The sequence below is a fragment of the Excalfactoria chinensis genome, chromosome 19 (genome assembly GCF_039878825.1).
Source record: "Excalfactoria chinensis isolate bCotChi1 chromosome 19, bCotChi1.hap2, whole genome shotgun sequence".
In the NCBI taxonomy this organism is placed as follows: Eukaryota; Metazoa; Chordata; class Aves; order Galliformes; family Phasianidae; genus Excalfactoria; species Excalfactoria chinensis.
The window spans coordinates 7,567,922-7,636,748 of NC_092843.1; the positions used below are offsets into that span (position 1 = coordinate 7,567,922).

The window sequence follows — 68,827 nt, forward strand, 5'->3', positions numbered from 1 at the left end:
GGGGACCTGAACAAAAAGAGCTTCTCCTCCTGCTGCGAACGCACTGAGTCACAAAAGATCAGCAAATTGACCCAAACCAAAGCAGGAGAGATACAAGAGGCACCAGCACATCACTGAACACAACGTGGGGAAATACAATACCCGAACCCTTCACCCATCACCTCCCATCCCAGCGACCTGCACAGCCCGGTGCCCTGCAGCCGTGCCCTGGCAATGGGTGGCAGTGCTTTCTGAGATGGCCACTCCATGCCCAGCACTCTCAGCCCAGGCTCAGACTGTCACAGCATCCCTGGAGCCATCGCTGCCTGCCCACCTCGAGGGCTCCAGGAGTCCTAAAATGTCCCAACGGCCACCAGTGCCTGGCAGACCCTGAGCCCTTTAGGAGCCCATTTGGGGCAGGGCTCTCTGCCCTCACTGAGCCCACCGGGAAAATGTGGGGCAGTGTGTTGAGGGAGCAGGAAACCTCCCTGCATGCCTGGCAGGGATCCGGCAGACAGGTGTGTGATGGTTCAGGTTTTGCATGAGCACAGTGTACAGAAGAAAGGACAGAAAAGCCCCCAGGGCTCCAACCTAAGACCCAGCCCTGCTCCCAGCAGCCTGGCCAAGAGCTCTCCCTCTGCCCTGCTCTCAGACCCACGTATCTGCCTTCTGGGTCCCTGACAGCCGCACTCCCATCACTGGGACATGGGCTCAGACGCAGCTGACCCCGCACTGCTGCTGGTCGTGGCCACAGGGCCGTGCGTGGGACCGCAGCCTGGGAACAGCTCGGGCCAGGGCAGCTCCCCTGTCCCTTTCAAGTGGGCCAGTGAGCTTTGACTTGGTCTTTGCACGGCTTCATGGCATCGCATGATAATAATGTTCTGTCACAGTGGGTGACCTAGACTTTGTCCTATTTCCACACATTCGGAGCCACCTGGCTAATGAAGTGGATATTGTTTTCTGGTCCATCTCTCTCACCCTATTGCTCTTCCCCCTTCCTCCACACCCAGCTCCTCTGAGCGCTGTCAGGAGCCCCACTGCTGCCCGTTCCCACCGCTGTCGGGCACAGCTCATTAACTCCCTTCAGCAGAAGGCCGCGCTCACCACGGCTGGGGGGCAGCGGGAGCCCCGTGGGATGGGAGCACAAAGTTTCCCAGCAGGATGGTGCTGGCGTGGTCCAAGCATCGGTCTGAGCTCCCACATGGAGAGCACGCAGCTGGGAATGGGGAACCACGACCCTCCGTGTCCAACCCACCCCACACCAGCTCTGTGCTTCTGTGAGCTGAACACACTCTACTCGCTGCCGTGAGCCCCAGGCCCCGAGCACGGTGGGGTCGGGCACAGGCACAGTAGTGGCAGTGGGGACTTTGTTCCCAGCACCATGCGAGTGGGATGGGCAGAAGGACCACAGCCACACTCCCCCGTCTCCATTTGCATTTGCGGGTCTGAGCTCGGTGCCCGGGGCTGCCAGGAGGGGATTTCTCCCAAAGGCCACCCTGCCGTGACTCACACGGCGCGGGGGGAATTCTGCCACGGACGCCTTCACGCATTTTGTATCTGCCTCTCATTTTTTCTTACAGTTTCATTTAACGGCTGAGCGCATGCAGACACACCGCCCTGACCCCGCGGGCAGTGGGCAACAGCGTTCCCACCGGCACAGGGCCATTAAGTCCCCGCGCTGAGATGTTTTCTCCTCTGCCCCCACTCACGCCGAGATTTTTGCATTCCCTCCCTACCCCCGCCTCCCCCGCACCGAGGTGACGTAATGTTATGGAGCCTTCTCCCATCCCCACCTTTATTAAATATGACCCGTGTTTGATCCCCGCGCGGCAGCGAAGGGAAGCTGTGGTTTCGGGAGGCTCAGACATGAAAGGCAGAGCTGTGCCGCGCTGTGTGCCGGCCCGCACACCCGGCGGGGTGCAGAGCGGGTGGCAGCCACCAGGAAATGCCACATGTACCATCGTGCCACCCGCCCAGGGACACCAGGCTGGGGCACCACGTGCACCCGCTGCCCAGCCCCTGCCCCCCAGTGCTTGCTGAGGCCATGCACAAAGCAGGGGTGGGTGCTCGGCCCAGGGTTCCCTGTTCCCAGCTGCATGCTTAGGGTCCCCAGCACCAAGTGCTACTGTGGGGAGCGGCTGCAGCACGGTGCTGAGCCACACAGCCAGGGACCCGCTGCCACTGCACCTCCTGCAATGGAGGAGTGACAAGGAGAGGTGACAGGGCACAGGCTGGGGACACTGCGAGGCCGCAGCAAGGTGGGCAGGGAGACACCCGGCTGCAGCACCGGTCTGCACTCCAGTAATGAATGCTTCTCCATACACTTTGCAAATAACTCGCCACTCTCTTTGTCTGGTGATAAATGGCCCCTTTGAAGTTCTCCTTTCTCAAAAGCAAAGCAAAGAAACACTTTCATAATCCGCCTTTGCTCGCCTGTCCTTTGCTGAGCTGCAGGGCTCTGGGGGGGCAGCACACTGTGGGTCCCCCTATACTGCCCACAGGGACACACAGCCCCACATCCACCCACAGCCCCCAATCTCATGCCAGGACCCCCCTGTTCAGGGCGCAGGGGCTCCCTGTGGGCTCCCCACAGGCTGAGCCAGAAGGGGTGTTGTGTCCGAGCACCCCCAGGAGTGGGGTCTCTCAGAAGGATGGTGGGTGCGAACGTGACCGAGCAGCCATCCCAAACCCTGCTTGTGTCCCCTGCAGCTCCCAGCCCACACTCAGGTTATGGTTCACTGGTACAGGAAAACAAGTTCTGCTGGGCTATAAAAAGACATTGAAACCGGGGCAAGCTAGGAGAGCTCAGAGCAGTGCAAATGAAATCAGTGCCAGAGCGCTCATATTGTCACCAGGCTTACGTGTCACAGCAAACAATGCTATCTGCAGAGGAATCACAGCACAAAGAACACCACAACAGTGGCCCAAACCCCAAACATGGGGTCATGAGTCTGAGCCTGTGCAAATGGCTCCCCAACAGGAGCCCCGGCTCAGAGCTGCTCCCTATGCATGGCCATGCACAGCGGGGCCTGGCCTCATCCCATTGGCACTGCCATCCCATCCCATTCGTATGGCATTACCATCCCCATCCCTCTGTTATGGCACTACCACCCTCATCCCATCGGCACAGCCCTGCTGTCCTCACCCTGTTGGCACAGCCTCCCACCCCCAGTGCACCAGATTCCCAAGACCTGAGTGGGGCAGGGAGGCACCTTTGCTTTCCAAAGCACTGTCCCCCCTCGTGGGGCGCACATTGTGCACATGCCATTCTGCGTTGTTGAGCAGCCCCCTGTCCACAGACTTTTTATTAATTTTAAGACGAAGAGGAGGTGAAGTGAGCTGGAACCAGCTCGGGAGGCGGGATTGTTTTCTGGGAAAACAAAAGCAGCGGTGCCAGAGGGATGCTGGAGGGGCTGCGGGGTCTTCCGTGCAGTGCAAGGAGCCCCAGCCGGGTACCCGCAGCCCCCATCTGTGCCATCCCCTGGCTCGTGCCCCATCTGTGAGTCTCCAACCCCAGTACGTGGATGGCGGCACACACCGCTGGTCGTTCCATTGGGAAGGTGGGGATGAGCGCAGCTGCAATGGCAAAGGGACAGTGCAGCCCAGCAGCCCGCAGACAGCACAGATAGGTGCAGGGGGACTTTCCAGGGCCAGCAAACACCACCAGATGTGGCCTCACCCCACACTCAGACCCATCCGCGGCGTCCTCAGCCCGGGATGGGGCAGCCTCAGCCCACGGTGGGGTCCATCGGAGGGGAGGGCAAAAAGCGGAGGAAAATTGCAGCACTCAATGGTGTGGAACCGCGGCGGCTGCAGCGTGACTTTGATTCCCCTATCATAACCCCGAATTTAAAATTCAGGCAATTACTTGCATGGCTTCCCTCCGATGAGGCTGGGCCTCGCCTTCATTAATGCAGGCGCACAGAGAAAAGCCATTAGGGCCGGTGGAGGGGAATGTTTCTCTGAGAACAGTTCCGCTTCAGGAAGAAGCCCGACGGGAGCCGAGTTTCACACATTTCAGCAGCCGCCCGAGCACGGCCCCGCGGGTCCTCAAAGCCGCCTTTGTCCCAGGCTTTGGGCCGGGATGTTTCACGTGGCATCGGGGTGGTGGCATTGCCCGGTGGCCCCGAGTCACCGGCATCTGCCCATCGGTGGTGACACCGCACGCAGCTCCTGCACAGCACGGGGAGATGCTCAGGCGAGATGCGGCAAGTTGTGCACCAGCCAACTCGGTTTGATGGGCAAATGTCACATTTCACACAGCTTTCCCTCCCCTTTGTGCTGCAAACCCATCTCAGAAGGAGAAAGCGCAGGGCTCCTCACCACCTCTGTCCCGCTCTGGCCTCCCACAGCCTCTGCCTGTGCCAGCACAGCCGGTGCCATCGAGGGGCCCCGTGGGGCCGAGGCGTGCCGGTACATCCAGGCGGACGCATCGGGCTCGGAACACGGGGCCCCCAGGGCAGTGCGGGCCACGGCGTGTGGGTGGCACAGAGGGACGTGGCTCCGCGTTTCCCCGGCTCCCCCCGGCCCCTACGTGGGGTGCGGGGTCCATCCGTCAGCGGTGACCCCGGAGCTGCCCCGAGGAGGAGCGCCCGAGGTCGCACGGGGCAGGAGGGAGAGGAGGGAGGCGGACAGGTTAAAAATCACCGAATTAGCGGGGGTCGGGAGCGAGACAGCGCCGAGCCATTTTTTTACAGGGGAGACAGCAGCCGTGGGCTGAGGATTGGCTTCTCCCCTCCGACCCCGCCACTGGAAGCCACCCCTGCCCTGCTGCCCATCGCTCAGCCGCGGTGCTTGGCACTGCGCTGCCGCCGCGCCATCGCCAAGCAGCCAACGGCCGTGCCCGTCTCCTCGCGTGGGGAGGAGGGGAGCGGCGAGGCCGCAGGTTGCCGCAGACCGGGAGCTTCGTGGAGCACCGCGTCCCCGGGAGCATCGTCCCCACGGCGTCCCCGGGGCGCATCTCCGCGGCGTCTCCAAAGGGGTATCCGCACGGCGACCCCGCACTGGGCACCTTCCTACCGCCCCGCGGGACGCCCGGACCGCAGCGAGAGGTCTGTGCCCACGGGGGGCAAAAGGGCGACGGCACGAGGGAGAACAGCCGCGCTGTCGCTCCGGCCCCACCGGGATCGCACTGCCCGGGGCGGCTCCGCGAGCACCAGCGTCCCCAGTGGGACACCCACGGGCTCCTCCGGGGGCAGCCGTGCGTACCGAGAGGGGAACGAGCGCATCCCCTCCGTGCACCGCGCCGACGGGACCCGCACGCACAGCCGCGCTCTCCGCACCGGGAGCCGCGCTCGGTGGCCTCGCTGGGGCCGGGCCGTGGCCGTGGTGCCACCTCGCGGCCGCGGGGACTCCTCCGAGCGCAGGGCCGCGCCTTCCCCGAGCTCCAGGGCGCTGAATTCGATTAAAAGGTCCTTTCCGTTCGGGCCGATGAAATCCTTCGGATCCCCGAGGGGCCGCGGGAGGGAATTGGGAGAAGGGACGGGACGGGACGGGACGGGACAGGACGGGACGGGACGGGCGCTGCCCGCGGAGGCGCCGCTCCGTGCCAGGGCTCCCCGCGCACCCCGAGCTCTGCCCACGTGCAGCCGCGCAGCTGCTCGCACTCCGTCAGCGGGGCGGTAACGGGAGAAGCATCGCCGTGCAGAAGTAACGGGGACGTGGCGCTGGGGAGGAGAGGTGCTGCAGGGCGGTGTGAGGATGCCGCGGGGCGGGGAGCCGCGAGGTGACTTATCCGGGTAACGCAATTCGTAATAATAATAAAACCAAGAGGGTTCGCAGCCCGAGCTGACACCCGAGCTTTGAAGCCGCCGGGCGGGAGCCCACGGGGGGATCCGCCACGGGACGGCCCCGCTCTGCAGCCCCGCAGCGTTCGGCCACGCGCTGACCCCACGGAAACGCGGCCCTCGCCTTCCAGCAGATCCCGCATGGGGAGCGAACGGCCCCGGCCGCCTCGGCCATAAATCACGGCGCACGTGATAAGGTCATCGCCTTCTCCTTGAAACTGCTCGTAGGAAAACTCATAAAGCTGCGGGCCGGTGAGCGCGGCAATAAAGCGGCGGGGCCGTCAAAGCTGCGGTGGGTGTGGGAGGCGCCGCACGGAGCGCCGCGTGCATCGTGCGAGGACGGAGCCCGCGTGGTGAGCACAGCGAGAGCGCAGCGCCCCGCACCGCCCGCGGGTACTGAGCGAAACGCCGCGTCGGGAGCGGGCAGGAGACGCACAGCGCTCCCACGTGCCAAGCTGGGCCCTAAAACCAAACCCGTGCCCCCAGCCCTGCAAAGCTCCCAGCCCTGACTGCCCGCTGCAGCCCCTGGCCGCGCACGGAGCGGAGCAGCGCGCACCGCACGGCGCTCTTTGCAGCCCGGGGTGCTGCGTAGCGGCTGAGCCCGAGGGCGGCTCTGCTCGTCCTGCGGCGGATCTCCGCTCCTGCAGCCGCTCTCCTCGGCGCTTCCAGTGAGAGGCTCCGGGCCGCGGCTCGCACTGAGCTGAACGGGTTTCGGATTCTCAAATACTTGAGGCCCACTGAAACCTGTGGCAAGAGCAAGGCTGGGAAGAACAGAGGACAAATGCTGTATGCCACAGAGCTTTTATGACAGCAAAGGCTTGCTCTGAACTCTGTTCAAACATCCCACAGAGGTTAGGACAGCAGGGGCACGGAGCTCCCCAAGAGCCACTCGGGCTGCCTCATTCCTGAAGGCACGGATCAGCCCCTGGCAACGTCACAGAGTCCCGACCTGCAGCTTATCAGCACAAACCAAACAAGCGAGCCTGAAGGAAGGGGAAGGGGACAAACCCTGAGCACTGGGCACACGGCCACGAGGCGCAGAACATCCCAGCGTGTCCCACAAAAAGGCAATGGCACCGGTTTGAAGTCAGACCCGCAGCTGCCATCCACTCAGCACAGCAGGCGGCAGTTACTGGCTGAGCTGAGCTCTTGGGAGACAGGGAGCGAAGGCAGCGGGGAGGGGAGGCCGATCCAGGTGTGAGGTACCAGGAACAGACAGTTAGAGGCAAAGCATGTTTGCTCTGAGCTGGTATTCAAATATTGGCACGTTTGGGTTTAGTGCAGGAACAGCAGAGCAGCAAAACTGGCAGTGCTTAAAAAAACAAAATTCTGCCCCAACCCTCTTTTACAAAAGTGATTTTGAATATAGCAGCATTAGTAACAAAACACTCTTGGAGCTCACACAACAGGCTCCATTTATAAAACATACCAAGAAGGAAAAGGCATTTGTTTTTCAAGGGGGAACACCGTTACAATTACAAACAAAACCAAGTGAGAACAACTTCTAGAGTTCATGGAAAACAAGAACATAAAGAACTGTTTAATGAGGTGCAAGGAGTGATTGAAGTTGGAAATCAACTGCTTGACAGCATCAACAGGAAACCATTCTTTTGGATGCTCTGCATAAATGAAAGCAGCGCATTTCCTCTCTTCGCACCATCGAAGTGCAAGTCCTGCTCACTCCTCTTCAGGCTTCTGTTAACTCAGTGGCACCAACGTGGTTTGTCAAGATCTCTTCTAGATAAACGGACACCCTCCCTCGAGTTTTGCACTCTGGCTGTTTCTCTACCCCATGCAGATGTTCAATAGCTCCTCTCAATAGTCTCTCTCTCTCACACAAGTCTGTGTGCGTTCCTGCTTCGTTGTCTTCTACTCCAGATTTCATATATTGCACAACATAGGATTTGATGGCATCACCATTTGCTCTTATGGTTTCCCAGATGAGTGGCAGGTCTGTGTTAGTCGCCAGACTCAACAAATGGAGCAGAGCCTGGCAGATCTGGGTCCTGAGGCTGGCGCTGTACTTGAATTCCAGGAAGTCCTCGGTGTCCTCACTCTTCTGCAGGGCTTCCACCAAGGCACTCCAGACATGGCAGAACTGCTCTGTGTGTCCGTAGCATTCCCTCCTGCTGGGGATGGAGAGGGCCATGGCCGATTTGATGCGGACTTTGAAATTTTTGCATGACTTCACCACGGAGGAAAGCGCCCCATACGCCTGTGTGGTCCAAGCAGCCTCTCCTGTCATTAAATAAATACTAACGATAAAAGCAAAACCACAAACCCATTTCGGGCACTCAAAATAGCAAAGAAAACGGTGACTGTATCTCCTAAATATTTAATGGCTTACGTGTTCTGTATCGTCTAATTAGACCCGTGCAAATAAGGAGCTATGAAAGTAGTTTTAAAGCAGGTTAACCTGCTGACGTTTTCCTGAGAGAAAAAATGTTTTGCTTTCCCATTTTCAATCCACAACTATGATCCCATTCCTTTCTAACATGACGCATCCAAGTGAAGGTAGCACAGTTATGACCATATTAGCGTTTTCAGGATCTGAACCTACTTCACTGATAAGAGTTCCCAGAAAGATGCACTTTTGGATATGACGGCACAATTCAGCTCCGTTTGCTTTCTCCCCTCTTCTGCAACACATTTCTAACAGAGCTTATCAGCCCCACAACCTGCTGTACAAAGACTGAGCCAGGGGGACAAGGCTACTCACCAAGAGGCAAGGCACTGTTCTTAAATACATTGCCCAGTGCGTAACAAGCATTCCAGCGCACTTTCATAGTGGCCTCACTCTCAACAGTGGAAACAAGGGCCTGGAGAGACTCTTCAATGGCTTCCCTAAACCTGGGGTGTGCTACGTGACACGGCTGCAGGAAGTGAAGCAGATTGCCAAGGGCCCTGACTGCATTGCTCTTTACCTGGAGAGGAAAACAAAAACATCAACTGGGAGAGGAGGATGCTGACCTGCAGCTCCCTGTTTGTTGGGGCAGAACATCCCACAGGCATGCAGCTAGTGCCCTTTTCAATAAAGAAATGCAACCACGATCCTCCACCCTCTTTCTTTAAGTCATACCTTGTCTTTGTCCTTGGATGCTTCGGTCGCAGACCGTAACATCTTCAACAGTAGGAGATCAGAGAATTCCTCTTGGAAACTTTGCCCCATTGTTTCCCTAGTAGAAGAATCACACTGTGAAAGACTGGCTCAGAAAATCCACTCTCAAAGATGTGATACAATCCTTTATAAAGTCGTATGAACAACCTTCACTCTTTAGAAGGCTAATATGTAAGGCAGACCTTACTACATGTGACCACTATGTTTATTAATTTAAAACCAAGCTATCAATGCAAGAAAGCCTGTTAGCAATGCATTAAGTTTGTAATAAAAGACAGAGGGCAATGAATTGCTCAGAGGCAATTCATTAGCAGGAATATATGATAACTATTTCTCTGTTAAAAATGTAACAGTTGGTTGGACATCCTTCAGTCTTTGACTTGAGGAAGTGTTAAATATTCATCAGTCCTACCTTTGGGTTACGTTGAAAGTAAAGTTACCAAGGAACACACAGCTACACAAAGTGACACACAAAAACCAGAACAGTAAGCTTGGTGTACGCACTGGAACTAATGACAAGAAAGACCCAAAACCAAGCAGTTGAGTCCAACACCAAGGGCAGTGGGAAACTGCTGACACTGCCCTGCACACAACTAGAAACGCTGGCTAAAGAGAGGTTACAAAGAAGCACTCGGTTTTGACACAGCAACCACAGATTTTGTCTTTTAGATACTAACTGCCCTCCAGCAATACAGGCACCGAGACGGGCTGTGCTTCCACTTACATGTTGACAATCAGAGTGTCTGTGAGGTTGCCCAGGGACCAGGCAGCTTTGGCACGGACACTGGGAGACTTGTCATGGAGGGAGTTCAGGATAGCATTTGCTGTGTCTGCTACAAACATCACATCCTATAAAGGAAAAAAAATCTGCAATTAGAAAAAGTTGTTTGTTTGTTTGTTTTGTCATTGCTACTTTTTTTAAATGGGTGATTTCCTTAGTGACAGACACACGAGCTTTGATAGGGAAAACAGGATCTCCACAGAGACCGCCTCTATTAACATATGGTTTTTTTAGGCGACAACTTTTAACATGTTTACTGTGCTTCCTGCACAGCTTTGTTTGATCTTTAATTAACAGTCCAAGCCTCCATGGTGACCAAGTTCACCGCTCTCCTGGGTAGCAGTTGCTGAAAGGTTTCACTGTATAATTTCATTTCATTGGTGCTTCAGTTACTTTGGATTTTAACATAATTACCTGGACTGCCATTCTTACACTCATTAAATCCCACCATTAAGAAAGTAATTGCTTTGCCAAACTCCCTGCTGAGCTGCTTGTTTTATCATCTCTTCTATGGCACTATATATTTCATTTTCATTCCTTTGCCCAAGATAAAGAATTTTTCTTTCAATATATTTGGACTGAACTCTCAATATCAGCTACTGCATCATTTTCAGTTAAAATTTAAGGCCACGTTGCAAAAATGAGTCTGCTACTCTAAGTGAGCTAAGATCATGTTGTTGTGGAAGCAAACCAGTGTTTTTCTCTATGTAAGCTTCACTTCATGGCTGTAAGCAAAACTGAAGCCTTCCCATCAAAATCTTTAGTTAAACTCAACAGAGTGCAGCTGCTCCCTTCTTCCCAGCATTACTTTATTGCTGTTCCTTTCCTACTCTGGTCTCCAAGAGCTTGGTGAAGGTCCTCTCCTCTTCTTGGGCTCCCTGATGAGGCACTCTGGGTTCTGCTTCATCTCACACAGAACCGCACTGATTTGTGTTCCCATACCAGGCAAGGGACAGATTGGGGTAGTAAAGAAAAACGATACATGCCAAAGACCAAAAGAATGAAGGAAGGCTCATTGCGAAAGAACTCATGTCCCCATCTTACGGTTCATCAAACTCATTCTAAAATGGTTCAAAGTAAGAAAAAGTTTAACTAGTTCTGACCTGACGAAGGCAAGAGAAGAGGATGTAGACCCCAAGGGCACGTACAGCAGCAGCTTTTACCAGTGGGGTCTCGCTGTGGTTCAGGCCAAGCAGCAGAGTGATGCACAGTATCTGCTGGTCGTTCTGAAATGACAGACAGTTATGGCAACAAGAGAGGAAACAGAAAACAAAACCGTCCCACAAAGAAAAATAGCCAACAAATACTCTGAGAGGCCTTAATACATGGCATCTATAGAAAACTATTATTCAGAGTGTACTCTTTTCTTCAAAGTAAATTGATGGGCATTTGATGATGCCACGCAGGAAACTGGAACGCTTCCAGAGAAAATGTTACCTTGTTGCTGTTAGATAATACTGTGAAGGAAACTAAATATTAACTGTCATCCAAACGCAGAAGGTAAATGGCCCATCAGAAGTAAAACAAACTGGATAGGTTCCTTTTCCTGTCTTACTTCACTCTTCCCACTTTGTGAACAAGGACAACAAGGTAGATTAAGTTCATCCTGGACAGATTGTCAGTTTACCAGCCCGCAACAAAGATCTTTGTTTCATCAGAGCAAAGGGTCAGGGTGGGCACTGACTTGACCCCACATGGCCACGGGGACAAGAGAGTGTACAAGATCAAAGTACAGAGTGATGAAGCACATGCTGTACTTGGGAGAAACCAGGCTGAGAATTCCAGAGATATTGCTGCACTGGCAATTCTTGGGCAAATGAGATCTGGCAAAGTACTCCCCATCAAGAAGGGCACAGTGACACAAAAGGAGCTGCACAATGCAGTGGTGATACACTGCCAAGGCTTTCATGTTTAAGAGCATATTTCATGTTGCAAAAGGAGAGGAGGGCCAACATATTCATTTGCTTCCGACAGGGCAAACACTGCAGCTTAATGTTTTAAAAACTAGCCAAGAGAAAAAACATGCATGTGAATTGGTGAACAGTCCACGGCTGTTAAGCCAGCTGTCTCTTCAACTGCTTAACCAGCAAAATAGCAACCCTTCACCCTTCCCATGCAATGAAATTCCTGCCCTCCCATGCATCAATAGTCAAGGCTGAGCATTCACAGCAGGGCCAAAGAACTTCTGTGACCCACAGTTTAATTGTTTTGTGAGACTAATTACTCCCAATATTGCCTTTTCCAGTCTTCAATGGTCACAGTTTACTCTGAATGCAAAAAAACATTCTCTCATTCTCTCCCTTCTCCCTGTAAATGTTAAGGGTTTTATATTTCCGTAATGCAGTAGTCAAGAAAATATCTCCATAGGTAAGAATGCTGAGCTAATAGGAGTGCTTTATTACCTGCAGACTGCTGAAAGCTTCTGGCAGGATGGAGGACAGAGCATCACAGGCACTCGTCTGAAGAGTTGCATGTTGAGAATTCTGGAGAGCACCAGGTAAAGGGCCATTCAACATCATGGTCCAGAAGGTTACAACCTACAGACACAGCAGTTTACCTATTTAAACTCAGCAATTATGCTGAAGTTCCATAATAATTTGTCTTTTTCTACTGTCATCCAGAAGACATACTTACAGCAGGCAGCATAACCTCACAGAAAAGTGATTACAGCTGTTTGGAACCCTAAAATAATTAGCACCAAAAATACAATGTTTTCAAGACATTTTAGTAGTGCTACAAAGCACTTGTTCACCGAGTTGTTCCTTCTCAAGGGCACACACACACACTTGGATTAGATTGCATTAGGTAGAATAACAATTCCATTTTTGAAATCACACAGACGGGTATTTTCATTTGCCTGACAATTTACATTCATATCAAGTAACAGAAAGCCGGTGCTGCTGGACACATTTCCTGCCTGGAAGGGTCACTGGTGACAAGCTTAAAATTTAGCTTAATCTAAAGAACTTTATAACATTTCCCTGTGTTCACAGAAACAAACAGGTCTACATTACTACTACAATGCCAGTTCCCCAGCTTCAGCAAACCCATCTAAACAACAGCCTCAGGCAATGAATGTTTCTGAAGTCACATACAAGGTTGTGGCCACCCTCACTCCACATGTAAGCAGACTCCTGTAACAGTGCAAGCTCACCACAACTCTAAACATGTTTTTATGTGATAGTAATGACACACACAAAGCCTGAACTGGTCTTCCAGCTTGCTGACTTACGTCAGACAGGAAAAAGATGGATAAGGAAAGGCAGAAAGGCAGTGTTAATGCCATGTAAAAAGATTACTTGCCTACCAGCCAAAATGAATGCCAAATTAATGCAGAAAACTGCAGAAATTGTACATACCAGCACCTATAAAGCTGCAGGGTACTTACTTCCTTTCTGCTTTCCTGTGACTGATTTATCAGTTTCCACATCAGAAACTTTGAAGGGAATTCAAGAAAGGAAGCTCAAATAAGCAGAATCTGAGCGGGAGCCCACACACTCACCATGCTGATTGGCACTCTCTTCTCAGGAGCAACAGCTGAGTCGGGTTTGTGCTGCTGTACTACACCCGTGCCCAGCTCCTCCAGAAGCTGCAAGGAAGCAGAAAGCAACCAGGCCTTTATCAGGGTGACTCAAGTATCACCAAACTACAGAAATCTTTATCTAGGACTATAGCTGTATTTTTGTTCTCTGGGTAAAGAAGATCCAGTATTAATTTTTTCTCTATCCTGTCCACACTAGTGAAGGAGCCAGAGGAAAAGCCTTTCTTACACGGAGACTCCAGCTAAAGAAGTATAACAAACAGTTGAGTAAAGACAAAATCTCTGAGTTTTTCATTGGGTAACAGACCACAGTTCATGCACCAAGTGATGATAAATTAGGGAAGGGCCGGTGTTGTAGTACACGCGTTTCCCAAACTTCTCAGTGAACTCAGCAGGGTACCAAACCTCTACTCAAAGTTCAAGACTGGAAGGTCACAATGCATTTCTGCAAGTGCAGCACACCGCCACTTTGAAAAGCACCAGTTTATCACAGAGTGCTGCTACATGAAACTTGCAGACTCTCTGAATATTCACCATTACTCATCTGTATTCACAAAGCACACTGATTGACAAAATTGACCTGACAGAACAATACTGGCCTTTCCTCACACACTTACTTTGGCTCCATGAAGCTGAATGGATGGATCCATTTCTTCCATGCATTTGCAAGCCACTTCTCCAAGTTCTAGCAAATAGCTTTGAGCCATAGAGAAATACCCTTTCACAAGAAGAGCTAACACCTAAACACAAGCAAAAGATAAATTCAGTATTTTTTTTTCCTTCTATTAAACCAAAATACCCCTAATACAGAGAGCAAGTTAACAGGGTAATCAACACAGCAGACATACACTGAAGTATAATGTAACAGGTACACCTTACAGCACAACGTCTAGAATAGTAGAGCTAATTGAAACCCTTCCAATTCCATTATCCTGTTCAAAAAAAGAGCCACAAAAGCACTATCAGGTAGCAACTCAATGAATTATTTACTATAAGAGAAGTCTCCTGTAGTGAAAAAAGCTATTGCCTGTAAGAGCAATACATTCTGCATCTCCTACAACACTGCTGCTGTGCTCTGCAAATATGCACCATTCCAGAAGTATGAGTTTTTCTGTGATGCACATTACAAAATATTACCATTTTCTGTGGTTACATGAAGAAAAACATGGCCAAGTCTTAACATACACGAGTACTTCTTTAGTCACACCAGTACCATCCCACAGCTCTCTGTACTCTGTTTACCAATTGCAGAATTCTTCCCCCATTTTCTATCAAAACTTCAAGATAGATTCTGTATGGAGGAATTTGCACGAGGGAGACTCACAGCCTCCAGCAGATGCCAGCACACACAACTAAACATTTAAACATAACAAAGACACAAAAATGACAGGCAGGTGAACTCATTGCTGCAGCTTTACTACGGGATGGTTTTTCTGTGGCCACAAGCACAGAATCAAAATGTTAGCATTCTTTCAGTCACAACAGACCAGAAATGCTGCTCCAGCAAATGCTTTCGCCTACAGCTCTCTGCAAGAGCTAGGAGCAAAGGCAACCCACGAGACTCAGCAGGCCTGAGGCTATGTGATACTGTGCAAGATGATTGCTTTACAAGCTAACTGCTCATTCTCACCTGCAAGGATTCCAGTCGAACAGGAGATGGTTCATAAACACTCCCAGATGGAAAGTTAGCATCGCTGTCAGAACAGGAATCCTCTCTGGGCAGAACAATGACAGAAATACAAAGACGAATAAGCCAGCATGGTTCTGGAGGCAAACATCCTGATGGATTCTCTGGAGATTCCCCTTCCAAGGGGAGTGCTTTTCTCCACTGCTCAGAAAAACTAAAACGATGAGGGGTTGCACTACCACTGTTGCTTAGCCCTGAAGAACTGGGCTGCTGTAAAAGTAGCTGCACCTCTGGTAAAGGTGCTTGGGCAGATACGATAGCCCCTAATAGTGTGAGACTAGAAACTCGAACATTAACATCTGCAAGAAAGAACAGGGAGGGGAAAGAGAAAGCCAATTAGCATCTCATTGTTGCATCAGTCTCCTTCATCTGTTTTCAGATGAGACACATCATAACATACAATTTGGTAGTGCTCTCTCTAATTATGTATATATTGTATATTAACCAACGCTAAATTAAGGACTAACATGTAAAAAGAGGCTTCACACAGAACACAAACCTTTATGGCAAATGTATGGCTTTATCTGGTTCCAAACTCTTGTCAGCAACCCAGGATTTAAACGGCTGTACGGTGCATTTGAAACCAAATTTGCAAGGCACTGAAACAAATAAAAGAACATATGTGGCATGGTGGTTACAGTGTCTGGCCTCCAGCAGATTGCATTTTATGACAGTAGTTTAGGTCATTTCTGACAGCTAATTATCTGAGGACACCTTAAAACAAATGGCCCAATTATCTGCTATTGAAAATTGGTTGCAAGCTTGGCTCCTACTGTGACCTGGCATAAAGATCAAGTCATTTCAACAGCGCATGAACAACTTTTGCTTTTCAAGAAGGCTGTTCAGATTCAGGTTTCAAAGCCAGGGTGAGCCTCTAGAATCATTTCATAGGTTCACTTATCTCAATAAATAAAGAAAGAAAGAAATGCAGAACAAGAAAAATGCACTGAAAAAAAAAAAGCCTAGGACTTCGCAGAAAGCCTCAGTCACTGTTGTCACTACATCACAAGGCTTCAGTCTATTTGCCCTTCTTCTTCACCCCTGCTCCTTAACAGCCACAAGAACTTTCAGGCAATCTTTCTTCAGAAGTCTAGAGACCAATTTCAGCTCTCGTGCAGCACTTGAAAGTTTTACCTTGATTATCTGAGTTAGTGTTTGAGAAGACGATTCTGCCACCAGGGCTAGCAGCAGGCAGCGGTGCAGCTCCCGGATGCTAGAAGCAATAGTTACAGAGAAGGGAGTAAAAGCTCTCTTGTGATCATTAGCATCTTCAGCAATAGAAAGAAACTGCTTAGAACCTTCCAGAATGGCTGAGAGAACTTGAAGAGAACAGGCACGTGTCTGAAACAATAAAACATTTTTGTTAGCTACAGCAGATCTTTTAAGAATCCACTATTTTCTCCTAGGCCCTCTTAAATACTCATCTCAAGCACATGATTTGTACCACATTCTTACTATGCAGTATAACTTCAGGAACCATTACACCAGAAATGAGTAATGACTGTAATTGGTTTCCTTACATCCCCTTTTATTTCTTGTGGTACAGAGAGCAAGCAACACAAATACAGCTGAAGTCTGACTAAAGGCCAGAGAAGACAACCCTTGCAATTAATACATGGAAAATACAATGCATCATCTATTCAGGACTGTCTCACCTTAGGAGAAGGGTCCTTTAAAGCAATAGTCATCAAGGACACTGACTGCGGGCTGCCAATGCCGGGTGCATCAGGAACAAATGCTGACCAGTAGCCATAAAGAATTCTTTTTTCTATTGACTTTATAGCAGAGAGGAAACACGCTAGCGCCCCTTGACGAACTTTGGCTTGATAAGATCTTAAAAAATAATAATAAACGAGAACATTTAAAAAATAACAAAAAGTGTAAAGTAATGGACTTAACCTAGTATTATATGCTACTATGCTTTACGTTTACATGAAGAACAATAACCTCATTTTGCTCTGTATTCCGCCTTCAGCATCAGAATATTCTGACTCACTGCTGCTGATTCTTTTCCAGCTAGTACCATGTGAAGGTAAGGGATCCTTCCCAGCAGGCACACATACAATATCTGATGCACAAGCCCGAGGATCCACACAACGACTGTTCTCCAAGTTTAGTTTCACCACATCTGCTCCGTGGTTCGATTCATTTCCTGTATCACACAAATCTTCTTTTCCTTCTTCTGCAAACTCTCCCTTCTTTTGTTTTCCTTTGGACTTCTTTCTTCGGTTCTGTTGTATGAAGAAAGCTAGATTTTATATATATGTATATATCCAGGAAGATGTTCCATCGCTTTATAGTGGTACATCCTTTACCAAGGGAAAAATAAAATCCCAACTGAAAACAAAACAACTTTTAATCCACAAGAAAAGCAGAGTTCAATATAGTAAATCATGCCCTCCGTATAGGACATTAACATGTAACAGCTTTAGTTTCCAAGAGTTGTTTCTAGATGAAATTTAATTTACCCAGAAGAGTTATCACTACTATTTAGTATCTTCTGTGCAACAATACATATGACTGCACTAAGAAGCAATATGTACAACACTGTGCATAAAAAACAACCTGTATAAGGATTAAGCAGAACAGACGAGGAAACAAGGAAAAAGAGGGAAAAAAACCACCAAAATAACAATAATTAAAAAATAATGTATGTTTTTAAATCAGTCACTAGATGAACCTGACTTCTCTCAGGAACAGTCAAATAATTTTCCAAGTGCTAGGAGACAAAATGCAATTTATAAAATAAGGAACTCTGCCTCGTCTGCAAGCACCAATTCCGTGCCTTCAGGCCAAGGATTCTTGGCTGCAGAAGAATAACTGACGCACGCAGCTTAAGTCAAGTAAATCCATCTCTGCAGTCATTTGTAAACTCGGGGCAAAACCAAAGCATTTCAATAGTTCAGAGACATACAACTGATACCATAAAAGCAAAAAAAAAAAAAAATACAAAATGTATCACACGCTCAGAACACAGAAAGCCTGTTAGCCACCAATGCCATACCAGGTAATATGCAACCACAACAAACACATGAGTTCAGTAAAGGAGTATTACTTCAGCTTACCCCTGTGGGCTTAAAGGCAGCCGGCTCTGGTTGCTCCTGTTTGACAGGTGATCTTTTGTCATACTGAGGTAATGGAGCTGGGTACAAGGCTGCAGGCATCTCTATGCTCAGCCCTGGCAGCCCATGAAACATACATTTCTGAAACAACAACAAAAGCGTTTGTGTATTTTTCCTTTTCAGCACGTGTCTTCAGTGTCAATTTAAGTAATTACCTTTAATACTGCAAGGAGAGATCCAAGTTGGTCAGTTTGCATTATCTTCATCTTCCCACCATTCAGAAGTGACTGGATACCTTTCAGTGCATTTTGTAGCAACTGAAAACAAAAACAGAATTACTTTCTTTTCCTGCCCAGAACACTGAAACTTCACATATTTCAAATGACTTTTTAAGCAGTTACAGCTTCACTCAACGAAGTAGCTGTGACAGTTATTTACATTGTCCGGTTAAAACAAACACAAAAAAATATTTAATCAAAATCTCAGCTGAAAGTAGCCCAAATATCTTACATTCCAAACTCCAGTATTCCAACAGCCAATCTCCTAATTAGAGTATTCCAGACTGACACTTACCATGCAAAAGACAATGTCATCTACATTAGAGGCTTTTGAAGACTGCAGAACACTTAGGAATGTTTGAAAACAGATACTTCTGTAGGGCTCATCCAAGCATGGCTGTCCAGGCACACTAAACAAAAGTGAGAAACAAATCATTGCTTCACAGCTTTATAAAGTTACACAGACTCAGATGCAAACCCTCCTCTAGGCTGTGGAGCAGAGCCTCAGACAGACTGATAGCTCTTTGAAAAGGATCAGCTCTACTACTATAAAGAACAAAGGGAAACCTGCACTAAGAGCTCCCACAATTCTAGCATGCCTTACAGCTCCCTGCTTCTGTGGCTACCTTTTCAATTACTATGAATCTCCAGGCATAGCTCAACAAGCTGTCACGCCTACAAATGATGAAAGGCAAGAATTTGCATTTAAGGGGACCTAGTATGACTTCCGTCAGTTCTTAGCTCCCACATCTCTCAATTTTAGTGTGCTGAACATTCTAATGTCTACTTGATTTAATGTACAAAGAGAGGGCAACTGTGTCACTTTAATCTCTGCTGTCTTAAGTACCATACAGTAAAAGCTGGACAAGGCTGCAGTAGCTTTTGTCATTAAATAAAATCTTTTTAATGGATTCCTAAGCATCTGTTTCCAGCACATTTAATTACTTCAAGCCATTACTGCATGTTTGGTAATACTCAAAGGACAATTCTAGTATTACAAGTGATTTTCCTGAAATAAGAATCACAGAATAGCTGAGGTTGGAAGGGACCGTCTAGTCCAACCTCCTTGCTTTAAGCACAGCCAGGCAGAGCAGGTTGCACAGCACCGTGTCCATTCAGATTCTGAATCTCCAAGCACAGACATTCCTCCCAGCAGTCGTTACAGGACCAGACAAAACTTTTTATTTCCTTCTCTAAATATTTCCACGATAGCACTGCTTCTGGAAGTCTGAGACTTTACAGTTTCTATCCATAAATGATACAATCAATAGCTCAGAGCACTAAAGACTTACGTTTCAAATTCACACATATGCAGCTTACAGGTCCTGCATTCACTGCTCCTAGCACAGAGCAGACCTGCCTGTGTTGTCAATGTACGTCATCTAAAGCACCCACTCCCCCACCTGTAAGAGTCTGTATGCACCTGAGACACAGGTTTGCCATGCTGTGTACTGCTGCCCTCCTGACTTCCACGTCGGGCTGAGCAGGATCGCTGAACTGTACCAGGAGTCCCATCTTGCCCAGCAAATCCTGCAGGTACTAAAACAAATCAGCCAAAGTCATTAAGGGTCAATGCTCTTCCCTCAGCCTGCTGGCTCTGTTTGGTAAATAAACATATCATATTTATGCTACAAGAAAAGATTCATCAGCTGCATCTTCAAATTCCACGGACAGATTGTGTTTACTGAAACGATGAGATTACTATCTCCAAAGTTCTCCTGTTTTGTATTTTAAAAAGTACTAAGTGTGAGCATAGTTCAGACTGAGTCACAATGTATGCCATCTTCCCAGACATAATTCTAAGTTAATGACAACTGCTGTACCAAGCTTCTGCAGTTTTCTAGGCTACAAACCCACGCAAGCTGGCAGCTCCAACACTGCTAACATCACTACCTTGTGCTTCAGCCAAACTGCAGAAACTGCAATGCAAACTGCCAAGAGCTGGGGAGAGCAAGAGAATTCATCAAATCAAACACTACCAGTTACACTGCAGCAAAAAGAAGCTTTGTGCAAACTTTGGCTATGACACCGGACAACTACTGCTTCAAAATAGCTTTGAGACCACTGCACAGCAAAGACCAGATCAGGCTGCAGGATAAATTTCGGGATCCTCAATAGAGATTGCACAGTGCCTTGCAATTTGAAGCTCCCCACATTCCTTCTGGTTGTCACATGGACAGATCAAAGCGTTTAGTCTGCAGACTGAGCCTGGCGCCCCTCTTCTGTTGTATGCCTCAAGCCAGATCCTGGATGGACCCTACCAGTGTTGCATGCAGGTACACCATCAGTGAGCATAGGAAAAATCTTGCTATTTACTGATTATTAAAATACACACCTAACACACCTGCAATTCAACTTTTGCACAAATACTATGCATGATTATATTGGGATCTAATCTTAACCAAAAAGGAATGGTGATTTGAGAACAAGACACATTTTTATCTGAAGAGGAAAAAAAAAAGATGAAACAGTAAAGGATGAAAACCTTTCTTGCTTACTTTCTCTTAGTTTGTAAACACACCTTCTGACATTTAGGTCCATTATTGTAAACAACAGCTGCTAAGGCTTGCAGAATTTCAACGTGTGTCCAAGAGCTGCATTGCTTAAGAGCAGAGATGCAGTAAGAGAGAAGAAAATTCAAGTTCTGTTCATCGACTACCACCTGTCATAACAGAGAAGGATTATGGTCAAGAAAGCAGCATTATCCTGCACTGATCAGTGTGCTGATACCCCCACTGCTACAGATTTGGGTAATCCAGCTGTTAAAATTACACATCATCACAAAATTAGAAATTTACACTTAAGAAACAGAGAGGTGCACATGAGCATCCTATAGCCACGAGTACTCCCCGAGAGCAGCCTTTACACGAGGAAGCCCCCAGTCACACTAGAGCCACAGGTCAGAACCTTGGCAAAGAGTAAAGGACACTGCACTGAAAATCCAAGGAACTCGGCACGAGGTCAGTTCCACAGCCCCACAGAAGTGGCAAAAGGTCCCTCTGGCTCAATGGGGGACCAGGGAGATAGCACAGCGAGGTTATAAGGCACAGCCAGTTTCTCCTACCTGGAACCTGTTAAGCAGGTGATGGATGAGCTGACAGACTTTGCTGACGAGATGCTCCTGGTCGAAGTGAACCAGCTGGCAGGCCTGGGCGAGCAGGACACAGACATCCTGGGGAAGAAAGCATCGGACGGTCATCGAGAGGCTGCACAGCTCGAGCGCTGCCAGGCCCTGCCCGGAGTCCCCGGCTCTCACGGAGTCGCTCCGGCTGCAGCAGCGCTCGAGACCCGACACGGGCCGGGCCCCAGCCGGCCGCGAGCCCCCGGCACGAGGCGGCGCCCGGTACCTGCGCGCTGGGCCCCGCAGCCGGCGCGGGCCCGCAGTTCTCGGAGATGAGCTGGTCGAACAGCAGGTGCAGCTCGGTGCGGCGACCGCCGGCGGAACGCTCCGCGCCGGGCTGTGCCCGCAACGCGCCCAACCGCACCAGGTAGCGGCGGAACGAGCCGCCCGGCCCCGCTTCCCGCGCCGGGACCGCCACCGCCGCCATCTTCCGCCCTTCCGGCACTGTCGCTATGACAACGCGGAACGCTTCCGGGGCGGCTACGGCGGCCGGGGGGGGCACGGGCCGGGCGGCCATGGCGGCAGGGGGCAGTGCTGGCCCTGCTGGCCCTGCAGTAAGTCTGTGAGGTTGTCAGTAACTGTACGGGTGTCTTCCAGTGTTAACTGACGTTTGATAAATCGTGAATGCTCTCTGGTAGGAAGACAGAGCGGCTGAAATGTGGCTGAAATTTCTCCCCCTGGAATTCTGTGTGCTACAATTAGGATTTGACATTGGTGTTTTCAAAGTGAATCCGTGGAACTGGATTGCTCAGCTCCTTTGAAGTTCCCAGAGAAGAATGGAACATGGCTCTCCGGGATGCAGGCTCTTACCCTATTGATCTCAGGAGTTGTGATAGGCTTACAATCATGGAGAGGTGTCCTCCCCACACAGCAGCAGCCCCGGAGTCGGTTCTGTCTGGGTCCCACCTGCCCTGCCCCAGCTGCCCAGCAGAGAATAACCGGCCTGCAGAACAACCGGCCTGTAACTCTCATCATTATTTCAGGGAGTTTCTTTGCCAGGCCCTCCAGGTCCGTCCTGCCTCCAAACATGCTGACATTTCACTTCTTAGCAGCAGGATTTCAGAGCAGATGAAATGTGAATCAAGGAAAATCTTCCTGCCCGGGGAAGCAAACACAAAATGCAGATTCTCCTCCCTGGGATGTTCGGCTATGGAGATGCAGTGAGTGCCCCACCAGCAAGGCGCTGCAGTTCTCCAAAGGCACGTGCAGATTCAGTGCAGCACTTAGCTTTATCTCCGCTGCTGCCAAAGGTGTCTCCCACTGCTTTCTGGCTGTTTTCCCAGGCCAGCTGACGGACAAACAGTGCTGGCTCCAGGCGTGTTTGCCCCTGAAGGACAGACACAGATACTTGAAATATTTTCCTAATCTCATTTTCTCATGCAAGCAACTGCTGGCGCTGTCAGGGATGTTGCTCTGTGGGACAGCATGTGGGATGGCCAGAGAAGCCCCAGCACCCAAGGGAAGCAGGAGGGAGACCACCCACACTGCTGGGGCCCTGCTGTCCCATCAGGATCCCCTACTCGTCTCCCTAATTGGTTCATCAGGATAATTCCTTCCCTCCAGTGAGGGCATTATACCTCCTTCTAAATGGAAGTGCTGCACTCTGAGGTCACCCAGCCCTCCTGAGAACTTGGGCTCAGGTTTCCAAAGCTATTTCTGGGAAGGACTACCAGACTTATTTAACATGGCATAAATAGGCTGTGCTGGGAGCTACTGCTGAGATCCAGTGCAGTGATTCAGGGGCGCAACAGATACTGATCAGCTGTGATCCAGCCTGTGCTCCTGCTGCCCGGGCTTTGTCTTCCCTGGATCTGGCAGAGGCTGAGACATCTAAAGCCACCTCTGCAGGTGCTTAGAAGTGCCATAAAGGAACTCTGAGGAGCAGCTCAGATCGCTCGTGTCTGCTGGGAGGAGAATGTGGGATCCAAAATGCAGCAAACAGCTGGGGCTGGGAGAGAGCTGCGCTGGCTGCCAGGGATGCACACCAACCATGAGCTAATCCCAACCAAAATAGGAGTGAAATCATAATTCATCTGCATAATTCATGTGCATAATTTTATCTTCGCTGTATTTTCTCCAGGGATGTATTCTAGAAAATGCTTGCTTTCCCCTCCCCTCTTGTCCTTCCAAAAAGTGTCATAGATACAAATCATTGGAGACAGCGAGGGGTTGTAGCTTTGCTGGGTTACCAAATAAATGCTGCATTTCTCTTGAGCTCCTGGTCTATGTCTTGGCAAGTGATGCAGGTTGAAACCGTTGTATAGACAAGCAGGCTTGAAACAATCACAGGATTTTAATTGCTTTCATTGTGAACCCTGGCTGCTGATTGTATCTTTATGAAAAACTAACAGTTTGCACTTGAAAATGCTAAAAGTGTTAGACAATAATGGCAATTAGGGATAATTATAGTTATTCTGAAGCAAGGATTGGACTCCAAGAAGACACCCAGGAAGAACAGAAAGCATTGCCCTGTTTACTCCACAGACTACAGCCTGCTTTTCATATAGTGTGAGAGTTGCCAGTTAAATTGCTTAATGATTTTCTGTGAAGTATTTAAGCACCATGATGTCTTGAACCGGCCCAGCTCTGCCGGAACTGCAGGTGTCAGCGTTGCTGGGGACAGTCACAACACAAAGCCCAGGCCTGGCACCAGTGCTTGCTGAGTCACACCCAGCCCTGCGCTGCGTGAGCCACTGAGCACCAGGGACTCAGCACCCAGGGACCTCAATGGAAAGGGCCAGGCTGTACCTGCCCTCAGCCCCAGCATTTCAGGGGATCCTCAGCAGCACAGGCCTAGATTGACCCTTCCAAACTGGCTGATGGTCCGGGTCTGTTGCTCTCTGCCAGGTCAGCGTGATCCCTTCAAGAAAGACTTTTAGAACCGAATTGACAAAAGAGGTTTTGTCCCCATCAAAGCTTTGGGCTTTCCTCAAAAACAAAACACACTTCTTTCTTCCCAGTTCCGTGCTGTGGGCTGGGTGCAAGCTATTGCTGCATTCAGGTGGCAGTGGGGCCACATCCCACCTGCACCTAGACCCCAAAACCACCAGCATGAGATCCTGAGCCTGGAATGGAACATGTAACCTCTTGCTCATGGAAAGATGTCTGTGTAAGATAGGATATCCATTTCTCTGACTCAGATTAAGCAGCACAGGGCTAAATCCTGTCGTGACAAGACACTGGGAAACGCTTTTCCCAGTTGTGGTTTGGGTCCTTGTACCCACAGCAGCCCCCAGCCCGCTCTGCAGCCCCCAGCCCACACATGCTGCTCAGAGGTGCTGCTGTGACTCTGCGAACAAAGGCTGCCTTCATGATGCACGGGACTGCTGTGGCAAATTCCTGGGATGTTTTTATGGGCTGTAACCAATGCAACGGGAGAGAAGAGCTCCCAGCAGCCTCCTCCCCCTGAAAGTACTCAATTCACACCAGGCTGGGAGGAGGTGAAAGGAAAGGCCATGCACGTGTTGAAGTGTAGGGGGATTGCAGCAGCTCTCTCACAGACTCTTTTCTACTCACCAATCACTAAAACAGCTTCTGCAGGAAGTAAGACAAGCCCCTCCAGGGCCAAATGGAGCTGCTCCTGGAGCTTAACACTGGGCCAAATGCCCCTGGGCACAGAGCAGAGCCTCAGGCTGCCCCCAGGCCTCCTGCAGAACGGATGGGGCCAGAGCACGGCCCTGCAACCCAAACCTGCAGCCTGGAGCAGCTGGATACAAAGAGAAAGCCCAAGACTAAAAACCAAGAGGAATCCATCTGGAGACTGCACAGGCAATCTGAACAGGTCAGCAAGGACCTGACATGTTTTGAACCAGCGCAGATGCTGCATCCTGCTTTACAGCCATCCCCATCCTGCTCTGCTCCCCACCCAGCACAATGCCAGGAGAACTCAGGGATGTTCCAGCCCACCCTTCCCCAGGCACAGCGCTGGGCAGGGGCTCATCTCCCTTGTTTCCCCCATGCTGGGTGTGAGGCCACCGGCGCTCGGTGTAGGACAGCCCTCGGTGTAGGACAGCCCTCAGGGAAGCTTGCAGGGGGGCTGAAGAAGTTGCTGACCTGAGGAAAAGCAGTTATTTGTCTCAGCGGTAATGAGTTATTATTACTTAGCCTCAGCTAGATGCTGCCTTAAGGGAAGAAGCATCTGATCGTCTTTTAATAAACACAGTTTATCCTCCTGTGAGGAACCTGCAGCTCCCATATCCATCCAGCATTGAGGCATATGGCTTCGGCACAGGCTTTGTTGCTATGAGTCACAGTCTGGCAAAGGGTGTGGGAGATGCTGCTCAATAAATAGAACAAAGCAGGGAAACCTCGGGTGGGCAGGAATGGCACAGCCCTGCTTCCCGCACCAAGTGGCATCAGCTCTTCAGGATTTACCAGGCAGGGACTGAGCATGAGATAAAAATGATTTCCATGTTTTTTCTCTCTTCATCTCAAACCTCCCACAGAAACACTGCAAAAAAAGGAACACGTCCTTCGGGTATCACGTTTATCAGCAACAGGCTCTGCTCCATGTGCTCAGGAAAGACTAACGCTGCAATGCCTGCAGAGTGACTTTGCGAGGTGGAAGGACGGAAATCACACACACACAGCCCTTGGCATCCCATGGGAGTAGGCTGCAGTGCCCAGCCCCCGACTGGGTGCCCAGAGGTAGGAGGATCTCACCATCACTGGGACCCTTACCAGAGGCACAGGAGGACACAGAGGAGAATATTGTGCCCATGCAGCAAGGAGGCAGGGCTGGCTCCTGCACCTTCTCCAGCTGCTTTATTCCAAGTTCCCTCCATATAGAAATAAATCCAAGGTAATGACTAATAGCATGGAACACAGCCACCAAAAAAGTGCCTGCGCAGTCTTCAGTGCCTCAAAATGGCTTTTGCAAGGCCACATCTGGAAGAAATACTCTATGCAAGGAACTTGCAAATTTGGTTTGTGCAACAAAAAATAATGTGCCATTCTCCCCAGCCATGATCCACAGTTACCTGCAGCAAATGCACACACACGGCTGCAGGCATCAGCCTGAGCCCACCAGCAGCAGCCAGCAGCTCAGACCCTGCTGCCATCAGACATTTTCTGAATGCCCACGGAGCAGAACAGTAACATATACTGAGTTCACATTTAAGTAATGTATTCTTTTTTTTTTTTTTTTTTTTGCTGTTTTCTCCCCCAAACAGCTGGAAGTAGTTTATTTCTCCAGATGTTTCCCCCACAGACACATATCCCCCACTCACTTCTCCGGATCCAGATGTTTCCAAATAGCTCAGTGTTCTTGCTGACACTGAGCAGGCATCCCAGCTTGCTGCTGGCCTCTCCAGCACAGACACAGTTAACACTCCGAGGCATAATGCAGGCCACCTGCACATGGTGGAAATTGGAGACAAATGTGGAGCACAGCAATGGAAAAATTCAAAGCCAAAAGCTGTGTCAGACAGCATCTGGGGAGAACAAGGGAAAGGCAGTGGGACACAGAGCGCTGTGTTAAAGCCTCAGCTGTGCAGGTGAGCAGGGCTTGGTGCCTTCCTGCTAAAGGTGCAAGTTAGAGCTTCTATTTCTTAGCCTGAAGGGGGATTTCTGCTGCAATAACACATCTAAGGAAACAAAAAACTCATTTTCTTCTGGCATGTGTCAGCTCCAAGGTATGGCATCCCTCCAGGATTCCACTTCCCACCAGGGACCAGCTTACACCAGCACCACAACCATGGAATGAAACAGGCTTCCCCATTGACAGAACAGCCCTGGAAAAGTTCATCAGGAGTTCAGATCAGCAGCCTCCTGTGCTGCAGCTGGCATTCCTGAGTCAGTTTTTAACCATTAAGATCCCCATGCACCAATTGGGATCAACCCAGGAATGCAGAGCCTCAGCACAGTTTAGCTTAAACTATAATTCCAGCTAAAAGGCTCACTGGGAAAGCAGAGGGAGGAGCTGTACTCCCTGCTCCTCCCAAATATAGAAACCTCCTCTGCTTTTCAGCACTGTCAGGTGCAGGTTAGACAGTGTAACAAACATACTGCTGCTTGCTTTGGGGTTCTGCTTTCAGCTCATTTTGTAGCTGCTTAACATAAGCCTCACACTCGTCTACAGCTCAGCTTTCCCTCATTTTACATGCTGGTGTTACTGTCCTGCAGGCATAACTGTTACACTGTTGGAGCTGGTAAGAGCCCACAGCTTTGCCCAAATATCAGAGGGGCTACACACAAACTCAGGTTGGCAGGAACAAGCCAGGGAAGCAAGAGGGTTGGGAGGCAAGGGGATAGTTAAACATGGCAGCTCCAGGCAGCTGGCAGCACTTCCAGATTTTGCCTTGCTATGAAGCACAGAGAGGAACCCAACTTCCCTGCAAAGCAGGGCAGACACCTGAGTACAAACAGGAGCCAGGACCCCAGCTGCCGCACCACCACCACTCAGCCTGAAACCATTAAGAGGTCAGACCTAATGCCTTCATATCTAGGTTACTTGGCACAGAAGCACCCATTTAGGGCTGCAGCAGGATGCTCTCCCCTCCATCTCTCCTTCTGTCTCAGTGTTTGAGCCAGACTGGAGGTCAGTGTGCACACAGATGGGCCACATATGCTCCCCCGACCAAGTTGCTTGCTGCCTCCACAGAGTTGCCTCCTTTGGGTTATCAGAATCTTCAAGGGCAGAGGACTTGTCACTCACCTTCTCCAGACAAGAGCAGTTTTTGCATCAGACAGCTGGCAATGAAGAAACCAGAGGCTGTTTAAATGTGTCAATTCACCTTTAATGTTTGAAAAAAATAAATGGTATTTGAGCCATTGCAGTTATGAAGGGAACGTATCTTGCTCCACAAGAGACCGTGAACAGGTTCACATTAGACTCATGCTTGGAAAAAAACAAATCCAAAACATTCTTTCAGTTTCAAGAGTGGAGTTCTCAACAGACAAGACCACAAGAGTGCCCCAGACAGCCCAAGGCACGTTACCCCAGTGCAAACATTTCCATCAACATGAAGTAATGACAGCTACATTCTTTCTAGTTACAACATTGTTCTATCCATATTACAAAATTAGGCATACTTTGGATTTTGCACAGAGACAAGAAAGACTTTTACTTCAGGAAGTAATCAACCTGGGTCACCCAGCCATTTCACAAGGAATAGCTCCCTTCACTCTGCCTTCCCACCCCAGCAGTGACTTGTTACCAACACCAAATTTGTCCTAGAGACACAAGTTAGGCTCACAAGCCCAGTGATATTGCCTATGCATTAGCTAACAAACCAATGGACAGACATTATGACAAGCACTAAGTGTTTGCTTGCCAGCACACTGTCCTTCAGAAGGATTTCTCCCACCCAGATTAAAAAACACTTCCTGCAGTTTAATCCAAGAGTCAGTACATACTAAGACAACATCACTGCTGAACCTATTGGAGACCAAGACATTTTTCTGCCATTGAAGCAGATGTCACGAGTTTCCTTCACACAAACATCACATGTAAATATAACTTCTTGGTACTGTGCTTTAAGAACAAAAGCAGATATCAGAACATGGAGGACAGCCCTCCAAAATAGCTTATCAGCTACAGAAATAAAAAAGGAGACAGTGGCCACTTACAAATCTTCCACATGACTAGCTTGTTTTTAAAGGAGAGCATCAAGTTAAGGCAGTGTTGAGACAACTGGCTAAAAACATGCCAAATCGGTTGTTGTCAGTAGTCACCAATTTGCTATCTACTCCATTTCAGGGATGGGCCATGTGGCCAACTTTAGATCTCAGAATCAAGGTCTGAAGACTTCAGCCAGAGGATGCTGCTTGCTGCAGGAAGCAGCACCTCAAGGGGATGCTTCTTGAAGTCTTCTAGACCAGGCTGAAGTGCTTACAAGCCTAGGTCAACGTTTCAGCAGAGCCAAAAAATACAGTGATGGGTACTGAAAGAACACTGAGCGTGCCAGCTGCAAGTCTGTTTTTAATCACAGTCCAGGGTGGAGTTCAACATGTGCGAAAGCCACATAAATAAGAGCCACCCCACCAACTTTCAGGTGGATTAAGTACCTGCGCTGAGGTTACTAGGAGAGCCAGCTCTCTACAGTCTGCAGGGTGGGTAAAGAGGCTCACACTGGCTTTGCTCCTCATTACAAGATTAACAGTCTAGTAAAACTCCATAAGGAAGTCAGGATCTTTTTGGCCTGCCCAAAGAAGTTTTCCCAGCCTCAAAGAAGGAATTACCACTGAGGGAGCTGTTGTGGAACAGTTTTATTTCTTACCACGTAAAGGCCATTGTTTAAGCATTTACAGGTTTCCTAGTGCAATACAACCAAAAAAAAGCAGTAACAAAAAATGCCGCCTTCTTCCCAGGCAACTAAACAGAAGTAGAATTTTACTGCAACATATACACATTAAATATAGTATACAGTCCATGCAGCGGCATAGCCATGTTAAGGGGAGTCGTGGCTTCAGCCATCAGTGCATTACAGTCCAGATTTCACTTGCTCCTACTTCCTATCCAGACTTGAAGAGAAGAATTGCAACCTGACCCAAGTAAAAATAGATGAAGTGCTTTGTCTCATGTGTTACGTAGCTGCCAAAGTTTCTGCCAACAATGCAGTGCCAAGTTGGGTTGTATTTCTTGTCAAATTCCTGAAGAAACAGAAGAGAGGCATTAAGGCCAAGAAAGCCCACATGAAAATAGCTCTAAGCACAAATTCTTAGCTGGTTCTGTTCACACTAACTCCTCCCACCTGCAGCATCTTTAGATTTCCCACTGCAAGATACCATCGTATTAAGTAAAGTAGTGACTGACACAAGGCCAGGCCTCTGCACTGGCTTGTCTGAAGGATACAACAAGCAAATTATCTCCTGAGATGTGGAACACACATCAGCCTTGGGCAGAATGAGCAGATGTAAAAGCTCTCCTCAGTACAGCACTATACGAGCCCTTCATGCAGGCTAGCTGAGGGGAATGTTTCTACTCTCCCATTCCAAGCCTATTCCTCAGAAGAAAGAAAAACAACACAACAGATTTTGGCATGTCTGCTCTAGCAAGGCACAAGCTTAAAGGTCACCTAAATAAAGGAAGAAGTCTGGTTTCTGCTGTTTGGGACACTTCTTCATTAAGGAGAATATTCCAGTGAAAATAAGCAAGAAAAACTCACAGAACATAACTAAGACCTTTGAGGTAAGAGGTGCACAAAAGGAACACTGCTCTATTATTTTTTTTAGTCTGTTTAGCAGGTGAGAGAGCATTAAAGACTATTTTCTTCCCTCTTAATACATAACACCCAGGAACACCCCTCCCCAGACAGAGCCAGAAGAGCACAAAGTTAAAGATTAAAGCATTAGACCTCAAACAGCAGCAAGAGTCTCAGCTCCTTGTGGGTAACCTTTGAAGTAGGTAAAAGCTTTCTTGCCAGGGCATGAGGATGCATCAAGTAATTTTACCCAAGACTCTTAGGAAATAAAGGCCAACTTCTTGGATTCTCTGTCGCACTCACTTTGCACACTGCATTGCCTCAAGCACTTTGAGATAGGTCTTGCCTCAACAGATCAAAGTGATCTGAGAAGTCAGGAGACACCTTTGAATCCATTCAAGCTTAGATTATAAGTAAGGCCCAAAAGCTAACCCTGGTGCCAGGACTATATTATCTATATAATCATTTTGCTCCCTCAAAATGACTTTAGCCACTCAGAAGTAGCTACAGAGGGAACTGACAGCTCCCAAGATGCTGTCAAGCAAGAGACAGAAGTTAATGGGTTCCCACAAACAGGGAAGCATATCTTCATGAGCCAAGGGAAAATGCCTGCCCTGCTTTTAAAGCAGCTTGTTTGTACATTCCTGCCAGGCAGAACAAGGCTGCATCCTCCCCCACACCCACCACCCTGGAGTCTGGAACACTACAAACAGAACTGCTCATGCAGGGCTGCCCACTTCTGCGTGAAGCTTCAGAGTAATCCCATCCTGCACCTGTACTGCCAGTCAAGCAGAAGCAGTCAAGCAAAAGCAGCAGCATCTGTGGAGCAAGCCCTAAATAGAGGCTGCAGCCAGCTCTTAAGGCCAGCAGATTCAGAGGGGAAGCACTCAAACTGCTTGCTCAGAGCAGCAGCACACCAGGCCCTGCTCTGCCACAGTCTTCCTCTGACCTTGGAAAAGTCACTCCATCCTCTTGGGAATAGCAGTGAAGAAGCAAAGAAAACATCTTCTCCTTCCCAACACCAAAGTATGAAGTCTCAGACACTCGGGCTCAACATACACACGTATTAAGAGCTGCAGAAAGTCTCAGGCAGAGCACCCCCCTCATCCCTTATTTACCTTCTTTATATATGCTGCAATGTCCTTTTCTATGTTGTACTTCTCCATTGCCTGTGTGGCACAGTCAACAGCATCCTGCTGCATGTCCTCAGACATGTCTGCATTCTTGATGACAGCCTTTCTGTCAGACATCGTGAACCTAAGGCAGAACATAGATTCCTTTAATCTCTTTCCAAGAAAGGAGCAGCTGCCCATGCATCAGAGGTTGTCCTTTATGACACGCTGCGTCGCAGGCCAATGCTATGAACTCCGTTACACCCAGTGTGAGTTTATCAGGGAGCCTATAGCAGTCCCAGGCTAAGATACTTCACAGCTGGAACAGTGAAGCATTGGCAATGCCTGGAGGTTAGATCAGAGATTGCCCATCATCACCTGCATCAAACAGGCAAAAAAAAAAAAAGGCTGTGTGGGAGGAGACGAGATCTGCAGAGACAGAGCCCTCCTATACATCAATAGGCTACAGCCAAGTCTGCCTTCCAGGTGCACCGATGGTTTGGAGCATCACCAGCCTGGAGCCTCAGGAGCTGACCCCAGACCACCTGTACCCAGCAGCAGCTTGCTAAGCATGACAATAGTTTATAGCGCTTTTATTTTGCCCTGATCAGCAGCTACTGTTACTAGTTCCACTTGGAATGAACATTGTTCCACAGTCAGCCTATCACTTCAGCTGCTAAACCCCAGACATCAGCTACTCCCACAGGACAAAGCATGTCTGACAAACCAGAAACACCATGCTACAGCCTAACAGGAAAACAGGGTGGGGGAAGACAGCCACTGCTAGGGCCAAGGAAAGATACCTGCCTTCCCCTGCCTGTAGATCACAGCACAGGTGCAAGAGGCCAGCACACCAGTACTACCCATTACCTCTACGAAACCAGGAAGTGGTAACTTGAGCTGAGCATTTAACACTGTGAGCCAGTGGAGGAGTTTTGTACCAGACACTGAGCCATTGACATGGAGACTGACCACAGCCTATGAGGCTTCCTATGAGGAAGCATTGGGAAGTCTCCTGGATGCAGTTCACATTACCATAGAAAGCAGGATTTTAGCAATCCCAGCCCTACAGCCTTTCTTGAAGCAAGGAAAGGAGCCCTGTGCAGCACTGCCGGCTGCCCCGCTCCAACTCCCACTCTGGACACCAAAGCCACCATCCCAGGGAGCACCCCATCAGGAAGCATGCACTACCTGCAGGGCTGATAAAGCAAAGGCCTATACTGAGAAGCACTGCTGCTCACCTCAGCAGCAGCTCTTACCACACTTAAACTTTGTGGAACAAGCTTCTTACTGACAAGAAGCACCTGCAATTAAGCCTGCAAAACACCCTTAAGTTTACTAGATCTCCCTACAATGCTGTGAGTCCATACAATAGTACCAAGGATGTTTTGAAATGGTGAAACTACACACTCACAGCTTTACTAGAGAGTGAAGAAAATCTGCTGCAATGATCGCTTCCTGGAACAGTCCCAGAAAACTGAAGGAGAAGCTTTGTTACAGCAATTAAAGGAGCCTGCTACCCAGAAAGAAAGAGAATCCAGTTACATAATTGCAGCCCTACAATTACAATACTTCAATTCTTTACTCTGTCTGCACTTGAAGTCTTCTATTGCAACCTTAATTTATACTATGTAGATGTGGTGCTTAATAGAGCACTGCTATTAACATACACTAAGAGTGCCAAGTGGAATGACAGGGACTGAGCTCAGACAGCAACAGAGCACACACCTCTACCACTGCCCTGGAAAACACACCTCTACCACTGCCCTGGAAAAGCCACTTGCAGTCAGTTTGTTCCCCTCTCTGTTGCAGTTTGAGGCACCAGGTTCCAGTACAGGGCCTAGAAATCCTGACAGGGCAAGACACGACTCAGAAGAACCAAGCTAACAGCCTACAGATGTGGATTCATTATCCAGGGGACTGGCAGCCCCTCAGAAGAGCCTTCTGCATGTCCAGCCCCCAGAAAGACTGACATAGAAATTCACTTGTGGCCACTTTCCCAGGAAAGCCTCTTTGAGGAACACCTGGCCTTCACATGTCTCCAGCACACAGAGTTTGGAGGACATCTGCTATTACATAAGCAGACATCAAATAACCTGCAGAAAGCATCTTCTCTCTTCACTGTTCTGGAAAGGAACACCTGTGCAGGACCAGGCTTTCAAGGGCCAACAACACCAGAATAAGAGACCATTATCCTTCAGGAGAGCTGCAGGCATCACTGCTCCAGGCACAGCAGCCTCCCCAGGGCAGCCATGTCAAGGCTGGCAGCCAGACCCCTCCACACACCCACCGGAGCACCCAGAGCAAGCCCCGGGCCTCAGCTCCCTGCCTGGGGGTGACACAGGCTCCCTCCACGGCAGCCCAGCAGCACGAGGACACACCTCCGACTTAGGCCACATCCAGCCCTCTTCGTGAGGAAACGCAAAGCCCGGCGCCTGGAGCCCCGTGAAGGGGCAACGACACAGCCCTGAGAGCCACCCCTTCAGGACGGGGTGTGAGGGGAAGGGCAGACCGCAGCCCCCACAGGATGAGGCTTTGGGACGGGGATCAGGCCCGGGTCAGCCCCCAAAGAACTCCTGGCAGGGCAGCAGGATGAGGCCCGGCCCCAGCCCCGCACAAGGAGCCACGGGCGCGGCGCTGCCCCTTTCCTCAGCCAGAGGAGCCCCCACGGCCGCCGGGAGCCGGAGCCGAGCGCAGGCCGAGGCACCGCGTGACCTTCACCGGGGGGAGCCCCGAGTCGGCGATGACCTTGCGAGGAGTGAGGCCGGCGGGAGCCGCCGGGGCGGGGCGGGCTCGGATAAGCGGACGGTACCGCCCGGAACCGCGACCCGCCCCGCCGCACACATGGACCGGGCGGTACCGGGAGAGGCGCGGCGCTCCCCGCAGTCCCCAGCCCAGGGGGACGTGGCTCACCTTCACAGTGACAGGGCCAACCGGGGAGAGCGAGGCACGGCACCGAGGAGGAGGTGTGAGGAGGCCCGGACCCGCTCGCCTCTCTCCGCTCGCTCCGCTCCGCTCCCTGCGCCGCGCCGAGCGCTCTGCGCCGCGCCGCCGCGCCGCGCTCAAATACCGCCCCGCCCGCTGCGGCGCGCGGACCGCCGCGCCCTCATTGGCTGCGCCTCGCAGCACGCCGCGCCCTCATTGGCTGCGCTGCAGCGCTGCCCGCCGGCCCGGCCCGTCCGCCCGCGCTGCTCTGCCTACATCCTGTTTCATCCCACAATGCCGCGCGGCGCGCGCGGGGCGGGGCGGGGCCGGGGGGCGGGGCCGGGGGGGGGGCGAGGCCTTTCCCTCAGCGTGAGGGCGGAGCTGTCCGCGCTGCCGGCGTGTGGGGGCTTCACCGCCTGCTCGGCGGGCCCCGATCAGCCCGGGACGGACGGCGTGGGGAGGATGGTGGCCCTGCCTGTGACGGGAGCCGTGATCACGGGACAGCCGTGATCCTTGAGATCCCCTCCAAGCCGGGTCGTTCTGTGATTCCGTGGGCACACGGAGCCGGCACACGGCGGCGGGGCCGGCCTGGGGCTCCATGGGCCTCTGCGGCGTGTCCCTGGGAAGGATGCGGGTGTCCTCTGGTGACAGGACTGAAAGTGCCCTCCATTAACGTGCTCCGGGCTTACGGGTGTCCGCGGGGTGGCCCATATACCGGGGTGGTGGCCCGCCAGCCCTGATTGCTCCATCTCAGCAGACAAAGGTGCTGAGGAGCTGCCCGAGGGAAAGCCAGGCAGGAAGGCGTCCCCACGCTGCAGGGCAGCCCGTACCTGCTCCCATCCCTCAGCAGTGGGGCTGGATGCTCCCAGGCCGTGTTTCAGAGGCTCACCTCACGCCTGGCCCAGTCCTGCAGTGTTGCTGCTGTGGCTCAACAGAGCTGGGCTGCCCAGTCTGTACTGCTGCACCACCCTTTGCTAAGTGAAGGTGCTTCGTTAGTAGGGAGCGTTCTGAGCTGTAAGAGTCAGCTCTCCATTCCCAGCCCTCCTACTGACATGAATATCTGCTTAATCCTTGTGTGCGGAAATGACAGACACAAAGTCGAGGTAGCTGCACTTTAATATAATGTTAATCCTGAAACGAGGCAGGGACAGTGATGGGGGCTAAGCAGATCTTAAGGCAAACTGAACAGTGCGTGGCTGCTGAACCACGGCCCATCCTGTACAACAGGAGCCCTGGACCTCAAACCAGGGGCAGGAGCTGACCACAGCCTGGCCAGTAGCAGTGCGGCACTGGCTATGTGGGCCGGGTGCTTCTGTGCACAGGAAGGAGCATGGCCTGCACAGGAGGAAGTGATTCAAATGGGAGATGCGTTCCTGAATCGTGACAAAAAGCATGTATTTATAAATGGCCCTGGGTGCGCTATATAAGGCACTTCAGAGAGATGAAAAGGGCCTGGCTGTGTGGAGCTGCTTGCCATCTAAGGCTGTGCACATCCGCCAGCCCAGCTCTGCCCTGCGGCCAGGCACTTCCTGACCAGGCACGTTTCCAGCCCCAGCCGTGGCTCTGCTCCTCTGTTCTCAGGAATGGCCTTTCTGCCTGGTCTCTGTCCTGAAGCCAGGGAACTATCTGCAATAAAACCACACATCTGCAGAGACGACTGTACAAGCACCGCCTTTGTCTTCTCTTCCCGAAGCAACTCCTTCTGTCTTCCTTCATCGTGTCTCCTGTACCTGCTCATCTCCACACTCTGCCATCAGCTGCTCTGTTTGCCAATAATCATCAATTAAAAGAGCAGCAGCAGAAGAGCAGTTTCTCTTTTTAACTCGTCTCCCATCTCTTACACGGCTCGGGGATGTGACATGGCAGTGACACCCCTGGCACCCTGATGGCACCGTGGCGGTGCATACAAGGGACATTTGGCCATTCGTTGTACCAGCACAAAGCCCCTCCAAGAGCTGTCTGCTATGGTCAGAGCACAGATATCCCAGTGGGGCTGCTGTGATGGATTTCCTGGTCTGGAGACACTGCAATGACTGATAATCACCCTTCTGGGGCCGGTACCTCAAGCAAAGGGCTCGGCAGCTCAGATCTCCTCACAGGGACAAGCTGCAAAGCACCTGCACAGAAACAAAGTGCTAGTGTCAGGAATGCTGCTGAGCAGTTTATGCCCCACATCTGGTTTCTGCTGAGGCTCGCAGGGTTGCCTTGCAAAAGCCACACGTGCCTGCGTGGCTGCAGAGTGACAGAGCCATCGCTCCTGCATCCCCCGCATCTGCCCTGCAGCAAAGGACATACGGCTGTACGGGCGTATCTCCAAGGTAAGTGGTCTTAAAAATGTGATGAGCTACAGACGGCTTTTTGTCTAAACATTGCTTTCCACAAGGTACTGTGTTGCCTGCAATCCCACAAGCATGACAGAAAACTCTTTAATACTAAATGGCTTGTGAGCCTCATTAATATGTATTCAGGTCATCTGCTCGCTACAAGTTTTTGCAAGTGACTTGCGGTGTGCAATTCATGCAGGATCCATAAACAAAAATATCTATCTGGAATCTGGGCAGGGTCACGTTAGCACAGGAATGCAATTAGCACCCGCATGTACACTGCAGCAGGACGAGGGCAGTTTCAGCAACCTGGGCCAGAAACAGGCTGGGACCTCCTGTGGTCTGCTCTCCTCAGAGGTGAAAGGCAGGCTTAGAAGGGCCTTAAACACCAAAGGAAAGGTTGCTTCAGAGCCGTGTGCCACACAGTGCTCTCTCCTCATCCTTCCATGGTCACAGCCCCTGGGGGTGTCCCCACTCAGGGAACACACAGTGGGCTCACATGTCAGTCAAATGCTCATGCATGAAATAAGTTAGCAGTCATGCATGCACTAAATGGGCATCAATATGCAAAATAACTGGGCACTCGTGCAAAATACTTAGGTGCTCATTCATGCATTGATTGGGTGCTCATCTGGGCAGTAACCAGGCATTCATGCACGCAGAAACTAAGCATTCGTACATGGGCTGATCCTACACTCGTGCAGGAGCCAGTTGTGACTGTTGAAGTCCACCAAGTGCACAAACAGGAGCCCTCTGGCTGCTCACACTGGCCCTGTTCAGCATTCATGCATCTTCCCAGCACCTACCCATGAATGAATCAAGTGCACAGACAGTCTGGGTACTCACACAGAAATAACTGGGTGCCCTGCATTCACCAATGGGGCTCTCATGTGTGCATTGGTCAGGCACTTATGCCTGAACTGGGTGCTCATGTAGGCACTGTTGGCCTCTCACACCTGGCTAATTGGACACTCATTAATAAAGTAACTGGGTGCTCAGCGTGAGCTATTTGGGTGCTCATGCAGGATTGCAGCAACCCTGTAATTTATGCCCCGCAGGCTTCCATCAGCAATGCTGCACCCAGGGCCTGGCCAGGAACCCCTCAGCCCTGAGCTCTTGGGGCACAGAATGGAGCTGCTCCCCTCCAGCATAATAAGGTTGCATGGCATTCCAAATGCAGGTCTGTGATGTAGGTCAGCAGCGCTCCTGTGCTTTCCTTAGGTTCTAGTAGTTCCCTGAGTGATAAAAAAAGAGGAAAAATAATGGAATCTGGAATCACCATTCTTGATGCTATATTGACACAGCTGCCCTCCCACAGCCTGCTCAATCGTACTGATGCTCTCACTTCACTCTGCAGAAGGAGATGCAATACTTGACCCAATCAATAAATACACATTTTATACATCCCTTAAGCCTGTAATACCTCTCTGAATGCAAGAGCCCACAAGGGACTTTGTTTCAGTTACAGAGATGCTCCAGGCTGCTTTGCCCAGGTGCAGGGGGAGACACTCGTACTGCCCCAGCCCAGCCTCAGCAAGAGCAGTCCCACATCCTGGGCTGTGCCAACACGCCTGATGGCAACTGGGATTTATTTTGAAACGGGTGGCTGAAATCCTGCTTGCATCTCCAGCAAGGCAGCTCTTCTGGTGGGATGCAGGTGACATTTGGGCTTTGCTACCAGTGATGTGGCTCTTTGTGCAGACAGCAATACCCTGCATAAGAAAGAAGGGCACCTGAGCATTGCCTGCTGCAGCCAGTAAAACCAGCTCCAAAACCCAGAGGACCTTTTGGAAGCATTTCAGCACTTTAGTCCAAACAAGAGAAGAGCCAGCTTTATCTACTAATAGAAGTGCTGAAGAGACAGAAAGAAAACTTGACTTTGTAATTTGCTGCTTCTGGATCCCATGCTGTCCATTCCCACCCTCTCCCCTCAATGCAGCTCATGCAGTGTCCATGCCCAGGCAGGGTCTGGCTGTGCTCCCTGGGCCACAGAGCATCACTCTGCTGTGGTTTGGAGGTGCTGGGATGAGGTTCATGGGAAGGAAAGGACATGAGTTTCTGCCCATCAGCACTAGTACGGCACAGCATTTGGTTCGTGTTTGCTTCCAGCAGGCAAGCAAGTGGTCACAGGGCACGGCTGCTCTCTGTTCAGTGGGGAGAGGAAGAAGAAAAAGGGGAATAGAAAAGAAAAAAGAAACAAAAAGTCCTGGGGGAAAACAAATACTTTCTGACGTCTTTTATGCTCTCAAAGAAAACAAAAGTGTACCGAGCTGCTGCTTTATGTTTCCCCCAAGGGCCAGCAGTGTGCATTGGCTGGTTTATTCCTTTTGCTGCGGACACGGGGTCTGTAATGGAAAACAGCACTGCAGCGAGGTGCACAGCCCCGTGCAAAAGGAAACAAATCCACACTGCTGACCTGGCAAGCTGGGCCCCATGCCTTTGCAGCTCAGCTGTCCCGGAGCCCCTCGTACCTCTCCTGTCTGCCCATATCTGGCATTGTGGAGAACAAAATGGTAACGTACTGCCCAGGAAACAAGGTAAGGAACAGCTATGTAGGGTAGTGCTCTGGATACAATTTTCTGCAGCTTGTATAAAAAAAATCACCAGAATCACATCCATGCAGGGTCACATCCTGCCTGAGCACCCCAGGCAGAACACAGCACAGACATCGCTGCTGCCTGCAGTCTGATTGAACACTAATGGAAAACCTCCTTTACAAACCACTGAGGCCTGGCAAATTGCGGCTATTTTTGGAGAGCAAAAAGCCTCGGATCTACGCACATTCCTGAGGGAAGCACAACCATGAGGATATTGGTACCACATGGACCTCGTGTGCCTGCTTGGACAGACACTGAAACGAGCACCCACGAGATGGCTGTGCCTTTTGTTTACTCATTCCTTGGCAGGAAGGAGAGGGCTCGTGTTTTGTGTTCACTACCAGTGTTTCTTTTCCTCGTTCTCCAGAGCACCCGGCAGCACAGTGGGAGTGCCCAGCGGGGACCACAGGGGCAGCAACTGCCACAGCAGCTGGTGTTTTGCTGGGAACTCTGGGCTCAGGTCCACCCACATAGCAAGGAACCCAATGGAACCTCACCCTGAAGTCATGGCAACGTGACAACAAGGCAGCACACATCCCACCGAAACCTCATTTTGTTAATGAGCTTTTAATTGTTGCTAGCAAGACAAATAGTGCTTCAGAGATGTTACAGTCACGGCTCTTCTGAGTAAGTCATGTTTAATAGCTTTGGGGGTGTAAGTGTTATTGTGATCGGTGTTCCAGGATTTCTAAAACCCAAGCATCCCACCCAACACATCATCCTTGTGCTGCTAGCTTGGCTACAGGCATCACGTGTGAGAGCAGCAACAGGGCACGGGCAGCGCCCCATGGCAGCACTGCGACCCTTTGCACTGTGTGCCCTGCAGGTATACTCAGCCTCACTCTTAGCAAATAACTTCCATCACCTTTCAAGTCTTTGTGATGACCCTCCTCCTAATGCACAGGGGCTGCATCTCTGCCCGCTCTTCTAGCAGCTTTCCTCACCCCGCCCTCCATCCGTGTTTTTCACCCAGGTTGGCTTCCAGGCAGAATTTGCACAGCCAAGGTGTGCATCAGGACAGGCCACAGCATGCGCACACCGAATCGTGTTGCTTATGCATCAATCTAAATCAATGAAATGAGCTGTGCCACTCTGCCCTTTATGGGAAACATTTCCTACCTTGCAGGCTTTCATTGCCCTGTTGCTACACTGAGTTGCTCTGAAAAAACCACCAGTTGCAGTTTGGTATCCTTCCTGCACAAGTAAATGGAAAGCATGGAGACACCTCCAGCTCAACACGTGGAGCCCTGGAGACAGTCCGTGTAGTTCTGTGTCACCGCTGAGCTGCCAGCGAACACAGCTCCCCAGAACCATTGTCGGGGATCAGAAAGTTTCTACAGTAACTGTTCCGGCTCACAGCGCTGTGTGAAAACGGCCCTTTTCTCCCAGACAATCAGGGCTTTAGGGGCTGTTATTTTGCAGCGCAGTGTGATTAGTCAGGATTAATTCCTGCCTGATTCCGCAGCGCTTTAGGAGCAGGTTCTCCCACCCCAGCCCTGGGAAAGCCGCCGCTCCTGCAACGTTTTGTTTCGTCATCAGTAAAAGTGAATAACAGCTGACTGCAGAGCCCTGCAGTGTCTTCACACAAAGAGCCGTCTGGCATCACGCGGCTGTCTGAGCAGAGCGAGGTCTGCTTAACAGCGTGGGAAGAGGTCCCACAAAGAAGAGGGGAGAAGGAAAGCCGTGAGGACGCCAGTGAGGGCCAAGCCAGACCTGCTGGGCTTCGTTTGCAATGTGAGAAGCCGAGAGCAGACAGCGGGATCACGGCACTGTGCTGCGGCGCAGCTCCGCCCAGAGGAGCCGGCTGACTCGGTTCGTGTTTGCTTTGCTGATCGATTCTCTGCTGGCAAGCGCTGTTCTCCATTCTGAGAACGGAAGCCCGTCATTTTACAGCAGCTGGTTGACATTTTTGGTGGTGTTTGGCTTTGTTTTGCGGACTATTGGCCATTTCTTACCTCGTAGTTTATTTCCCACGTAATTAATGGTTAATGATTCTCCACATACACATTTTTTCCCCAGAAAGCCAAAAGCAGCTCTGAAAAAGCAACCCAACATTCTGCAGCTTATCCAAATGCTTTAAAGTGCTCCACTGATAACACGGAGCTAAACAAGGGAATGATAAAGAAAGCATTCAATAACTCTATGAAGAGACACTTCATTAAAGCAATTAAGGCAATCATTTAAAGTAGTTATAAGGACTATTAACACACAAAAGAAATTGTGCAGCAGGGTTTTAGCAAACCAGGCAGATTCACCATTATCTTATGATGCCTTTAAGAATAACATCCAGCAGTTTACTAAGCGTCATTCCCCAGGCATAGGCTGGAGCTTTCTCCAGACATGGGGAGAGTTTGTTCGGGGTCTTTGCAACCAGTTCACACTCCAGTTTCAAGAGACCCCGGAAACCATGAAAGCTCCTTAAAGATGCAGGAAATCCCCAGGAGCCAGGAGCTGTATTTGGGTAAAGCACCGCTTCTGCTGGCGGGCTTTGCTCATCACATCTTCTGTGATTGACAGCAGTCTTTAAAGCGCCAGCAATCCTGCACAGATATCACCCATGTCAGAAACCATTCGAGCAGAGGATGTTACTGTAAAGGCACATAATAAAAGGCACTGACAATAATCAAGCACATTATAACTTTGTAGTGAAAATGTTTTCACTATGGGAAAGTTTTCTAACTGTAAGTCACTGTTTGTGGGAGGAATACACACTTTTAATTAACAAATGACAACAAAGTAAGCACAGCAGCCACCGCTAAACGCTTGGACACCTTCTCAAAGTCCCTTCATCGACTCAGAAGCACAACAGCTTTTCTCCACGCTCAGCTGCTGTTTCCCCATCCCGGTGTTGCTGTGATTCAGCCCTCCAGCACCAGGCGGGCTCAGCGGTACTGCTGGCAGAGCCAGCCAGGCTGCAAGCAGGAAACCGCTGTCCGCCCCAGTGCCACATCTGGCCTCACAATGCACTGCCACCTCTGCAAAGCAAAGCACGATCTGCAGGGAGCCAAGTGGGGGCCAACAGAGCAGGGACTGCTCGGCCTTCCTGGGCTGGGCAAAGACTTTATACTGCATTAAAAAGAAAAGAGGATGTTGGAGTTTATGTCTCACCACAGAAGTGCTACTGGCCAAAAGAATGCTTGTTTTTAAACCAAAGCTTGGCTCATCTAATTGCACCATTAGCTCAAAGCAATTTATACGTTCCAAATTACACCTGCTGCCTGAAGAAACGTCAGGGATGTGTGAGTAACCGGGAGAACATCCCGGCGTTTTACAGCGACTTCGGATCGATTACAGCCTCATCAAGAAAACAAACCGAGCAGGACATGACTGCCGTGCATGATGCCCCGCGGTTGGGCTCCGCTCGCACCGCTCAGCACAGCGCCCATCATCGCTCCCAACCCCGCTTCCATTTCCCACCCCCGACTCGTTGGCGCTTTGGTTCCATTCAGTGCCGCAGACACGAGCAGGAGGCGCTGCCGCCCGCTTTGCCCTTCCTTGGATTCCCGAGGCCGCCCCGCTGTCTGCAGGCCGCCCGCCGGCCCTGCCCGCCCCGCAGCGGCACCCGGAGGCGGGAGGTGACGCCGTGCCCGTTCCGTGCCCTCGGGGCGGCCATTTTGCCTCTGCGCCGAGCCCGTCCCAACCGCCTCTACGCAGTCTACTGAGGAGCCGCATCGCCGCCCCCCGGGCACGCACACGGCAGCGGGCGGCCCGCAGCCCTTCGGGCGGACACGGAGCGGGACGGAACGGCCGGGAAAAGGAGCGACGTAACGGGCCGATCCCGACCAGCGCTGCGCACGGCCCGCGCCGCCGTGCATTGTGGGCCGGGCCACGCCCCGCGCCTTGGCGCCAAGAGCCCCCGCCGCCGCAATGCATTGTGGGACACCCCCGGCCCCGGCCGGGCCTTCTTGGCGCGAGCGCCGCACCGGATGTGACGTCACTCGCCCCGGCGCCCCGAAACGGCGGCGGCGAAGAAGCGCGGCGCTCCCGTTGCGGACGGCGGGACTCGTCGGGGGACGTTCGAGTTCATCCCGTCCCCGCGGGCGGGAGCGGCGCCCCTCGCGCAGCCACAGCCTCTTTGGCGGAGCCGCGGAGGCGAAAGGCAAAAGAGAAGGACTACTTTTCTGCGCTGCCGCGCATGCGCGAGGACGAGAGCGCGGCGGGAGACACGGAGCGCATTGACGTAGTGCGGCACTGGGGGAGCCGCACCGCGGGGTGAGATCAGTGCGCGCTGCGAGCGCGAGGGTAGACGCGGTCGCCATTTTGAAGCGGCGGTTGGGGGAGGCGGCGTGTGCGCTCCCGTCTGCACGGCCCGGCCCCGCGCCCGCCCGCCCGCTCGCGCTCCGCGCACCGGCCCCGCACCGCCGCAGCCATTGCCGACCTCGGCATGTCCGGAGGGGGCGTGATCCGCGGCCCAGCCGGCAATAACGACTGCCGCATCTACGTGGGCAACCTGCCCCCCGACATCCGCACCAAGGACATCGAGGACGTGTTCTACAAGTACGGCGCCATCCGCGACATCGACCTGAAGAACCGCCGCGGCGGGCCGCCCTTCGCCTTCGTGGAGTTCGAGGACCCCAGGTGAGCAGCCGCGGGGCGGAGCGGCTCCTCCGGGCGGCCATCCCGCTCCCTCCGCCCCACACGCCAGGGGCCGCCCGGCGCTGCGCACTCTTTTCCCCTCCCCCCTCAGCGCTGCGCTCGTTGCGCTCCGGGTCCGGCGGGGGGCGGTGGGGGCGGTGATGGTGTCGGTGGGGGCGGTGATGGCGGTGGTGGTTGTGGTGATGGCGGTGGTGGTGCCGGTGGGGGCGGGGTGGTGCCGCGGGTAATGGGAACAAAGGCGCTGCGGGGGGCGGCGCGTGGCAGGGCGCGGCCGCGCTCACCGCCCGTCCCGACCCGCAGGGACGCCGAGGACGCCGTCTACGGGCGGGACGGCTACGATTACGATGGGTATCGCCTCCGCGTGGAGTTCCCTCGCAGCGGCCGGGGCACCGGCAGAGGAGGCGGCGGCGGCGGAGGGGGCGGAGCCCCGAGGGGCAGATACGGCCCCCCGTCCCGGCGATCGGAGTACAGAGTGATCGTCTCGGGTGAGTCGCGGCTCTCTTCCCCCGGGTCCTTCAGGCTGCTGGGGGCGACGCGGCTCGACTCCTCCCTGCGAAGCCTCGGGAGGGGGGAGGGGTGCCGGATACAGTACGGCTGTGCTCGGGGCGATCTGCTCGCTTCCTTGTGTGCTGCGGGATGATGCTTGCCCTCCTCACGCTGTCCTCCCTACGGGAGAAGCTCACCCGATCGGGTTTTAAAGCCAGGTATTGCTTTTTATCCAGGACTGCCTCCAAGTGGAAGTTGGCAGGATTTAAAGGATCACATGCGTGAAGCAGGTGATGTATGTTATGCTGATGTTTTCCGAGATGGCACTGGTGTCGTGGAGTTTGTACGGAAGGAAGATATGACCTACGCTGTGCGAAAACTGGATAACACTAAGTTTAGATCTCATGAGGTAGGTTTCACACTTACTTGTTTTTGGCCAGAATTGGATACAAAGGGCTTAACAGTAGGATGTGAAGGTAAGGAATGTGTGGTGATCACTGCGTTAATACACAAAGCAGCTAAACTGAGTCTGCTGTCAGTTTGTCACGAAATAGACTTTATTAAGAGTTTGATGTCTATTTCTGTGCCTTAGTAAACGATATCTGCAGTCTGTCAGCATGCCTAAAACGATGGCCCCGAAGCCTAGACCTTTCAATCGAAAGTTCTGTCTATTCAATAGGGAGAAACTGCCTACATCCGTGTTAAAGTTGATGGTCCAAGAAGTCCAAGCTATGGAAGATCTCGGTCACGCAGCCGTAGTCGTAGCAGAAGCCGTAGTCGAAGCAACAGCAGAAGCCGCAGTTATTCCCCAAGAAGAAGCAGAGGATCTCCACGCTACTCTCCCCGCCACAGCAGATCCCGATCTCGTACATAAACGATCACTAGCTCTGATCTTTTTGTAGAACCCCATGTTGTACACAGTTTTCCTTTACTCAGTACAGTCTTTCAATTTATTTTTTTTTTTAAATTCAAGCTGTTTTATTCAGATTGGCTGAAGTGTTGAATTGCATTCTTGTGTAAAATCCCTAGTGAGTATTTGCTCCGTAACAACAACATTCCCCCTCATGTCTTTGGTAAACTGTATTTTAATTGATGTCAGTCAGGATTGTTTCAATTTAGTTCTAGTTAAATACCAACACTCTTCAAACTGTGGTATTGCTGTGTAAATGTCTCAGTGTTCAGCTATGGTTCATGCGAGCTGGGGATGTTGGGATGTTTGTGGCTAACTTGTCTCTTCTGGGGGATCTTATATTTTATCTTGCCTTTTCGTGTGTCTTTCTGTAGACATATCTGAAGAGATGGATTAAGAATGCTTTGGATTAAAGGATTGTGGAGCACATGTCAATCATTTTAGGATTGTCAAAAGGAGGATTGAGGAGGATCAGATCAATAATGGAGGCAATGGTATGACTCCAAGTGCTATTGTCACAGATGAACTTGGCAGTATTGACCTTATACTGAGACAGGTGAATTGAGAACGTGCGCCTGCGTGTCACTTCTTCAGGCACCTCTCGGTCACTGCAGGCTACAATTGCTCTGCTCTTTAAAACCCTCTTGGCAATTGTGGCTCAGTACTTGCTGGTGTAATTCCTTATTCCATTCTAGTCTTTTTTTAAAGGAGTAAACCGGGACAGGGGTGGGAGCATTGGTTTGCTTTGTCCCGCGGCATTTGGTTACAAGCGTTAACATCCCGCAGTACTTCCACGCTTGCGGATCAAGGGTATCTTTAAATGGGAGTATAATATCAATACTGCTAAAATCTGCATGTCCTCTGTGTGACTGATACAGCGTTGCTATTTCATTTCCTTTTTTTTTAAAGTATCAGAATGAAAGGGGAAAAAAAAAACAAAACCAAAAAAAAAAACCCAAATACTAAGAGAACCTGGTTGGGAATCGTTTGTCAGCCCTTCCCCAGCCTAATTCCGAACTGACTCACCGGTAATGCTTGAGAGCTGCAGTTACTTAACTCCGCTACCTTCCAGCCGGGGGTGCTGGCCGTAGCTGAGAGGCGCAGTAGGCGGACGGCTTTAGCAGTAAACCTTTCCAATTTCATAAACATTTTTTGCAACCACAGAAGCTGTAGAGCACCACCGTACGAGCAATGAGTATGTTGGCATTTTCAGTTGGCATATGTAAATATTGCAGTGTTTCCTCCAAATAATTAACGTTTCTTAAAGAGAAAAAAAAAAAAGATATAGCATCACCATTCAGAAGCTTGTTTTGGGGAATTGATAGTTATTACTGTACATCTGTATTAACTGATGGCAAACATAACTGATCATTCCCCAGAATCCTATTTTTTCATTGCGGTATCTAACTTTTTGCCTCCTCTTTTTTGGTTTTGCTGGTTATAAAGGTTTGGATTGGAGAGGGCTCACTGGATCCCAATCCTTGGAGCTGGATCATTGGATTCAAATCATAATGTGGATAGGATAGGGAGGCTGAATGGCAAGGATTCATGGAGCGGGATCAGATTACCAGGAACGTAGGAGTGGATTCCTGCCCCAACCAAACCGCATTCGTGTGGATTTTTTTATTCAACTCAATTGGCTATTCCAAAGCTTTTTCTTTTCCTATTTGTGACGATTGGAGCCCTTATGATGCACGATGGAGTTTGTCATTTTTTGGTAAAAGGAGCAAAGCGAGGACCTGGAGAGGTAACGCTGGAGCGATCTCCTTGGAAGGATTCAGCACGAGTAGATGGTAAACGTTGAATGGGGAAAAGGGGGGTTTGTTTCAACACCAAAAGTTGTTTCTCTAAATTCCAAGGCGGAAATTGGAGCTAAAGATGACGTAGGCTTTCAATTGGCTGCTGCCTTTATTTTTTTTTTTTCTTTTATTTTTTTCTTTATTATTTTTTTTTTCCTTTGACAAATAAAATTTTTACAAAATCCCGCCCCGTTTCATCATTTGTTGGTTCCCAAATCCCTGCTGGCCACCAGGAGCTGCAGCATTGTTCGCTCAGCGCACAAAAAGGCTCTTGTGTTCAACAAGGATCTGCTGTTCCACAGGAAGCGCCGACGTTTGGGCTCCTGCGTGAAGGAGCAGCGCCCGTGGGACACGGCTGGGATTTCTTGGGTAGGGGAAAAGAAGGAAGAGCTGGAACCGCTGACAAAAGGCTCCTCGCTTTTGGGAACGATAACAGCTGGAGCCTGTTTGTGCAAGAGAAGCGTGAGATCAGCCCAGCGTTCCCCTCTGCTCCCTCAGACCGCTCAGACACTGCAGGCTGTGTCCCCACACCTGGCTTCTGCAGTGCTGGCAGCCTTGGAGAGCCTCCGTGCAGGAGCCACATCCAGTGTGAAGGATGTGGATGTTCCTTCGGTTTCCTGATGAGGTAACGGTGAACTGACCGAGTTTGGTTTACAACCAATTCAAGTGTTGACGCCGAGCGAGCAGAAAAACTTTCCATAGGATGTGCGGTTGTCTGCCAGTGTCTGAGTGCTGCCGTGGCGGCTGTCGGGCTGCTGCTCAGGCAGGATGCTGCTGTGTGTGTGCAGGAACAGCCGCGAGTGGAGCATCCAGGGCAGGGCAGAGGCTTGCTGTGCTGCCGGGCAGGAATGCAGATACGTGCTCAGGGTGAGATGAGCAGCTTTGGGCTGGGCAGCTGCTGTGAGTCTGGTACAGGATGTTGCATCCATGCAGAAATACTGTGCTGCTGGCTGTGTGTGTGTGTGTGTGTGTGTGTGTGTGAGGTGCTCTTTTGCTTTTGAGATACATAAGTGAGGGAGGGGAGCGCACAGTGCTGTCAGTGCAGGAAGGTTGGCCACAGACCCAAAACCTCGTGGGAATCTGATCCGTTCTGTCACCTGCATTCAGGAAATGGTGAGCCTGGAAGAGTTGTAAAGCAAAGGAAGCAAAACTACTAGAGAATGAAAACTTGAAGGGTTTGCTTGAACTGGAGAGCGCTGGAAAGAGCAAACTGCTCAGGGGAAGAGTGTGGGATCGTTTGCTGCTACGGTCTCAAGCAGCTCACAGCAGTAGGAAGGCTCTGCAAGGCTGGTGCTCCCGAGGCAGCGAGAGCACGACGGTGTTGGTGTTGGTGTGCCGAGCCACGGGTGGGAGCAGCAGCACTTCAGGGCTGCAGCACTCATGCACCGCGGGTGGGTACAGCCCTGTGCGTCCCACTGCTGCAGGCAGCTGCCTGCTGGTGTGCTCTGCAGGCAGCCGTGTGATGCCGAAGCGCTGCTCTGTTGGTACACTGAGGGCAATTGTTGGCCCCGGGGATGTGTGGCCGCTCTGTTTTGCCCTGGGCCCCGCAGCTGGCAGCTCACAGCGAACCCATACTGCGCCCATTGTGTGCTGTGCGGGGAGGGAGGGCTCTGTCCTCCTTAACTGCGCACAACGCTGATAGCGGAGCACTTAATAAACCCCACGTTAGCACTGAAATAGAAATGGGTAGAAAGCTTGTGGTTTCTCCTACAAACCACAGTTTGGGGTTTTTTGTTGGTTGTTTGCCATGTTTTTTTTTAACAGACACTTCTGCTTTAGAGCAGCGGAGCCTCCCTCGCTCCCATAGCGGCAGTCGGGGCTGCAGGGCTCTGCCCCACCTGCGGCAGCTTGCTGCTCCTTCCACAGCACGGCCATAACAATCCCTGGTTCTGCCAGGAATAGCTGCAGCTTTGGTGAGAGTCCAACTTCCCCCTCGAGCGCCAAGTATTCCCCATTGCCTTTGTGCGAGGAAGAGCAGTTTCTCTTAATTTGCAATTAAAGCAATTTCAGGTAGAAAGCTGAATGAACAAACGGGATTCCAAGCAGTTCCAGTGTAAGGACCCTTCCCTGAAGTCTTTCCTATATGCATGAGGGCAGCAGGAGCTCAGGCTGCAGTGCCTCCAGCTGCTCTGGGTCTGCTTTGTGCTGCCTTCGTGCAGCTGTTGTGCAGCACGTGGCCATTGCCCGGCACGGAGCTGGAGCTCCATTGGGATGCAGCAGGAGCAGGGCTGGGGGCACGGCGCCGTCCTGTTGGCTTTGCCCATCCTGTGCTGCTCAACCCGCTGCGTACTGAAGGGCTGAGTGTGTGTGCAACAGTTATGGGGCTATTAACATAATTTTATGCACTAATTTGTGTGATCATTAAAAGAGTTGAAAAGGCCATTGTTCGCATGAGTAATTACCTCTGTGTTCTAATAGCTTTAATTCATCCTGTAAGCGAGTTTCATATTTGTGTGACTCAGCTGAAGATTTGTGCTTTGGGTATAATACAATTTACAAGTCCCCATTGCTTATGGGGGTGGGTGATGCTGGGGGCTGCGACCCCACACAGCTGAGAGAGCCGGCTGTGTTCCCATGGGGGCACACGTTTCAAAAGGATGGAGTGCAGCAGCTTGGCAGTGTGCTGCGCTCCAGGTGTCCCCCCAGGAGGAGCTGCAGGTGGAGGAGCTGCAGGCACAGGGGCAGCGGTGGCACGGCGTGCCCTGACCTTGCACACCCAGCATTGCTGCACAGCTCAGCCTCCATCCCGTGCCCACACACAGCAGCCACCTCTCAGCACGGGGTTGTGCCCCTGCTTTGCACGGCAGAGCCTCCCCGGCACAGCAGGCGAATGTGCCAACATTGATTACACTGAGAAAATCCATAACTGCCAAATGAGATTAACCCCCCCACACACACACACGGGCACAGGTCCTGCTCGAGGCAAACAGCAAAGAACAAACAACGCGGGCACACAGCACGAGTGGGGCAGGAGCTGTGCCTGCTGTGCCTGCTGTGCCTGCTGTGCCTGCTGCCCGCGGACGGCTCCATGGCTGCGGGTGGGCAGGAGGCAGCGGCTGCGGGGCTGCTGGTGTTGGAGCAGGGATTAGTGCTGGGATTTCCCAGCTGCCCTCATTCACGGCTGCACTGTTCTGTGCAGCGCTGACCCCATGTGCACGGCTGCATGGCACTGCTGGCCTGGCAGATGGAGGGAAGGGAGCGGGGCAGGAGCGGATGTTTCTGTGCAGCCCTCAGCCCCAAAGGAATTATGACTAAAAATGGTCACTGGTGATGAAGCAGAGGAGCGCTGCTGTGCAGTTGCTTCTCTGGCTGCCACATGAAGTTTCAAAGCACAAGCACAGAGCTGGGAAACAGCTTTTGCAGCAGACGTGTTGCCAGGGCAGTGTGTTGGGGTCGGGGTGCAGCCAGGGGTGTCTGAGCTGCAGGAGACGAAGAATTCTGGTGCTGTGCATCATGTGGATGCATGGAGCCGGGGCATGGCAGCAGATCTGATGCTAAGTGTGGGTGGGTGGCACCGTGCTGCTGGGTGTCCGTGAGCTGCAGCCCTTCCCCGGGGCAGAATGGGGGTATGAAGCGTGCCCGAGGATGGCAGCGAGGCTGGCAGCCAATGTGGCGGTTCCAAGCAGCGTGGATGGGATGGCAATGTGGCAGATGGCAGCAGCAGCGTGATGGGAAAGGTTGTGGTGGAATAAGCAACGTAATAGTGCAGGGCTGTGCAGCACTGCCAGCATGGGGCAGCCCCGAGCGCAAGGTGCTGAGCGGAGATTAGTGCACGCTCAGCTGAGGACAAGGAGGTGGGAAGAGATAACGCCGCTTCCCCAGCGCGGGGCTAAACATAGCGGCAGTGCTGCTCGGGGCCATGCCGGGCACGGGGCGGGAGCAGCGAGCTGCCATTGGAGGGCTGTGTCAGCGTCTGTCATCCATGGGGCAGCAGGGATGTGCGTAAGTGGAACTGCAGAGATAGGAGTGATTGGCAGTGGGGGAGCCCCAAGGGCGGCCCATGATGGTCTGTGATGGGGATGGGCACCTCGAAGTTCGGTGCTGATAACATGAAAAGAGAGTGGAGATCCCCGCTGAGGCCTCAAAACGAAACTCCTTCACACCGAGCAGATTCTTACTGCTGCACCATTGACTGCCATAATGCCTGCCTGGCTGCGGTGATTCAGCCTCGCTGGCTGCTGATTTCCGGCATCCTATTTTTCTCTTTTGAAAAGTGGAGTGATCTTTCAGACGCACTAATTGCCAGGCACAGAGGATGCTCTGCATGGCACTGGGAGCTCCCTGCCAAGCACTGAGGCTGAAGAGTGCCAGCAGCAGCACTGCCGGTGGGCATGAGATGGCAGAGGAACCACAGTGGGAGATGGCAGTGGGGTGTCGTGGTGATGGTGACGGTCATCCACCAGCCCCAGCAGCTTCCCTGGGCTCTGCTCCAGCAGAGGTGATGTAGTGGGAGCTCCCTCGGGGGACACCAGGACTCCCATTGCCGTGTCCTGGAGCTGTGCTGGGGATGCCATCCTCACAGCCACCCACCAGCCCCACAGCAACCAGCGGCTGCCCCACCATCCAGTTTCATATTTTGCCGTCTCTTTTTAGCAGCCCGGATCTGTTTGAAGAGGAAGTCGAGGCTGCGTGGAGAGCAAATAGAGAAGGCACAAAGTTAGGAAAGCAGCGAAAGGGAACTGCCCCTGGCAGCGGTCTCGGTGACGCCATCCCCGCTTATTGACACACTCGAGGGCTCTTCAGCCGCGCAGAGCTGTGAAATTCAAAGCACGCCGCGTCGCTCCAGGAGCAGAGCATAAACAGAGCAGGGCTCCTCCAAAGCTGAAATATTTGACAACATTTTCTATTCTTAGCCATCCGAGCACACGCTCACGGAACGGGGTCGGAGCGCTGCGTGTCAGCAGGCAGCCACGGGCTGGGGAAGCGCTGCGGCTTCGGCGCGCGGCTGGGGACGGTGCGGGTCGTCCTGCTGGGCGCAAATCCGTGCTGCGCTCTTGGAACCGCGCGAGAGGCACGGAGAGCGGAAACACTGATCCAGCTTTGGTGTCTCGCAGCCCTCGATGAGTGCTGACACCCAGGGTGCTGCAAGGGGAAGGCATGGAATTGCTGCCCCGGGGAGGGGGGGGGGAGCATCCCGTTTCCACCATCCCTGCGCACCAGCACAGGACAGGACAGCTAATGGCGCCCGCACAGTGCGCGTCGTTAACTGCTTATTGGCTGCCACGGTGCAGGGAGCCGCTCGGCTCTGTGGTTCCGTGAGTTATCCGCGGTTATTCCTGCCGCCAGCCCCGCGGACAGGCGGTGCTCTCGGCCGCGGGCTGTCCCACTCTCTGCCCCTGGGGCTGGCGGCGGCACCGCGGCGGTGTGCGGGTTTGGGCTGCCGGCACCGGGCGTGGGATGCAGAGCGGGGCGGCAGCAGAGCTCCTGTCCTCGTGCCGGGCGGGAGGAGACGGGGAAGGCTTTGCTCTGAGGGCAGGAGAAGCCGTGTCGGGCGCTAAGCGGGCCGGGGGGATCTCTCTGCCCTAGAAATTCCTGCTGCACATTCACTGCCTGCCCGGGCGCAGTGGTGGCTGCTGATGTTATCGCTGTCCCAGCTCGGTGACTAAGGCAGCTGGAAGGTACAAGTTAAACAGCGCACCGCGCCAAGTCACCTGCTGCGTGGGTTTGTCCAAAGCAGTGCTGCGTTAATTAAGACAGAGAGTTTACAAATCTAACCTTTGTTTATTGTGCTTTGGGGCATAGAAAATGTAAATAGGTGTTTTCAAACACTGTGGCTTTTTATGTTTCCAGTTATAATTCTGCATAAAGGGAAGTTTGTCAGGCTTGGCACGGGCTTGCCCTTTACCAACACTCTCCTGCAGCTCACGCTCCCCTTGGGGCTCCCTGCTCTGCTCTGCTCCGCTCCCTGCTGCCTTCTCCTGACTCTGGGACATCCCAGACACATGGGGCTGCTCCCCGTCCTGCACTCAGGGCCCAGCCACACTCATGTGAGAGGAGCCCACTGTTGCTCCCCATCCTCTCCCCTTACAGCTTAGTAAGGATGTGCCGAACATTCTCCTCATGTTCTTCTGTTCCTGAAGGTGCTTTATGCCCTTTTGGTTGTTTAACTGTAAAATGAACCAAAACATCGAGTTTGGCCTCCTACTGATTGGGATTTCTTCGATGACTCAGTGCTACGCTCGGGTGGTTCTCTTCGCCTTTAATTGAAGTGAGTGTGAGCCCTCCACAAAGAACCCTCTCGCAAAGCCCTATTAATAAGCTCTAACAAAAATAACCGAGCAGCCAGGAGGAAAGTGCCGCCAGCAGCAGCGATTTCCCTCTCTGTAAGGCTGGGGTTCCTCTCCCAGCTCTCTCTGTGGCAGACAAGAGTGCAGGGCAGGAGATGGCAGCTGCCCTCTGCCCCATTTGGGCACAGCAGGAGCTGTGGGGTGGGCTGTGGGTACACTCATGTTGCCAACCCTTGCGGTCCTCTCCATTTGTTTGTACGCTTGTCTCACAGCTCAGGGCTCCTGCAGCCCAGGGTCAGTATTTGGTGTGTTCCCCCTTGGTCTGTGTGTGTGTCTGTGTGCTCTGTACTGTCATAGCAGAGCTCTGCAAAACTCTTATTGGATTGCAAACAGATGTTGGTATTATCACTCATCTCCCACACCGGGGTTTTGAGGAACAGGTACCTGAAGGTGCATCCAACAGCTGCAAGCACAGACATTAGCAGAAGCGCTGCTGTTCTGCAACAGGGTTGGGAGGTGGAGAAACACAGTGGGTCCTTTACACCAGGATGCAGCACTGGGGCCCTGCCGTGTCCCCCCTGAGCCAGCACATCGCTGCAGCGGCAAACCCAGCCTGCCCAGCGTGCTGCCGGCACCATCCCAAGTGTTATCGATCATCCAGCGCCCAACGGTGGAAGAGCCCAGCGCCTCAATGAGGGGGGAAGTAGCACGGGATGCATCGCTGAGGTGAAGCAGATGGAGCCCTGCACACTGAGCTCTGTGGAACCCAATGGTGACAAACACTGTGTCTGCGACACAGTGACGGGGCAGACGCTCCCACGGCCGAGGGCTGAGCGCGGTGATGCGGGGCTGGGCCTGGGAAAGGCTGAGAGCAGCTGCGGGCAGGAAGGGGAAGCGCCGTCCTCGCCCCGTGTTCCTCGCGTCCCCCGGCTCCCATTCAGCTCCTTCCCTCCGGCCCGTCGTGGCTCCGAGCCCCTCACAGCGCCGTGTCGGACGCACACGTGTGCGCTGCCGGCAGAGCCGTGGGGCAGCGCTGCCCCCGGAGCGCGGCTCGGCCCCAACGCCGCCGCTCTCGGGGCCGCGCTTGATGTGTGTAAACACGTAATTAAGGGTAAGCTTCGCTTAATTGTTTGTGGCTTCGATTTGCATTGGGTGCCGCACGGAGGATGCCTCGGCTGCCGCCGAACGCGGGCCGCCCGCTGCTGGGAGGCGCGGGGGGCGCCGAGCCGAGGCCCGGCGGGGAGGCCCGGGGGCGGCGGAGCGGCGGTGCGGCTCGGGGCGTCCCGCGGGGCGGTGGGGGCGCCGGGGCGCGGCACGGGAGCGCAGAGGGATCCCCGGGGCGGCCCCTCGCCCGCCCCTCCGCCCGCACCCGCGGGGCGAAGCCGCCCCCCGCCCGCCGCCGCCGCCCCCGCGGCTCCTGCCGGCTCCCTCCCCGCGCCGCGGGCGGGGGCGGCGGGCGGGGAGAGCGGGGAAGGAAGGCGGGAGGGAGGGGAGCGGAGGGCGGCGCGGCCGGGCCCCCGCCCGGGGCCGGGCGGCGGGGCAGCGGCCCTGGACACCGCGCCCGCTCCTCCATCTTCTCTCGCCACAGCTCTCGCCTCGGCTTCCCCAGCCCGGGACCGGCCCATTGCCAGCCCCGCGGGGGGGGGGCGGCCCGCCCGCCGCGCCGCCCCGGCCCCGCCGCCCGCCCGCCGCCGCGCCGCAGCCGCCCCGGGCCCCTCCGCCCGCCCCGAGCCGAGGGAGCGGCGGGGGCGGCGCCGCGGAGCTCCGGGCCCGCACCGCCCCGCCGGGCCGCGCCGCCGCCGCCTCCCCCCTCTGGGCCGCAGTGGTGCAGCCCGGAGGTTAGCGGAAGCGGCCGCTCGGCGCTGCCATGTTGAGCCGCCGCCGCCGCCGCCGCTTTGTTGTCGGCTCCATGTAGCTGGGGCCCGGGGGAAGGAGGGAGGGGGGCGCCGCGCCGCCGGAGCCGCTGCCGGAGCCGCCGCCGCCCGCCGAGGCCGGGACGCCCCCGCCATGGAGGCCAACTGGACCGCGTTCCTCTTTCAGGTGAGGCCCCGCCGCGGCCGCCCGCGCCCCCCCCCCCCCCCCCCCCCCTCCTCTCCCTTCCCTCCCTCCCCGCGGCCGCCGCGCTCCGCCAGGGCCCGGCTGTCACTCAGCGCCGCCGCCCGGCCCCCGCCCGCCTCCCCCGGCCCCGCGGCGCGGCGCGGCCCGCCGGCCTCCCTCCTTCCCTCCCTCCTTCCTCCGCTCCCCTCTCCTTTCTGCTCTCCCCGCTACTTTTTCTCCGTCTTTATTTTCTCCTCCCCCCCCCCCCCTTGTTGTGTGTTTTTCTGCTGCCCGTGCGCGCTGTCGGGAGGAGCAGCCCCGCCGTTATCACGAGGATTATCCCCTTTCCCGCTGTTACTTTCATCTTTATTCGAGTTTTTCTCCCCCCCTCCCGCCAAAAGGACGCTCACGGCGCAGCCTCCGGCGCTGCGGGGCCGTTAATCCCGCCGGCTCTGGCCGCGTTCCGCCTCCGAGGCGGCCGTTCGCCCCGAAGCTCCCTCCGGCCTTTTGTCAGCCGCATCCCCGCTCTCCCGCACGCCCCGCCGCCGTTGTTTTTTATGTGGCTCCTCGGTAAGCACGGCCGGCGATCGGGCGCGGAGCTGCGGCGTCGCAAAAAGGGGAGTTGAATAAATCCGCGCATCGTCGCCCTCGAGGTAAAGCGCTCCCGGCGCTGCGCCCTGGGCCGCCGTTGTGCGGGAGAGCCGCGCGGGGCGGTGCGGGCCGGGCCGGGAGAGCCGGGCGGTACCACGGCGGTACCTCGGCGATGTCCGGGCGCCGCGATCCCCAGCGGCGGGGACGCGCTGCGGTGCGGCGGAGTGTTTTGCCGCCGTAGTTGGGCCGGGAAGCGACATCGGGCAGCTTCGGACCGGCGGTTCGACTCCGATTTATCTTTTTTTTTCGTTCTTTTTCCCCCCCGGCTAATAAAGCTTCCCAGCCCCGCAATAAACACGGAGTGCCGTGTCTGGAGTCGTTTTGTTAAAAGCGGGAACTTGGGATGTGAGTGCCGTGCAGAACCGAGCGGCACGAGGTGCTTCTGTGCGCTCCGTTCTTTCTGTCCTTCCTTCTCCCCGCTCTCCCCAACACGTTGGCTCAAATGAGTGACAAAAAAGTACGTCATGGCTTCAATGACACAACGGGACAAACATCCGCCAGCTCTTCTCCGGGGGCTTTTATTCGGGTGCCTTACAGGCTCCCGAGGGGCGGTTTGTCCTGCGATGGCCATTGCGTCTGGCTGTGACCTGTAGCGAGGTGTTTCTCGAGGAGGTTTCTATGTGCCGGCGGGGCTGTGCTGGCAGGCGGCTCTTCCAGGTGGAGCTGTGGCTGCTCTGAGCTGTGGCTGCTCTGCGTGGCCGTCACTGACTTTGGCTCCCAAAGCGATGCTCATGGTGTGCAATGAGCCATCCCTGTGAGTTCGAAACCCGCTCTGAGTATCGGCCCGGGAAGCAAAAGTTGTCCATCCAACAGGGTATGCGGGATATGACTCACGCTAATTTGTTGCTCTCACATTAAGGCTGGAGCGCAAAAATCTCTTTGCCTCTGGCGCTGGAAGTTCGCAGCGCCGCGTCTTGCAGCCCTCTGTCACACAGGCTGTTTGCTTGCTGTCCCCCCAGGAAGGAGGATTGCCTGGTAGCACAGCCCCGAGAGCTGCACCAGGCGGTCGGAACAGCAGCTGATGTGCTGCTAACGTTAGGAAGAGTGAATCTCAGCACAGCCCTGTGAGAGGCCACTATGTGCAGCAGGTGCTGCGTCCCGAGCAGCAGGGTACAAACTGCTCCTTCTAGGAAGGCCCTAAGGGCAAGCAAGGGGCAGTGCCAGGGGGGGGTCAGTGCTGTAGGGGGTCAGTGCAGTGCTGTGGGGGGTCAGTGCAGTGCTGTGGGGCAGTGCAGTGCTGTGGGGCAGTGCTGTGTGCCAGGGGTTGCATGGAAAGAAGCACGGCTGCTCACCCGGCCGTCAGCCCTTACGTAAGCAGCAGCCCCGCAGCACGCAGCCTTATGAATATACATTGGTCTGTGGCCAGCCACCGTGTCCCTTTGGTGGGAAGGAGTGCCTCGGTGCCTCTGAGAGCTGATGATATTGTAAGGCTTAAAAATAACCATAAACTGAGCGAATTTGAACCCGGTCCAAAGGATTTGGGCTCCTATTATCCGATCTGCTAGCTCTGCCTTTGAAACCGTATCTCGGGAGCTATCCTTAGGTGCTCTTAAGTGTCTCCTGCCGCAGTTAACAACATTGTTGAATGCTTATTTAAAGTTGGCTGTAAAATGTGTCAGTGGTTTTGTTCTTTTTCTTCTCCAAATTAAGCTGTATTGGAGCACACAGCTTGCTTAATTCTCTGCTTTTGATGCGTGTTGTTCCTATCTTTTAATGCAATGGAGGTGTCCCATTGCACAGCCGTGGTGGAAGTTCCCGGCTGCCGCCCGGCTCAGACAAGAGCTGCGTGGTGAGGAGGTGGTGTATGGTGCTGCTTTGGCAGCGTGGCCAGCAGGACGGCCCTGTGCTCTGCTCTGTGCTGATCCCTTCTGCACGCAGCCATGCCGTGGCTGTTTGCGGTGCTGCAGCGGTGACATGCGGGCGCCCGGTGCATCCCACGCTCCTAATGGCCGCAGGGCTGTGCAGGCTCCTGACGGCTCCTGCAAGTTTGCTCTCCTGTTATCATACCGAACCCGCAAACTGTTTTCCTGTCAGATAGGCTCGGAGTGTTACAGAGCACGTATTCCTTCCCACGTGGCTCAGTGTTTGTGTCCACTGATGGCTTTTATCCAAAGGCCGTCGGCCCCGCGCTGTGAGGTGTGAGCGGAGCAGGGAGCAGAGCGGGGCTGTGCGGGGCTGAGGGCTGCTGCTGGGAAGCGCTGTCTGTGAGGGGTTCCCCACAAGAAGCACAGCGTGCTTCCAGGAGCACTGCCTTCTTGTGAGGGCGCTGTGAGTTTGGTTTGTGTACTGAGAGCATTAGCTAGGCTGTGCTTTGTAAAGCTGTCCGTCTGCAGCCAAACAAAAGCAGATGCGTGGGGGCTGCAGTGCCCAGCTTTGAGTCCTGAAAGCATCGCATGTTGCTTTGGGAAGAAAGCTGTAGGAAAGGAGCCCCGGCAGGCTGTGGCACTGAGCTCACACTGAGCTCGCACTGAGTGCGAGTTCCACAGGCTTGTCTTCACACCGGGCAGACTGCACTAATGCCCAGGCTGATCTGAAACTGCTCTGATGAGACCGAGATGCATCATGAATACAGATGCGCTTAAACTGGCTTAAGGTGCTGGAGTGATTTATTTTAATGCTCCATTAGGCAGAATTGCTCTGTGTGGTTTCTAAACCACTTTAAATTTGTATCTGCCCAGGCTTTGTCCCCGTCTGATGGGTGAGGTTTGATGTTTGTGTTTTCTGCCTTCAAATGAACAGCACTCCGTGCCCAGGGGCTGCCGTTCTGCTGAGGGCCGCCTGCCATGGCACAGTGCCGGTGCCCCTCTGCCTTTCCAGAGCGCCTCCCAGCCCTTCTGTCCCTCTCAGCTGTTGGGCGCTGCTTCGGGTCAGCCTCGAGCTCTTCCCCTGCCCTGCTCTGTGCAGTCTCCAGTCCCTGATAGCTCCCGGCTGTGCGGGGCGTTGGGCAGCGTGCGGGTGCTGCCGAGTGGTGCAGCTCTGGGCTGGGTTGCTCTGGTTGCAGTGCTCGCACGCTGGTATGAACGCGTTGTTTGAACAAGATGGGTTATCGCAGCTCAGCTCCAGGCAGCTGCAGCTGAATCCGCGGCGCGCAACAAGCCGGGTGTAAGTGGGAAGGTGGGGCGGGATTTTGCAACTCTGACGGTGCGCTCAGAAGCTCCAAAGATAGTCCTGCTGGGGCAGCTGATAGGATCGTTAGTAAAACGAGTTATCTGCTATGTAAAGATCAAGCGATACGGCCGTAAAAGATCTGACGGGCGCCTCGTTGTTTTCCACGAGAAATGTTGCCCTCCGGAAACTTAATAATGCTTTGATTGCTACGGTGTGTGCCTGGCTGCACTTACTCACCGCAGACTGCGCCGTGTACGCATTTGGAGCGCGCGTTGAGTTACCCTGTTTGAAACCAAACTTACGTAACTCTCCCGCTTGGCACTTCGATGGCCTTCGCTCTAACATTTGCTTTCCTGAAGCGTGTAAATGTTCTCACCGCGTCGAGGGGAGCTTCCCTCCCGGGGACTGAAATGTGACTGTTTGGTTTTAGGCACACGAAGCCTCCCATCACCAACAGCAGGCAGCGCAGAACAGCTTGTTGCCTCTGCTGAGCTCTGCGGTGGAGCCACCCGATCAGAAGCCGATTCTGCCCTTACCAATAACGCAGAAACCTCAGCCCGCACCAGAAACATTAAAGGATGCTATTGTCGGGATTAAAAAGGAAAAACCTAAAACCTCCTTTGTGTGCACTTACTGCAGTAAGGCTTTCAGGGACAGCTACCATTTGAGGCGCCACGAGTCCTGCCACACGGGGATAAAATTGGTGTCACGGCCAAAGAAAACTCCCACCACAATGGTGCCCCTTATCTCCACCATCGCCGGTGACAACAGCCGGAGCTCCTTGGTGTCCACCATCGCGGGCATCCTGTCCACAGTCACTACGTCTTCCTCCGCCACCAACCCCAGCAGCAGCGCCGGTGCCACGGCCATGGCAGTGACGCAGACGGTGAAGAAGCCCAGCAAACCTGTCAAGAAGAACCACGCCTGCGAGATGTGCGGGAAGGCCTTCAGGGACGTGTACCACCTCAACCGGCACAAGCTGTCCCACTCGGATGAAAAACCCTTCGAATGTCCGATTTGCAATCAGCGCTTCAAGAGAAAGGATCGCATGACCTACCACGTGAGGTCTCACGAGGGTGGCATCACGAAACCGTACACCTGTGGTGTTTGTGGAAAAGGCTTCTCGAGGTACCATGTAGAAAATCCCAGGCGAGCTCAAGTATTGGCTTTTATAACCAAGAGGGGTTAAGCTATTGCAGCGAGGGGTGGGAAAGGGGTGAGGGGATAAGAGCTGTGCTCAGCTCCGGGGCCCAGGAGGGCAGCGAGCCGTCGCCTTTAGCCACAATGTTGTGAAATGGTTTCCTTGCCTTGGACACATCCGTGCTGCTGGTGGTGCTCGCAGAGCCACTTGAGGCCATCGGGCACAGCAGGCTGTCGCCCTGCCCCTCAGCAAGGCGAGCCATAGGGCTGTCGGTCTGTCACCTCTACATGAGGCGCTGCCCTTTCTAGCTGCGTAAGAACTAAGTTTTACACTGCAGGCTGTGGCTCCTCTGCATGACCCCGGGCAGCAGTCAGTGTGGGCAGGGGGGTGTGGGCTGCAGGGCGCGCTGTTCGGCACTGTTAGCCCAGGTGTCATTGCTGCGTATTTGTAACAGTACACCTTTTCTTTCCTGTTCTCTCTTTTCTGCAGGCCTGATCATTTAAGCTGTCACGTTAAACATGTTCATTCAACAGAGAGACCCTTCAAATGCCAAGTAAGGGCTACCATTATTTATTAAGAACAATATATCATTGTATAGTTAGAATCCCAGGGGAGTAATGGTTGCAGAACCGCATTTGCTCTTGGACTTTTCTGTGGAATGTGGGTTTGGGAATAAGGTCTCATCTGCACCACTTAGCATCTGTTTGAAAGGCTGCAGGGGCTGCTCCCGCAGGAAGATGAGAGGCTTCTTGCTTTCCTGGAGAACAACGGAGTTGTTTCATGGTACACTTAGCAGGAGGATTGTAGCAGTGTCCTCAGCTCAGCACAGCCACGTGTGCAGTGCGTTTCTCAGTATATCCCTTAGAAGTGCAGTGGAGTAGTTGATTCTGGATGTGCTGTTTTGCCAGAACGTGAAAGCATGTTGCCATAAATCGATGACTTAGAGTAAGAGAAATAACCTGAATACTTTTGAACAATTAACTGTTTTGCTTGGAATATACCTGCGTGTTCTAACCTGTGTTTTAGTGACTCATCGTATATATGAAAGTTTTGTGTAAAAAGAATGGCTTTAAGAAAAGGTTTTGTTTCCCTCTTCTGATTTGGTGGAGGCAGAAGTAATCGAACACTTCAGCTTTGTATAGTAAAATGGTATCAGGTACCAACGGTGCCTGTTGTAGGTGGGTTTTTGTAAGCCACCTCTTGCTTTGTTAGGTAAGGCAACCCAGTGCTTTAGGACAGCTCAGGTAGTCGAGGGTGCTCTTTTTGTCCTAGTCATCTCTGAAGCCAACTTCCATGAAGCTCCCGGGTAATGCTGAGCTCTGCTCAGCTGTTTGGTTTTGGTCTCTCTATAAATGTAGGCAAAACTTGAAGTAGTCAGCACACCTAAGACACCTTTTGCACCTAGAAAGTGGAACAGGTTTGCAGTGGGCATGCAGTTCATACTGTAACGATACTGTCTGCACTTTGAGTCTAACTGTTGTCCTTCATATAGACGTGCACTGCTGCCTTTGCCACCAAAGACAGACTGCGGACACACATGGTGCGCCATGAAGGAAAGGTATCGTGTAATATCTGTGGTAAACTTCTGAGTGCAGCATATATCACCAGCCACTTAAAGACACACGGGCAGAGCCAAAGTATCAACTGTAATACCTGTAAACAAGGCATCAATAAAAGTAGGTGAACGTTTTAAAAGCATTTCTAATACCAATGTGTTTGCAAAGGGAATTGCCTTTGATTACATTAAAATGCAAGAACATACCCATCTCTGTGGGTATTCGCACCTATTAAAAATAGATATTTCATAACAGGTTCTTCTGTAGAAATTGGCATATGTGGAATTGGTTTGCTGCTAGACTGTGCTGCTGGGGATGTTGAAAATGCCTGATTGTTGAGCTTGGAAATTTGGATGCGAGATATTTTTCGAGGTGTAGGGTTTCAGCTCCAGCTTCCTAAGCCAATTCAGCGGTGCTAAGCCAGTTCATCCGAGGCAGCTACAGCAGTTGGTAGAGGTGGAAATGATGAGCTGCGATGTGGCCAGGGGGAAGTAACGTGCTGTTCTGTATGACAGGGTAAACTGAAAATTTAAAGTCATGCTTGGAAGAAAAAGTAAAAAGGCTTTTAAGAAAGAAATGGAGCTGAGATTGAAAAGAAAAACTCAACTTTTGAGTTGTAGAGACTCGCTGTGGGCTTTTATTTCAGTCTTCCTAAAATACAAATAAAATAATAAGAAAGAGGGTTCGTTTTTGGCAGAGAAAGCAGATGTTCCTGATTTGCATTTTGTTTTAAACATTGGAAAAGTAGTTGTATAAAATGCAGAATTAATTGCATGGTTTATAAGCACCTCTGTGATTTTTTGCTCCTGGAATCCTGCGAGATTCCACACTCTTTTTGGAAGAAACCTTTGTCATCTCAGCAGAAAACGGAGTAAATTTTCAAGGTGAATTTGTGTTCTTACTTAATTGGCATAGCATGCATGAGTGAAGAGACCAGCAATCAGAAGCAGCAGCAGCAACAGCAGCAGCAGCAGCAGCAACAACAACAGCAACAGCAGCAACAACAGCAGCAGCAACAGCAGCAGCAGCAGCAGCAACAGCAGCAGCAGCAGCATGTCACAAGTTGGCCTGGAAAGCAGGTAGAGACCTTGAGATTGTGGGAAGAGGCCGTCAAAGCAAGGAAGAAAGGTAAAATGAATCAGTACTTACTGTCTTGGTTTTATAAGATAATGGAGTTTATGGTTATATGGGGAGTTTGAGGAGTCAGAAAAGAGTGGTAGATGAAAATGTCGTTCTCAGAAGTTAGAAGGCATAGCTAAAAATGAGCAGGAGGATATCAGCACCAAAATTAAGCTCGTAAAGGATCTCTGTTGCTTACTTCCCGCTGATCTCTGTGCTTCAGAGCATATGTAGCAGCCATCAATTATAAAAGGATGTTTGTATCTGCTCCAAGGCAAGAGTGTGTTTTTCGACTTGCATGTGGTTTTGAGCTGTGTTTATGTATATTTACCCGTTGTTAACTTGTGTGTATATATATATTTCTATGTATATATGTACACACGTACAACACCTCTGTCTTCACGTCATCATCAGCTTGCATGTGAATGCTTTCTGTGTCCCTTCCAGCCTTTCTCTCCTTACTTATTCCATTCACTTTATCTATAACTCGATTGTATTGCATGAAGTTTGCAGAAACTTGTGGAATTTACTCTTCCATCTCTTTTTTAATTCCAAAATTAACTCATCTTGAAAGTGCTTTTCATCACTGCTAGCACCCAGCTTACACGTCCCTGTCCTACTGTCACCAAAGTTGAATAGCTTCCTTTTGTTGGTCAGTGCGTCAGCTTTGTAGAGAATAGATTGCTTCAGCTCAGAGTCTTGTTTGGTGTACAACAGTTTAAAGCTTCCTGCTACTGCTGGCTTATTCTTTTTGCAGCAGTTTGCCTTCTGATGCCTGTCATTGACTCTTGTAGATTACGTGTTTTAGAAGAAATCTTAGTGACCTCTTGCTGCTTTTCACTGGCTGCTTTTAGTAATAAATGTTCTCAACTTGCTTTTTTCTCCCCTTTTTCTCTTAAACTTCCTTTCAGTTTCTTCACTCTTTTCTAGGTCATATTTGTGTATGAGGCTGCTAGCTCCTTTCTCCTTCACTGTCATTCCAATTGAATTGAGTCCTGTGATTTGACAGTTTAGAAACAACTTGTTCATGTTAAAACGTAGCAGTAGCAGACGTTAAACATGATCAGGCCGCTAAGTGGATAAAGCAAAGGGGTGCTGGATTTAGAAAATCCAAGTAACCTTTTTCTGCCTGTTCCTGTTTCCTCTCCCCTCCCTTTCTTGTTGCCATTATGTGTACGCTGTAACAGAATCTGCTTTTGGACGGACTGGTGGGTGAGGGGGGGGAGTGGGGAGAAATACTATGGAATGGATGTTAGTTGTTTAATTAACTGAACTGAAGGGATGTGGGTGGGCTGTTGGTGTGTGACTGCGCTTGGAGGGCGAAGCTAGGCCAGCCAGTGTCATGCCTGTGTGCTGCTCTTCTCATGCTGGTTCTGCGCTGGTGCCACCTGTTGTGTTGGCTTTACAATATGGGGGATTTTTTTTAGTCTTACGCTATTTTATTTTCACAGTTTTTTTTATTCATTTTTTTTTTTTTTTTACTCTTTCCCTTCCCTCCCACCCCTCCTAGATATGGACTTTGAAGAACCAACAGTAACCCTTGAATGGGGCTAATGTTGCTTTCAAAGTTAACTCTGTCTTGGTACATTTGTGTTGCCCAAGTGGCAAGAGTGGACTCTTTGCTCCTGGCTTACCTGACACGTGGGTGTAGACTGAGCTTGGTGTCCTACCCTACAAATGTGGAATAAGACACGACTTAGACGTGCTGTAACCTTGACCTAGAATACATTTTAGTCGGTTTCTCTAGCAGCCACCCCCTTCCTTCACCCACGGTCATCAGCCTGCTTCTGTTTTTGGAGCCTCGTAGTGTGGGCAGCCGGCAGGTGGTGCTGATGCCCAGCGATCCCCACGCTGCAGCCCGGCAGTGCCCAGCAGCGGGCACGGGCCTCCTGGCTCTTCCTTATGTGGTGCTTAATTCCTGCTTGCTGCAAAACAGAGTAACGCAGAGCTTGGTGCGGGGCGGTAGCTTTGTGTGAGAGCTGAGGAGGTGGTGGGGTTGGAGGCTCTCTGGACTCGGGAGCCTTGGAAATGGCTCAGTAGGAGCACCGCGATCGGTGGAACAGCTTAGTAGAAATAATGAAGTAAGCGGGTAAATATTGCAATGAGCTGTGCTTCTCAGTCCCTAATAACGACTTTTTAAAACCTTCACAGAATGTCAGTTCACCTTTGAGAAGGCTATAGAGTACGTACCATTCGGTATGTACACTCTCTCCTCTATTTATAATGTTCCTCTCGGGAGGATTTTTTGATTGTACGCTACTGCTGTTATGAACGTTGAAACCCTTTTTATAAGACAACCTTGTTTGATTTCCTGGGGAAAAAATACTGAATTCAAATGAACTGCATGAGAGTTTGTATTTCTTGTAGGCTGTAGAATGTTAACGGGTTTAACTTGATAATAATTCCTAACGGAAGATGATTCCAGAATTTGTACCTTTGTACTTGTTTGATTTTTGTTTTTGTTTTTGTTTTTAGATCTCGTCCATGGTTTTTTATGTGTTAAAAACTTTTTGTCTTTTTATGTCTCATTTTTAGAAGCTGCTAACTTGTGCCAAACCTCCACTGCTGCTACTACGCCTGTGACTCTTACTACTCCATTCAATATAACGTCCTCTGTGGCTTCTGGGACTATCACAAACCCAGTCACAGTGGCAGCTGCAATGAGCATGAGAAGTCCAGTAAATGTATCAAGTGCAGTTAATATATCCAGTCCGATGAACCTAGGGCATCCTGTAACTATAACAAGTCCATTATCCATGACATCTCCATTAACGCTCACCACACCGGTCAATCTTCCCACCCCAGTAACCGCTCCAGTGAATATAGCACACCCAGTCACTATCACGTCTCCCATGAACCTCCCTACACCAATGACGTTAGCTGGTCCCTTAAATATAGCAATGAGACCAGTAGAGAGCATGCCTTTCCTGCCCCAGGCCTTGCCCACGTCTCCTCCCTGGTAAAGAATTTCTCAACAGTATTAAAAGGATTAAAATGGAATCCTTACCAGCAGTTCTTTTTTTGGGGTTTGTTTGCTTGTTTTGTTTTGGTTTTGTTTGTTTTTTGTTTTTCTTTTTCCCCTCCACCCCCCCCTTTTGTTTTAAGTTAATCATACATCCAATCTAAGGCACCGTGGGCACGCACCGTCAGAGAGCGTAGTAGCATCTTCCCCTGTTGATTTGGCTCGTGTGGTTCAATCTTGAGTTTCACTGGAGCACTTCATTTAACGTGAGTTTTACCTTTTAGCCGACTGATGACGAATTAGAGCAGATACGTATTTGCCAGAGGTTTCGTATTGTTGTTTGTTTGTTTTTTTTTACCTTTAAGCAAGTCGTTAAAAACCAGTTTTATGTTTTATCCCCCTGAATAACTTAGCAAATTATTTTAATCTAAACACTAGCAAAGACCCCCTTTGTGTCTGTAAGAGGGCAGATGGCTAATTGTAACTTGCCAGTCCTTAGGTCCGTTTTCTTGGGCTAGCATAGAATCTTTGTCTGTGTTGATGGTTTTTTTTTTGTTTTGTTTTGGTTTTTCTTTGTTTTGTTTTGTTTTGGTTTTGTTTATTTTTTTAATGAGTAAATGAATTACAACGTTGTCATTAAAAAAAAAAAAATGCATTTTGGATGAAATATGCATTTTACCTTTGGGAATATGATAATTTCAGGCAGCATTCCCTATGGGAAAGGTGATACCAGCTCTGATATGCAAAGCATATGATAACTTATCATTCTAACTTCGACATATAATAGGGATTGTGACCTGATATTTGGAGATGTAAATATTACCCAACATATTACCCTAAGGGAACATAGCATTGTAGTCAACATTTTTAAAAATCAAACTGTTATTGTTTGGCCAGAAACAGCCGTGGCTGACAGAAGAGGAGTCGAAATGTATGTAAACATGGTCTCTGAGCAGTCAGACCCCTATGGGACTCTTACCTAGGAGCAAAAGGAGTGCTTTGAAACTTAAGAAACATTGCTTTAAGCTGGAAGATTCTGGAGGCACTGGGTGTGATTTTTATGCCCTCTGCCTCCCAATCAGAACCTGCTGGTGTGACAGCAGGGGACAGACGTGTTAGTTGTTCACTAGAAGTTTTGTCTTATATTAAATTGTATACAGTTTTTATTCTAACCACTAACTAGGTAGGATGCCCCTTCAGGACAAGCAGAGAGCGTCTTTTAATTTCTCCCCTATTTCTTAATCAAGTGTTGTGCAAATCTGTTCAACTTTGTAAATATTTGCAAACATCATCATTTTTACGTTACTCTTCTATTGTGTTAACACATTTCTATCAGTTTGTGGGAGTTCTGGGGCGATGGCCTGAACTGTCTGACCCAGAACTGCTCCACAAATGGTCACACATGTTGAAGCTACATGTGCTTTTTATTTCTTAACCTGTTTATCTGTACATAACGTAGAAAGCAAAATCTAGGGAAACAGATATACTTTTTAGACTATCATGTCACATATTCACATTTTTAAAACTTTGTTTAAAAAAAAAAACAGCAAAAAAAAACAACAAAAAAAAAAAAAACAACCAACCAACCCAAACCAACCACCCCACCCTAAAACCAAGACTCTACATTAAAAAAAAAGGAAAAAAAAAAAAAAAGAAATAATAATAATAATGAGTTGAGATGTTTTTATTTTAATGAAGCTGAAAGCTATGGAGATTAGCGTGTGCGCATTTTCACAGAGTGCTAGCAGGACTGACTAGTCAAAATGGACCGCTTCCGTTCCTACCCTGCCGTGTCAGTACAAGCAGTGATTGCCAGGCTGCTGGGTCAGGTGACAGGTATCCGCATCATTACGTGAAACTGTTCTAGGGGCTTGGACTACATAGTAAAACAAAAACAACAAAAAAAAAAAGAGCTTAGTGTAAAATAATTTTATAAATGATCTTTTGTACTTTAGGACATCAAATTGTACAACTTTTGTATATATAAAAGCTTAGGAACTTTCTGTTTAGCAGAAAGGAAACACATTCCTACACTTTTAATGTATATGTTTGTTATAATGTCCATGTAAACATATGCCCTATGTTTGTGCCTTTTAATTAGTTTGTCTCAATAAACAAAAATGTAGAGAAGAATATGTAGCTATGACTTTGTTACCACTGTTCTTACTCCAGATGTATAGACGTCTTCGTTTTTGCACTGTGTAGAGCGTTGCGTGCAGACAGCTGCATGACTTAGGCTGGTACGGCCAACATGAGGCATGTGAGTTGAATGCACCCCAGCAAAAATCCTTCCTCCCTTAGTGTAGAGCAGCCCGTGCTGACGGGCGTTGCATGTTGGGTTGTGTAGTTTCCAAGCCATCTCTGTTACCCACCGCAGTGATACCAACTTGCACCAGTTTTACGTAGTAGGTACGGCATTCTGGATCTGGGTAAACTGCAGAGATGACCCTTAGATGAAGTTTGGGTGTCCCTGAGCTTGAAAAAAAACAAAAGCATTAAAAGCCAATGTGAAAATGTGTACGAGAAGTGGTTATCTATGAATTACTTACAATAAACAGGTGTGAGACTTAATTGTATGTTGTCAATTACTGCAGTATTGACAGGGGATCCATCGTCCCGCCAGCCTGCCCTGCTGGTGTTATTTTTATCCCGGCAGAGTAGCGGTAGAATAAACACATTAAACACTGGCACGGAAATTTTTCAATGTCCCAGACACTTCCCCGACCACTCACGGCGCTGCTCTTAGCACTGGATAGGAAAAGGGCTGTTTCCTTTTTATTT

At 51.5% G+C, this 68,827-nt stretch overlaps 4 protein-coding genes across 6 annotated transcripts in view; 2 read left to right on the forward strand and 2 right to left on the reverse strand.

Moving 5' to 3' along the window:
• Window positions 1-6,987: 6,987 nt before the first annotated feature.
• Window positions 6,988-21,786, reverse strand: HEATR6 (HEAT repeat containing 6). The gene is made up of 20 exons (XM_072353448.1): window positions 21,580-21,786; window positions 21,297-21,404; window positions 20,754-20,894; window positions 19,656-19,771; window positions 18,528-18,642; window positions 18,170-18,271; window positions 17,958-18,095; window positions 16,840-17,123; window positions 16,548-16,725; window positions 16,027-16,233; window positions 15,392-15,491; window positions 14,836-15,191; window positions 13,823-13,945; window positions 13,167-13,253; window positions 12,067-12,201; window positions 10,768-10,890; window positions 9,608-9,732; window positions 8,845-8,941; window positions 8,485-8,689; window positions 6,988-8,003 (listed from the first exon to the last, which is right to left on the reverse strand). Exons 1-20 carry the CDS (start codon window positions 21,778-21,780, stop codon window positions 7,453-7,455), a joined length of 3,492 nt encoding a protein of 1,163 aa, XP_072209549.1. The 5' UTR covers window positions 21,781-21,786; the 3' UTR covers window positions 6,988-7,452.
• Window positions 21,787-28,068: 6,282 nt separating this feature from the next.
• Window positions 28,069-34,661, reverse strand: DYNLL2 (dynein light chain LC8-type 2). Of its 2 annotated transcripts, XM_072353750.1 has the most exons (3): window positions 34,522-34,661; window positions 31,615-31,753; window positions 28,069-29,945 (listed from the first exon to the last, which is right to left on the reverse strand). In XM_072353750.1, the coding sequence occupies exons 2-3, from the start codon at window positions 31,744-31,746 to the stop codon at window positions 29,808-29,810; spliced, it is 270 nt and encodes an 89-aa protein (XP_072209851.1). In that variant the 5' UTR covers window positions 31,747-31,753; window positions 34,522-34,661; the 3' UTR covers window positions 28,069-29,807. The 2 variants fall into 2 exon arrangements, with proteins under 2 accessions (XP_072209851.1, XP_072209850.1); XM_072353749.1 differs by lacking the exon at window positions 34,522-34,661 and having other exon boundaries at window positions 31,615-31,767.
• Window positions 34,662-43,456: 8,795 nt separating this feature from the next.
• Window positions 43,457-47,430, forward strand: SRSF1 (serine and arginine rich splicing factor 1). Of its 2 annotated transcripts, XR_011905617.1 has the most exons (6): window positions 43,458-44,032; window positions 44,351-44,535; window positions 44,773-44,945; window positions 45,216-45,402; window positions 45,821-45,940; window positions 46,893-47,430. XR_011905617.1 is itself a non-coding variant. In XM_072353588.1 (5 exons), the coding sequence occupies exons 1-5, from the start codon at window positions 43,839-43,841 to the stop codon at window positions 45,841-45,843; spliced, it is 762 nt and encodes a 253-aa protein (XP_072209689.1). In that variant the 5' UTR covers window positions 43,457-43,838; the 3' UTR covers window positions 45,844-47,430. The 2 variants fall into 2 exon arrangements, 1 of the variants encoding a protein (XP_072209689.1); XM_072353588.1 differs by having other exon boundaries at window positions 43,457-44,032; window positions 45,821-47,430.
• A 7,821-nt stretch (window positions 47,431-55,251) lies between these two features.
• VEZF1 (vascular endothelial zinc finger 1) overlaps window positions 55,252-68,827 on the forward strand; it is a 14,235-nt gene continuing 659 nt past the window's right edge. The window contains exons 1-7 of the mRNA XM_072353463.1: window positions 55,252-55,512; window positions 59,699-60,396; window positions 60,899-60,962; window positions 61,902-62,085; window positions 62,881-63,093; window positions 65,236-65,280; window positions 65,620-68,827. The exon at window positions 65,620-68,827 is cut by the window's right edge and continues 659 nt beyond it. Of these exons, the coding sequence (XP_072209564.1) occupies window positions 55,480-55,512; window positions 59,699-60,396; window positions 60,899-60,962; window positions 61,902-62,085; window positions 62,881-63,093; window positions 65,236-65,280; window positions 65,620-66,047 (1,665 nt within the window). The 5' untranslated portion in view covers window positions 55,252-55,479 and the 3' untranslated portion in view covers window positions 66,048-68,827. The remainder of the gene's footprint in view (window positions 55,513-59,698; window positions 60,397-60,898; window positions 60,963-61,901; window positions 62,086-62,880; window positions 63,094-65,235; window positions 65,281-65,619) is intronic.

Bases quoted from the DNA above. Each gene is read 5' to 3' on its own strand.
- HEATR6 (XM_072353448.1), bottom strand. From the start codon at position 21,780: ATGGCGGCGGTGGCGGTCCCGGCGCGGGAAGCGGGGCCGGGCGGCTCG. The intron at 21,405-21,579 runs GTACCGGGCGCC...TTTCTTCCCCAG, and splicing joins CTGCGGGGCCCAGCGCGCAG to GATGTCTGTGTCCTGCTCGC. The intron at 10,891-12,066 runs GTAATAAAGCAC...CTGTCATTTCAG, and splicing joins AAGCTTTCAGCAGTCTGCAG to AACGACCAGCAGATACTGTG.
- DYNLL2 (XM_072353749.1), bottom strand. From the start codon at position 31,767: ATGTTCTGCCTTAGGTTCACGATGTCTGACAGAAAGGCTGTCATCAAG. The intron at 29,946-31,614 runs GTAAATAAGGGA...CTGTTTCTTCAG, and splicing joins TTGCAGCATATATAAAGAAG to GAATTTGACAAGAAATACAA.
- SRSF1 (XM_072353588.1), top strand. From the start codon at position 43,839: ATGTCCGGAGGGGGCGTGATCCGCGGCCCAGCCGGCAATAACGACTGC. The intron at 44,536-44,772 runs GTGAGTCGCGGC...CTTTTTATCCAG, and splicing joins GTACAGAGTGATCGTCTCGG to GACTGCCTCCAAGTGGAAGT. The intron at 45,403-45,820 runs GTACATAAACGA...GTCTTTCTGTAG, and splicing joins CCACAGCAGATCCCGATCTC to ACATATCTGAAGAGATGGAT.